A 72,089-nucleotide genomic window follows, 5' to 3' on the forward strand; every position below is an offset into this window, starting at 1 on the left:
TTGTCTGCACCGCCTAGTCAGCGTAGCAACCACTCATGTGCCGACGCGCCCACATACATGCACTGAGACCTACATAAAGGCAAACCGAACCCAGTCAAGACACACAGGCTCGCGCGCGCGCAGGGAGCAGGACGTCAACCTCTTCACAATTCCACGGACACTCATGGAAAACGTGTAGCAGCCAAACTGCGGAGAAAACACGTTACCGACGTCCGGACTTTCACCAAGGAACTCTCACATACGATAAGTTCCTTTTTGACTTGCTCTCATTTCGCACTGTATTCATTTTTATACGTGTTGCAACCACGTTACAAAATTCTATTAGTGCACATTCACCTTCTGATTTGTATTATGACTTTCATCACCTGTGCACCAATAGTAGCAACCGCGTCACCACATACACGACCACACAGCTCACCATCACTCGCCACATTGCGAGATCTTCTTTTTTGTTACACCAACATATCACGCCACAGAATTGTGACTCACTTGACTATACAGCTCACAGTCAAGCCATAGATATCAAGACTCGCCTACTTTCCATACACGTACAAATCACGACACACAAGGGTGACTCATCAGACGTCGACTGTCTACCGTCCGATAGGCGTAGCAACAAGTCCTGTGCTGACACTCACACACACGCAAACGTCTATACATATAAGATTACAACACAACAACACGACACAGCTCAACAGGGCTGCGCACGTCGCCCAACTCAGAGCACATCCGCTCAGGACTTACGGCGTTTTCACTCACGGATAGTCGGGAAATACGTGTGACTGCTACACCAGTGAAGAAGAAACCTGCGTCCGGACTTGCAACATGGATCATCAACTTGTATCAGTATTACGCATATAAGCCTATTGTTATAATTTTACCCAACAAGCTGCCATTGTCAGTGCTCCCCGTTTTTTCTGGTCGTATAACTAATTTTCGGGTTCTAGTAGTGCGTCGACCGGGTAATGCCAAAAGTGGAATCAAGGTTCTGAAGAAAATACAACAAAAACGGTGATTGCGCCAACACACACCACTCCATAAAGAGGTAGATTACGCTTCATATCAATAAACGAGGACCAAAAATAGTTCGGGTTTCCAGCAACTATTTCCGTTAACTCATTTGTCACGTGAACTTGGATCAGTTGATAATAAGGAATGGAATGGATTAGTCCAGAACGGAGCCAAAAACCAGCTACGGAGGAATAATTTCTGTTAGAACTGTCTTAGACTCGGCAGAGTCTGGGCTAATTATGTATCACCACACGAGCCTAGATGGGTGTTTGACCTGACCTAGCCTTGACTACTTTCGCGATATTTCAAACGTGTACTTTAGTTTTCGTGGTCTGCTGGCTTTTTTTACATCTCTGGAAGATGTATGACAGAGCGGCTCGAAATTTCACATTCCAGCTAAAAACTGGAACTTCTTCTAATGTTGGACCCGGATCGTATGACCCGATAATTTCTAAATGTCATGAATACTATATTGGTTATGCACCATTCAACTCGTTGGCAGAGTGCAAACGTGAACTAACTTCAACAGATGCTGTGGCTTATCCAGCACCTTGGGATTACAAACCGGAACAAAGCCAGTGTGATATTAAGGTAAGCTTTCCCGAAACGTCATCTGTTACACTTACCTAACTTCAGAAGCGTGCTAACACACCTAAATACCCTCCTCGATTACGCCTGGGAGATTGAAATTTTAATTTCCGCACAAAAACCAGAAGAAGCGAGTGGGGTTATTTCTTAGGTTAGCGTTTTCCATGAGTATTGTCGTGGTCTGGATACTGTGAAAGTTACTTTACCAGGAGTGTTCGGCAAAGAATTATAAATAAACGCTACACTGAGAAAAAAATAATAGGAAGGGTGAAATGAAACAGACTCACCAAAAATTGTTATTTTTAAAACAGTTCGTCGTTGGCCTAGGTCAGTGAATAAACAGTGATCCAATTATGAGTGTCCAGGTATCTTCTTTTGAACAGTATCCACATACAGTAAAATCCGAAGATAGATGAAGATCTTTTGATACCAGAGTTATTACATGAAACACGCGAATGACTGCTGTAAGTGCGAACAAAATGATAAAGAAAGTCGAAGCACGTGACCATGTTTGTCTTTGTGTATACTTATAGAAAATGCACGTTTTTATAGTTTATGCCTATTTAACTGTAGAAGTACGTTATGTTTTAGTGGAAACAAAATAAAGGTATAAAACGCCACAGTTGATGGAGTTTCTCAGGCTGCGCATGCCTAGGAGTGACACCTAAAACCAACATCACCAGTCAGTACAGTGTAGACAAGCAGAACCACAAGCTAGAAGCAAGCGTGCAGACGGAAATGAGGCTACAGGACCGGAAATATGGTCAAACATTCTATGCAAATATGGCGTTAATGCGGACCAACACATAGCTGAAATTGATGAACGCTTCGAAAGCAAGAATTACAGAGGGAAACTAAGCAGTCAGTGGACCAGCATAACTGTGGGGAAATGCGCCATCCAACAGTCTCGTGAACTGGACCTTTTTAATATATTTAGGACCCTGATGCTGTGTAAAATCGTGCTACCGAAGTGAACCATTTGAAGTAGATTAACTAACAAGAGGCAACAACAAAAATAGGCTCATCAGTGCGGAACTAGACCTTATCGTGATGTGACGGTTTGTGCAGCTTCTTGGGTCATTGAGCTACACTCGAAGGTATCTGAGTGACACTCTCAGGGCTCCTGAAATGAAGCTGACCAATGGATAGAAAGCGGAATAACACTGTTCCCTTGCCCTCCAGAATGGGGAGTTAGAGCGTGAGATGGTTGTATTCCTTAAAATTTGCACGACTTCTATATTCACCGCCAGCTTCCGTTTCCTGTCTTCAGGTTTTTGAGCCAAAGGCGCCGACTAATGGCTTTCATTATTCCCCTACAAAATTTAGGGTACTCAGTACACCGACTTATGAGTTGTTCAATCGAACATAAGTTCACGTTACACTGATATCTGCCTTTCTTCATCAGCCGGGTCATCTCATATTCTGCACACTGAAAAATGTATAAAAAACAGACTGCCATTATCTCCCTCATTATTCGGTGAGAATTATCTTCCTGAACAACTAGCCCATTCCTTTCCTTACAAGAGGAGTTTGGTCCTGGTTACAGGTAGCACATGTAGGGCATCCAATTTGATTGAGGGTGCAGTTTGGTGTCACTGTTTGCTTGGTGAGTTTACTACTGTGCACGTCAACGCATGAAAAAACTCACAGGTCAATAATTGTAATAGTGTGCCGGATATGACTTCGAAGACTGCTTGCAGAGCCAGCTAAAATATGGGATAGAACCTTTTCCTATTTGGAGTGAATGAGCAACATGTTTAATCGTGGATAATGTTTTAAGCAACCCAGATGTTTCTGTAGCGTGCACTTCTGGACATTTGCAGTTCAACTAATGTCAGTAAACTATTTTCTCATGGAACGATGCTAATGATATGCTCACAAGGAAGTAATGTGGACAATGGGAATAAACAGTGCGTCCTACTGTTGGGATGGATCCTTGAGGGCCACTCCAAATATTTGTAAAAGAAAGGTTTTACTAGTACTTTCCGTTTCTCTTAAAATCTCAGCACCACTTAAAGGTTCAACAGCTGGAGATTGCTAGTTGTTCATCAGCGTTATGGACTAGTTATTTGTCCATGCAGACTTAAAATAAGTCCGAACTCAAAAATTAACAAGAAAAAAGTCTCACTTGCGGTTTCCTATGTGCCTTTCTGTTTATCTTCATCTGGAACTGCTGTCAGTGTATGCATCAAACTGACCAATACTAAAGTGCCACAGTTGCAGTGTCAAAAGTCAAAAAGGATGCAGCCCCTACAGTATTTAGAGACACTGGACTAACCAACCTTAAATCACTGGAAGGATTGCTTGGCTGGATTTTAGTAAGCACTTGGGAACGTTCCAAAATGCAAAAAATATAACACTTCAAAATGTTCTATCTAAAACCTAGAAGGATGACAATTATGCCAAGACAGCTTACGTAATACCTTTTATGAAGCAAACAGGAAAAAAAGATTTGAGTGTAGAAACCATTTGCTAAACAGGTTATTGTAGATAGGATAACTATGAATCAGCTTCGGTCTGGCAAACTAACCACTCCTAGAAACTGGTCCACTTTCACAGAAACCTGGCCACAAACAATGCTATGAAAGTTCAACAGAGGTTACAATACTTACGGTGTTCACTGTATCTTGCACCTTGATTCATCCCTAAGGAATACAAGAAAGAGCCACGCATCCTTAGTGCTTACAATGTGAGGATTAGCAAGTACAGAGATAAGCCATCCTTCAAAGTTGTTCTGAGAGAGTTAGGAACTGGTATTTTTGGATGCCGATTTAAATATGTGGGATACAGATGCTCTTTGGTTATTAAGTGCTTAATCATTGTCTAATGTATCGTGCAGTTACACCCAGATGTAACCGAGATCTCTAAAATGTCATTGGACCAAGGCGCTCAAGATACTTAGAACAATTATCCAAGGCAGAGGTGACAACGGCAGGGTAGAGGTATGCTCCTTCCCGTTTATTACGTACTAAGGCGGTATGACGGTACAGTCAGTGTCATAAACCGTGGACGACCGGGTGGTCGGAAGTATGCGCATGAGGATTGCCGTAATTTTTATGGCACCGGATGCTAAAATTTTAAAGTGTCACCGCTACAATCCACTCGTTACGTGCTAGCAACTTTGATAAACTCAACATCGGCCGGTGGGCACTGGCGGGTGGATATTACTTAGCACGCAAGGTGAAAACCTATTTTTGGGGCAATATGTATTCACAACAAATAGAATCAGAAAACGACCGAATAAACCTTGATCCACTCTATTCTAAGGGGAGCCTGTCGATGACCCCAGAAAAACATCTCAGAAGGAGTGATCATTTTTAGGCACAGACCAACCTCCGAAAACAAGTGAGTGAAAACCAAACAACTCCAACTGTTAAGCTTAAAACAGGAAAAGAGTGTGACAAACTGAAAGCTTTCTCAAGAGAACAAAATTGTGGCGTAGACATGAAAATTTGAGAAAGAAACAAAAAATATGAACAATACACTCCAAGGAGGCGTTCAGAAGCGCCAATCATATTAAAACGTAGAACAAAATTCAAGCGACATCTGTGAAAGTTATATACGGGGGAGAACTTAGCGTATTAAAAGATACACAAACATTATGCTTTTTGAAGCAACTAGTCATCCAAAGGAAAATATTTAAGCAAAATCGCAGAACAAAACCAAAATAAGTTCAGAATGTGCCCCCTTTGACAATAATTGAAGACTCATTCGGATGGACACTGCCTGTACTTACCGACGAGAAGCCAACTGCCTTGATGGTTTGCTAGCCAATATCATCAAGGACTTACCGATCATTACCAACAAATTGTCAGTAGAGGCTACCACTGAGTAAAAGGCCAACAGCTATGAAAGTACTTTCGCTGAACCAGGGACATCTATTAGTGCTACAACACTCTACATCTTTACACAGGATGCCAATTTTGGCACTGTGCAGTCTGACATTTAGGGATAGCAATATACCTACGTTTTGGGAAGAAGTAGTATTCAAAGCGTTCATAATACAATCCATTCTAATACTAATCCATTCTAAAACAATCCTTCTAACCAGTTAGACTGACCCCTGCCATAAGAATACTCATAGCAAAATTGGTAGAGAAATAGGTCTTGATGCACTTTTAAGAGTTCAGTTTTGCAGCTGCACAGCAACACAAATTAACATTGGGACGCTAGTACGCTACGAGCATAATACCAAGCAGAACACATTGAAGAGGGCGTAAGTAGTCTGTCTTGTCTTCAGACCTACACAAGATCGCCAGAAGTGCCAAATTACAAATCGAGTATATCAGTGACTTGGTTTAAAAATCATTACGTTTTTTGGTTGTGGTAGCAACCCGCTTTTGAACTTCCTTAACAGCAAGAGTAACGTTTGCATATTCTGGATACGAAACATTGGTTACACAACCAAATTTCAGGCATAAATAAGCCAAATTTAGCTTTTTTGCAGAAAACTTGAAATTGTTTGGCACATCTGTACTGCGCATCACGTACATAATCTGTTTGATGTTGTCACCAAGTGTCACTACCTAGCCATTTGAAAAAACCTTGACTACTTGCTGACAGCAAGTTGAAGTGATTCTTTAGAGATGTGTGTTAATTATCCCGTCATTGTTGCAAAGCGAATTCAAGCAAAAATGCCATGCAGTTATACTATCGCCACCATTTTTACTAAATATAAATTTTGTACAGGTTTTAAAGGGGCTTTAGCTGCCAAAGAGTAATCTCGATAATAATTTGCAAATAAACGTCACACATCAAAATGAATGGAAAGTGTCAGCAATGTGAAAATACACTGACTAAATTGTTTTATTACTAAAGATTTAAAGAATTAAGGCGATAAACTGCAATTAAATGCGTTGTATATGGTCAAATGATTAAGTGTTGGGAGGCCATGAGTTTGAGTCTCCCTAGAATGTTTTGGTGTAAGTGCACTGCTAGTGATTTTTGCTGAAGATGAAACAGCAATGTGGCGCTTCTGGTCTTCTCAACATAGACAGGAATCATCTCCAATCATCTACGCTCGCTGGTAATGAATTCTGCATTTCGCTACCAGCTCACTAGTTGACTGCATTTGGCCTATACCTTCCTCATGGTTACGGAAAGATGGCTTCCAACGAAAACCGATCCACTGGTATTTTAAACAGGCAGTGATGTCAAAAAACCCACGAAGAGTCTTGGTTTGTTCGTCGTAGGTTAGTTAATTGTTTAAAATTTATTCGCAGTCTGTCGATATCACTGATATAATTTTTCAGCTAGATTCAAGTAGTGTCTTGTTGTCTGATTGGACTACCTGCCAATTGAAGTCACGTGTCGTCTACCGAAAAACTCTTAATAAACAGCACCTTTGGCTGAATTTACAGTTTTGGCAAAGACAGCCACCCTTACGAGGAAATACTCCGCCGGGTGTAGAAGTTGTTCAGATTCACCGTTTCCACAACAGAGCACCTTCTTATCACGTAAGAGTTATCAAGTCTGCAAGTAAGTAACAGTGTAAAAAATATTTCGCCAATTAAAATCATGGGGTTTTTCTTGAAGTACAGGGACATTTAGGTTAGGTTTAAGATGATTTATTCAGGTATTTTGATACTGCTTGGAAAGCTAACCATACCAGCTGGAGGATAAGGCTAAACACAATTGAGAGAGCAAGAGTTCTTCATGTTCCCTAATAGCGAGCTTTTGTTTACTGACTCTGGGCAACAGTTTTCTCTCTGTTTATCCGACGTAGTGTTTTTTACTACTCACGCATTGAATTTCCTGGAAAACATTCGTTTAATCCATTGTGTTGGGTTTCCCCTTTGTTTTCGATAGTACTCTTTTCTCAGCGTGCCTGAAAGTGACACAATTAGCCGTAGTGGTATAGTTTCTATGTGTGTTCCAGAATTTTATAGAGTCATAGATTATTGGATTGTTTGGCTCACATTCACTAATATTCCTTGGTTTTAAACTTTCTGAGGTGTTTCACTCGCGTTAGGCTCCTGCTGATTTTGTCAGCTAAGTTTTTGGATTGTTCATCCTACAGACGGCAGCACGTGATTAAGTCGGACCTCTATGACCTCTAGCTTGACCAGGTGCTTCAAACTCAACTGCAAATGCCATAAACTACAGAGATTAGCACCAAATTTAGGGTTCGTCGTCGAGATTACAGTGCAAAAACTGGTAGGGATCGCATAGCCAGACAATAATCCTAGAGTTTGGACACGTTATGTAGACGATACTTTCGTCGTAATCTAAAAGACTGAGCTATAACCAATAATCCAGTTGATTAACAGCGTCTTTGATGATATGAATGTCATGATGGAAGAGGAAAACAACAAAAAGCTTGCAGTTTTAGATGTCTTCGTCACAAGGCTGCGAAATGGACAAATGGAAACGAAAGCTTACAGAAAGACTGAGTATATAAATCAAATTCTGAGGTAACACAGCAACCTTCCGAACTGTCACAAACGGAGCTGCATTTGGACGCTTTTCAGGCAAATTGAAACACAGTGAAACATAGTGGAATCCCAGGCAAAAGAAGAGAGACGTTTATGCAAAGTCTTTCAAAGCGGTCACTCATGGGAGTTCATCTGGAATTTCTAATAAAATTCAACTCAGCTAGCTCGACGGCCCAAAGCACAAGCAAAATATTACACTGCAGAACACCAGAAGCGTAATGGGAATGGCGCAAGAATACTACGACAGCGTGGCATAATAATAGGCCTACAAACATGCTGTAAAGAGCGCCATCGAAAACAATGAGGGACCCTAATACGATGAGATAGATTACCGTTATCTACAAAACGCAACGCGTGTATTGTGGAAAACACTACGTGGGATAAACAGGGAGGAATCCGTCGACCAGAGTCAATGAACACAAGCTCGCTACTAGGAAATACGCATAACTCTCGCCCGCTCGTGTACATGAAGGATGGGAGAGACAAGAAGCCGACTGGAAGAACCTCAGCATACTAAAACAAGCAAGAACAATTAAAAAACGCAAAACCACGGAGGCTTGGTATCCCACGGGTGAAGCAATAAATAAACATGTTGAGATTGACCTTGTCCGTAAACCTCTGAGGACAGAGGAAATCTAGAGCCATCAAAACCTCAAAGCGAAAAAGAAGAGTCAAAGAAGAAACCAACAGAACCAATGCAAAGAGGCGGTTGGGTTATAAGGGTAAAGTAATTCGATCAAAATTTGATGAAAACAACCAAATCTGATCACCAAAGAAGCCCAAAAATAACGACAGCCCAACTGAGAGAGGACATACAAACTAATCAACCTGGCTCGTGAATATAACTACAAGCTGGGAAGGGACCAATCAGGATGAAAGCAGCAAACTACTGAAAAAGGGAATTGCGCCATCAACCAATCAAACGACCGAAAGGTGGACACGACGCATACAGATCGCGGACGGATCAACCAGAAGTTAAGATAATAGATGACAACTTCCCGATGCAGTGTAGCAACCGAACTCAAGAAGTGCAAACCACAACGCAACAGAGAACATGATCGAACCAGTCAAACTCCATGCGCGTTAATTATGAATGGCCAGTTAAGTTATAGGTCAAAGCTTCTGTTTGCCGTCTGTATAAGCACATGTACGAAGAGGGAATGTTCCAATCCATTAGTGCACTGAGTGCTACCTCGGATGGTGAGAAACCTCTGCAAGCGAACTGTCAAACTGGCGAACAGATCAACAGCCGCCTAATCAATTACTCGAGGCACCAATATTCCGACACAATAACAACAGATTTTTCATTCTTACCTGACACTAATAGCTGTTCAGATTTAAGTGTGGAAAACTGGTCGTCGTTCTTATGTAATGTAGAAATTTTCAGTCAATGTGCTTTCAAGCATTTAGGTTGAGGATGCTGAACACTCCAAAGGCAAATGAAGTTTACGACCACAAAAGTGGAGCTTTGTTACTGTGACAAAGCTGACCTGGATGCTCAAGGTGTCATTGTGCTAAGCCAAATTGTAATGATGAGTTCCTCTTCAACAAGGTTAGTCTCTCCTCCTTTGAGCGGGTTCGTTAACCTCCTAGTTGGTTATTTAACATAACGCATCAACCAAATGAATAAAATGTTTCGACAGCTTCCTATGATAATATATCTTTAGCAATAGAATTAGCCACTTATCTTTGGGACGCTGCATTATTTCGTATAGCTGATTCATTGTAGACTGGAAGATTATATTCACTTCTGTGTCGGCTCAAACTGAGCACTTCTAAAAATACCAGTATTATAATTAGTGATGTCAAGGTGGCTTTAATTGCCATAAAGTTGAACTTTCTGAGGACCATAGACAGCGTCTAACAGACTGAATCAACTTTACCCAAACGTGGGTAGTAAACATTACTGCGTACCGCATGAAGGGATGGGAGCTGCTCTGCCCCTTTATTGGAATCTAAAAAGCAGTGAAATGACTGAAACTGCCACCATTTTACTCATATTACCTCATTAGCGACGGTGAAGATTATGGTAATTTAAAATTTTTCCCTATACATAAGGGTGGTTCTTCAGTCAGAAACCGGGACGTTCGCTTTCCTCCACTAAAACCTTTTGGTCCAGGGCCGAACGCTTATAATATCACCTCCAAATGGGGATCAAAGTATCCTGGACCCTGCGGACTGGCGATTCCAGACACAATGCTGCAAACACCGGAAGAGATAGAAGCAGTGGAAAGAGCACAAGCCTTGGTGAGTTCATGGCTTTCCTAGCTGACTTTTTCCGCCGATTTTTTGCTGGTTTGAAATAGAATCCTGGTTGGTCACTGAGAATCAGTGTTCACATCATAATCCGCTTTGTTATAGAAAATCGAATACAAGCTCCTAGACTTGACGGTGAAATAAGTCATACCAGGTTTCCTTGCAGGCAGTGTTGGACTTAGGAAATAGGTCTCTCTTTCAGTCTTCTTTCCTCTTAGTACTGGGATGCAGATGCTGTGTAGTGAAGAAAGCGCAAAAATAAATCAAGATGGAAAAAAGGTTGGAAAGTTGAAACGTATAGACTTTTGTTAGCACAAATATCCAGTTATTCACTGACTGGCTGTCTTTCGAAATGTCATTTATTGCCCACTTTGAGTTTGGTTACTCTTGTCTGTAAAATGGCACAGTGTTTTTCATTATATTCGTCGATTTTTTCCTGGACTACCCTGAGTCAGAAATCGCGCTTTTCAGTTTCACGATGTCATATTTGGACGGCCGCTCCTGGTGTATGTTTTGCTCTCATGGAAGTGATCTTTTAACACAAATATGAGTTATTATCAGCACCCAGTTTGCCTTGATGTTGCTGTTCTCAATTAGACGAAAATGAAATTTTTACTCGTGTGCAAAAGTTACTTGTTTATTTTGAATCTGACCTGTAACTGAATTCGTCTTGCAAGAATGCATTTTAAAGTTTATGTGTTGACCGATGATACCACTTACCAATCATTTGTGATTGGTAGAAACTATTTATTGAATTGGGGGGAGTTGTAGGAGCTCCATAATAAAATCACAAAGCTACTTATGATTGCTTCATATTATGTTAACTGAATCACCTCTTATCCGCCGGCTGGTGAATAAATAAAATAAAATGTCTACACATACAATGATGATAGTAAGCTTCAATGTGCCTCCTTTGGAACGAAAAGCGATAGTTGTTCATTTGCTTTTCACTTACCAGTGAAGATGGATATTGAGCTGTCAGTCGTGAGTAGAAAATGTTACTGAGCTAGCGCGGTGAGACGATAACAGACGATAACAGTCCTATTTAGTATCAGGCGCATTTCGTGCTAAAATGAGTACTCATACAGCATTCGTTAGTGCATACTATTGCCGCACTTGGGTGGCATTCTCTGGCAAAGCTCTCCTCAGCAAAGTCCGAGTCTCCTGATAATGATAGTGTCTAACTTACATATTTTTTGGACATTGTTGAAAGAGAAATTTGCACCAGAATACGAAACTTACCACATGCCTACAAGTTGACGTGTCTAGAATGCGATTATCTGATGAATTTGAGTAGCTAAATACTGCTTACCAGGATTTGAGGGTTTCAGGTCCTATGAAACTGTTTCGTGTAATCATGCTCTGACACATCCAGGTGTCTGAGCACGAATAACCTTTCAACCCTTTACTCATTTTTCACAAGTGCAATCGAATCAATGTCATCCGATTCAGGGACGTTCCAAGCATACCATCTGGAAGTAATGCTAATGGTTATCAGGAAGGCCCCGACGGGCGGCTACAACCACGCACGGGAATTTATAGGGAAAATATTCACGGAAAGTCGTTTTCTGATCCAACACCTGCTGCCAATTGTCTACGATATCATGGCTGTGGCTGGTCAAAGTCCGTAAGTAATCGTTTTATCTGTCATTTTTTTTTACTGTTTTGGCCGATTTCACCGGCCGAATCCCAATTCAGCCGGCGAACTCGGCCAAATCACTGAAGTGAGTATAGTTAGGTCAACCGGAAGGTCGACCAGCATTAACTTACACCAGGCGTCATACGTATTCGCCACACACTTCGTTCTTCTGAAGTAATACAAGTGGAAATAGCACTTTGTAATCGACGTAATCACACCCCTTTCTGAAGTTCGTGGTTCCGCCCAAACTCTGGCCAAATCATCAAGAATCTGACTGAATTTAGGCTGACATTCGCACTCTCACTATTGGTGTGTTTGTTGCGTAACCATGAGGCAATTTTATTCTTCATCTTTGCTCATTACACCATAGTATAGGAAGTCACATATCCTGATTTAACATATGACCGCATGGTATCACTGTAGGCGTGAAGTGAGACGAAGAATTAACTTGACTACTGAAAACTATTAGTGCCGAAACTAGTAACACTGGATTTTCCTCGGAATGCCAACGTCATGTGAAAATACTGGCAACGGAATGATGCCATAGATGAAAAAGTGACAACCGTGTTCTGATTCATATTGCGACGTTAGTCTTTCTGTCGAGTTGAAGTGCTTTTTACCTTTCCTTGCGCAGACGCAAGGAGTCTAACTAGTGCGTTGCTGCACATCTCCAACAATGATTTCATTTTGGCTTACAGGAAGCAACAATTCCTACCCAAAAATCTGCCAAATATGTTCCGTTGCATCTGACTACCTAAACGACAGTAGCGCATAGGTCTTGTTAAAATGTACTGGGAAGATTCATAAGAGTAACTGACATTTTGTGGTTAGCTGCGTAGTGAATAACGTATAATGGGTAGTATCGATTTGGATGTTGGAACATCTTTTTTGTTAAGAACCTCATTCTAGTACCAGTGTTTTGAAGAGCATTTGCTAATTTGAACTTCCTGTTCGCCTCAGAGGACCTACAGATTTACTGGTCACTCCTCAATTTGTATCGTTTTAGACAAGCCAGAGACCACCATTGTTTAAACCCACACATGATGTCGGACCAGCTCAGTATGAACCTTATCCAGATTTCTGGGAAAAACTAATCAAACAGGCTCGTGAGCGCGACGCAGTTAATCTTCAAAATCCATTGAAGGTACCTCGGTTCGTCGAAAAAGTCATGCGTGAGGTCAAGCGATTGGTGAGTCGCACAAACAAAGTGGTCATCAATGTTTATAGGTGAAACGTCACAGATGACTGTCATTACCGAGTAAAGATTTGACCACATTCTTCTTGTGCAGACACATACGGAATGTGAAGTTAGATGAACTAAAATGCACCCTGATGAAAGTGGGGTGTTCAGGATATAATGTATTAGTTTTCTAGTGTCAGCCCATGTGTTGTTAACCTATGAACAACTAATTTGCATTTATAATGTACTACTCATAAGGTTGCTGAAAATCCATCGACAACCCACGACCGGTTTCGCCCTTCTTGGGGCTCATCAGGTAGGCGCAGTCCCCGGGTTTCCGTCAACCTTATGTTCTACTTGAAACCGGTCGTTGGCTGTCGATGGATTTTCAGCAACCTTATGAGTAGTACATTACAAATATGCGTGTATCGCGATATTCCAAATATCGTAGCGACTGAAGCATGAGGCGGCCTGGTGCAGCACATTCAGTTGCCTGAGAACATCACAAACGAGAGATTCAGCTGGATTCCAGGTGAGTCTCTCGAAAGAACCAAATTAGTTTGCGGATGAGTGTATATTCGCTAATTTGCATTTAGTTTGGCTGCAAATCTTTGTGGGTGTGTTTGTCAACTCAATTTAGACAAACTACGTTTACCAGTTAATTATTTGAACTCAGGTGTTCATTTTTATTGCTGTGTAGGCAAGTGTCCAGCATGGAGTGTCCATTTACGTTATAACTGTACTTAATTTATCCTGCAAGGAGTTTAATCCATTCTCAGCCCAAGGATCCACAGGTTCTCACAGTCGCGCAAGGATCGATTACGAATTTACCAACTGTTAAGCAGAATGACATTGCTGCACGATCTCTTAACATCTGCTGAGGATCCCCAAGCATCTGATCCTCAACGTAGTTGAACTATATATCTGGTTAGCTAACATCAGCGAATTCAGAGCACAAGTTAGGAAAACGGATGCCTGGTAGATTAACACGCGCTTCATCTTGGCACTGCAGCTTACAACCATTCAGTGTTGTCCTACAAATCTCAGCTCATCGCCTTATATGGAAAGCATTCTTTTCCATGCTGAATTCAGAACGAGGCATGCGATTTGACGGGTGGTTATAAAGTGTTTTAAGAGGCGTCCTATTGCTACTGGAACAACACACACCACCTGACTGAAAAAGATACATCAGAAGAGTTTCAGGGCACGTAACTGGTGGTCTTGCTCACAAGTTCTCTATAGCCAGTCTAATGAAGTGTTCTGAAGCCTCCCCTGATGCTTCCTTCGTCTTCCTCCTACAAATCTTTATCTCAGAAGAGCATGATTATAGACAAAAAATGAGAATCATAGGGTGTGGGACGATGTAACGTAGTATAGTAAAAGTGAGGGAAACGTTCAATTTGGGAGCATGCCGTTAGATCGGGCGAAATGACCTCCAAGGTACGTGAGAATGTTTGGCTTGGAAGCACACATGTAAAGGCCAGCAGCTGAAAAACAGTGCGCATCGCTCAGTAAGCGTTGGCATCGTCCAGACTTATGCATCAAGCAAGCGATGCCAGTCATATAGGGTAGGGTGTGAAAGTCACTGGCAATTAAGAACACACTTATGGCACACAAACATCGTAAGTCAGTAGAGAACCAAAGGAGCTGGGCAAACACAATTCACCGACTATGATCGTAGTAAGCTTCAGTCTAACAACAACTTTGGTGGATTGAGGAAAGCAGATACCTTGGTATGAAATTATCATCGATTCGTGGACCAAAAAAGTAAAGTTACGAACGATGGCAGATGACACCGATATGGTTGCTAGAGGACATTTGTCAGCACATTAATCCTGCTTCTTCTCATTCCACGTAATTACTCTGCACATATCCAACGCTATGCTGACGTCTAGTACCGCTGCTCAGCGTTCGCAAGTAGAGATTAGGTTGACTTTGAATAAAGGTGTCGAAATAGGTCCTCTCGACTGCTCGCGGACCAAGGAGACGTTTTCCGCTTTCTTTTACAGTCCTAATGTAACAAACATATCGAGTATCATACGTGGTGCTGCAGAATGTGCACCAAACTCCACAACTGATCACTGTTTTATGACAATATCATCTACTCACCATAAACAGGCTGGGCTTCTCTAACTCTCGTCCTCAGAAGGTCGAACCCAGCACTGGGTAGAGAGCACCTCCTTTTCCATAAGCGTCATCTGCTGTATCGGGATGGTTGAATTCTGGCTTGATGTACCGAGTCCCTCATGTTATTTAACAGAGTGGATGTAGCTGATTGAAAATTTTTTGTAGACTAGACTAGGCTTTTGAGATTAATACTGTAAACTTGGCTGAGCACAAGCAAATTTGTTGATAGGTAGTCATTTGTGACCTCCATTCGATGATGCTGCTTAAGCTCAGTATGAATCAAACTTTCGAGCAGGTTCAGCAACTACTCTCGTTAGTTGCAGACCCCCTCCCCTCTGAAAATAACGAGAATACCCAAATATGTCACGGCGTCTTTTGGATTTTACTGAAACCGCGGTTGTCCGGTGTTTTCGTTCCTACAAATAACCATCGCTTTCGTCTTCAGCTCTTCCCAACTGAACATTATCTGCTTCAGGATTCTCTTTATGGTGAGCCTGACTTTCTACACTCACACAGTAGTCAGTAAATGCATAACCATCGACCAAGTTGTCATGGAACTGCCAGTCCAGTTGTGACATCGACAAGGACCTCATTCATGGCTGTGATGAACAACATTGAAAAGAGTAGATCTCCCTGTCTCACTCTGTGGCGATGAACTTCCGAAAACTACTACAGTGTTCTCATAGGAATTTACGACGTGTCAACCTGGGGCGGAAAGGTGCCCCAAACGCCTTGGCACATCAGACCGTTTGTTATGCGAAACTGAATTCAAGGATCTCGAGATGCCAACAAACACCAAACTGACGTTGGATGTAGTTGCTGAGGTGCGGTGTAGTCAGATATCATCCAAAGATCGTCTCGATGTAGAATTGCGGACTGAAGGGAAGACACTTACAATCTACGGTTCTGCAGGTTAGCGACCATTTGATGAAATTACAGAACAGGAATGGACAATATGAAAATTGGTCCCAGTTGACCAGGTAAAGCCTGATTTAAGACATGAACTAGAGTCACCAGGGCACGAAACAAACACGGCAGACAAATTTAAAGTAATAATGGAAAGTGGAAATACGCAGTAAGAGCATTGGCCGTGAACTGGCGAAGCATTCCGTGTGTGGCGTTGACTGACTAGCGGACGTACCGCCCATCCATCGTCATCACCGTCATCAGCTGCAAAAACTGCATACGTACACTAGTTTCATTTACTGATGGATTGGAGAGATGGGCTAGATAGCTCCGCATTAGAGGCGGTAGTTAATATCGTCGATGCGTTATTACAGGGATGTCAGTGAACGTTTCATTGGATGGTACGGCGAAATTCGTCCACTGCAACTAGCAAGATAGAACTGCAATCAGGTAGCAGCATTGCGCAACTCGGCAGGCTATCCACGTATTTTGGGTCCAATAGCTTGTGTGTCTGGTAGTGTTTGACGTCCGAAGGTAGGTCGCAACTTCCTTTGTATGGTCTCTTCCAAGATCCATAGAGCACAGCACACGCTGCACAATTCCGCGTTTGGCGGTATGAGGTCATGATGGTGGCGTAGTTGCCTTGGCGGACCTCCTTTCTGTTAGCCAGGCACACGATTAGCTTGCGGGTGAAGGCGCCGAGGGACAGTTTTCCACTTTTGTGGGAATATCTCGGGTACGTATAGGTCCAGGAGCAATAGGGCCTGCTCGGAAGTAACAAGTACGTTAAAAGTTAACAGGATGGTCAGTCTCGTTTGGAGTCGTTGAGCTCAGCGCACTCAGCTTGATATCCAAGTTACCGATTGGTGACCATGAAGAGGTAGTTCAGTGCGCCAGCTTAGCACTTGTTTACTAGCTACTTACTTACCATTTATTACTAACTGCCTCGTTTACTTATTAGCTTATTTTGCTTTATTTCTCAAAGCAAAGGGATCAGTATTTTCTTTCTGCACTTTCTTTGAATCAGTTAGAGAGTGCAGAATGCTGACCAACGCTGGTGTCAGTTGCTCAACAGCAGTGACTAAACATAGTATTCCAAGAAATGTATCAATTCGCTTCCAGTGTTTGCCCTTACTTTGCGGTAATTACTATTAGTGAAAAGGGACGGGCTGTACCATCCGTAGTGTGGAATCACTTCAATCTATAACCACACAGTTGTGTTCTATTTTTGGTGTAAACGAGGTTTCTGGTGTGGGTTACATAATGCACTAAAGACGATTCAACCTTGCCCAGCTTTGCATCTTATCTACGTTTCCTGTACTGGGTGGGTAGCCGACACCTGTAGCCGACAGTTAACTTCCACTTTTTGCCTTCGGTGTTACTGACTTTTTCTTGATGCCAGGTTACTGAGGTTGCCGGTACAAAATCCCGCCGTGTCTAACCGGATTGGCGGGTTATAGGAAAAACCAGGCCCTGGGGAGAATCCTTCCAAAAATGTCAACTTTTTTCCAGGCCCCAGATTAGTGGTTCACTAACCTTTTCTCTGTAATCAAAAGAATTCCATTTCATTGTTTCTCTACCATTTTGATAATCTCTCGTCCCATTTGATGCCGTACCATGTCTTACTGTCTAGCGATATGTGCTTCCTTGGTCAACCCAGCAATGAAATTAACATCAAATATATTTTACTTTTTTTTCTGAAGATTCCCCTCAAGCCAGTTTGAAATCATGATTAACGTTATAGGGTTCACCAGCAAGGCTTGATTTCACATACCTTTCGTCGGTGAGAACTTCGCTGTGGCAGAAAATTTCACATAGTCTAATCAGCTCGTGATCGGAGAACCCGATGATTCGGAAGATTAGTAACTTCAGTAACACGTAGACTACGTATACTGTTTATCTGACAAGCAGATTAAAAGTAGCACTAATTTACAGATTACTATGCAACGCATTTTTATTTCATTCCCTCGCCCTTAGGATTTTCCGGCGCCAAATGCTTACGAGCTTCCCGATGTAATCAAGGCGAATACGGCGCAGCGATCTTTCAGAGGCGTTCCTCTGCACGGTGCTCCTTTTAATGTGGAAGCTGAGGTCAGTGGCTTTCATTCTGTGGCTTATGAGCCGTTACATTTGGGTGGCAGCGGTGATCGACGCGCCATCTTAGATGTATTGTTTCTAGTCAAGCTGCGTGCATTATCCAAAGTTTGAATTTTTGGGTCAAAACGACCAGTTCTTAAGAGTCTGTTTCTCATGTTCACCTGTTCAGATATAAGACTTCAGCTGCTTCCAGCGTGTGCTAGTTCAGTAGTGGCACACTCTAACCGCGCACTTCAGATATACATAGCTCAAAGCCCAGTCGGGCCAAGGATGCATTGCTGATGAACTTTAATGATGTGGAAACTCGAATTCAATGCTTTCCTCCCTTGGCATGGACGCACCCACAACTGAACGATCCAGTACAGCCCCGTTTGGTCCTGTCTCGTGGGTCGGGTGTTTTATATAAAATCATACTGTCTGATGCCGAAACGAAATTCAAAAAAGAGGTCGAGCGAGACACATGCGGGCCGGGAGGAAATCACAAGCATGCACATCCATGCGGACGCAAGCACTGAATCACATGCTCAGTCCATAACCCTGACGGGCCAATCAGACTGCAGTGTTACCGATCGCGTTACCGGCGCAGCCGGATGGATTACCTCGTTCAGACATGCTGACGCAGGTGCATGCGGTTGTTTGCCAACCTGCACTGTCACGCCACGACGCCTCCAAACACGTGATAGCAACCTGAAGGAACACCCGTTGGTGCGAAGTGTGCGAAGTTCGAACATTACAGTGGCATCTGCGAGAGTCTCACCAGAATACCCCGTTTAGGATATTTTTCATGACAATATGCTGCAGTCGGTACACTTCTCGAGATATCGACGTGAACTTTCTCGACTGATCACACACTCATAGGGCTTCGGCTGAGGTGTGTCATTAACGAGAGATTCAACTGGTTTTGCTTTAAGACCGATGCAGTATACAAATTACAGTAATTCTGCCAATAAGTTGTTTCAGATGTGGCTCAGTTTTGCAGCTGAACTTCAGCACCAATACTTAAGCGGTCTGTACAGGTTTTTGATGAACGGTGTGTAAAATTGTGGGTTCTTAGGCTTCGGAAACTGACTAACCGTCCACTCGATACGCCTATAAGTACAATATGGCGACTGGACTTGTTGGCGTCAGTGGCTTCCAGTAATCCAGCTACCTGAGTGTAAACGTTCTAACTGAAAACACAAGAGCGGATTCAATATTCTGCCGTTTGTAACAGCTGCAAATTTTGAATAGGAACAAAAATACGAAAACATACGGATAGCCACGTGACTTGTGCTTGCTTTTGGAAAAAGTATTTTAGTGAAATGCCAGGTATATATTTTGTCGGACAGTAGAGCTGAATTCAATGACCCGACTGACTAATACGAACTGACATGTTTGATCAAATCAATTAAATATGGATGCGATACCTCAAATGTTTTTGTCATTGTGCTTCTAATATTTTTTAACAGAGGTTTGATAATCCACCAGACGACACTCCAGGACCAGATACTTACAGTATTCAGCAGAAGTGGGGTGCTACTCCATCTAAAGCACCATTCAATAGCACTGCGATTCGGTTTAAGACGAAATTCGAAGGCTCACCAGGTCAGTTACCACAAGGATCAGCACGTTCATTTTTATTTTTTCTCTTATCCACATATATTATATTTGCTTATACAGTTGTTTCCCCTTGAAATATTCTCGTTATTCATGCGTAAAGCAAAGGGAATAACTTTTACCATTGAAAGCCTTTTCACACCATTTGTGAAGTTACCTCTTTATAGCCATGGGGAATGAAAGTCTCATACACATTTTTGAATTGGGACAATATTGGTATCTTTGGGCGAAAGACCCAGTGTAGACTTCTCGAGTTCAAGAGGCAGAACAGGTTTCGAGTTTACTTTTCTTGATAAAAAAACCACTTCGCCATCATTTCATGGTGAGTGTGGGTAAACAAGTTTCTGTCAAGTTTCTGCAAATCAAGTTAATTAATAGACACAGGCTGCTTATCACGTATGCTATATAAAATTTGACTCCATTAAATGATGCTGCAAGTCAAAATGCCGAAATTTTACGGCTCTTATTGGTGTGCCAATACAGAGGTTTTCTTGAAGGGAAATTCCGTAATATACAACAGTCCCCTGGAAGGAGAAATTCAGCAAAACTCAACATTTTTACCCCATCTCACACATCTTCTAAAGCATCCCTTGGTTACTGATAGTTTAGCTCTCCCTGATGTTTTCGGGCTATCAATGCTGGTCACATCTTGTGTACGCAATTCGATAGGAATTTACCAAATTGCTTCTAAAACTGAGCAAGTAAAAGATGCAGGGAAACAGGAGAACAAATTGGAACGTGTTAATAGCTTGTACATACTGAGTGACAGTTCGTTGCGCCTCCATTGTTGTACTCCCGGTCGGCATCACATGGACAACAAAGCCCCATTCCGTTTTACTCGAGGGATAATTCTATTCTCTTTTCGGTGCCTCATTAAGTGAGTAGGGTGAATGTGACGCTTTCTTACAATCTAGTGGTTATAAATAGGTTTTATCACTCAGTCCCAGTAACCTATGGATTTGGGAGCGTTTAGCCACCACAATACCGATTCGCTGGGTGTGTCACATGCGTTTACTTTCCGCTTCATTTTTTTGAATGTGCAGTCCTCGCCATCGCATATAATGCGTCCTTTTAAAAGGTCCTCGGGTGACCGGTAAGCGGCATATATAAACTGGACTATTCAACAGCTTTTACAAACCTTCTCCAGTAAAGGTCGATCTCACTCACAGTCTCACAAACCCAGCAAAGTAAATATCTTCTGAGAACTCAAGGGTTCTTGATAACGGGGGGCATCCCAAGAGATCACCTTACCATCGGTCACCCTGAGTGCCGAGTGCTCTTCTTCATTCTGTTGATATTTTTCCGTCGATTAACAGCTCCAAAAGATGACAGAAACTTATATTCACTAAATCCAGTAGCTTCAATACAAATGTGAGGGGACAACAGTCGAAAATCTCCGACTAAGCTTCACTTTTTGTTGATCCTCGCGGACTAGTTCTGTACTGATTCGCGCTAAATTATTCGATGGTTGACTAGATCAACTTTAGTAAAGCTCTGTGATGTAACTAATCAGTGAGAAAAGAAGCGCTACACATGAGAGTCAAGGACTGTTTCTGTCTAGTTTAATTTAGCCAGCGTAGGTAGAGAGAGAGAATGGCCTCAGTCCAGTACAACTGAAATAAAAGCTTTTCGTATAAAACTTCCGTTCAGTGATTCCGTGTTTGATAGCCCATTGAAAAGTGGTTGTATTCATTTCTGGTGTAATGCTTTGGTCCTGATACACAAGGAAGCCTACCATCTGTCAACCTGAAGGGCAACGCGTAGCATTTTGGTGGGCACTTTTTTATTGCCATTTGAATGTAGGGTAAGTCGGAAAAACATCTAAAGAGTTCGACTTAGAAATACAAAAGCGTGCTTCCCGCCAGTCTGCTCCTGGAAGTTGGAGGTTAGCTTACTGCGATGCTGCATGTTATCTATCTGAATAAATGCGGAGTCAGAAATTCCGGATTGCTTTCGGATTGCCAGTTAGTCAACTCGAGTCAATCTAGTAATGCACCGTGGTGGTCGCTAGAGCAATCTTCATTTGAAAATCGACACTATCCTTTGTCATCCAGTGTTTTTTGCCAATGCAGGACTCATCTTCCCACAGGCGTTCATAGCTGGCGCTGGACATGCATGCTTATAATCCACAACTTCTGGTTCTCTCATTGGTTTCTTGAAACAAGTGACTTAGTGAATGTTAACCAGTTTTTGTTCACTTTGCGTGCAGTCTGGTTGGCGTCCCTTCAGATGGGGACGTCTGTATGAGTATATATATTTTCTACAAACATGATTGGCATTCAAACATTATAACCCCTGCCTAACGTTCCCAGCGCAACTATTATGGTAGTCCAACAAAGCAGTCGAAAAAACACTCAGAGCATCCTCCGGTCAGTTGACTTTTGATCAGTGAGACAAACTTTAAGTGACAAACGAGTGCCGGAGTATGTTTTGAGCATTGAGAAATACTCAATTTAGGACTGTTCAGTGAGACAGCCTTTGTGAAACAAATTTGAAACGAACGGAGGAAAAACAGATATATGACACTGGTTTTTGATGACCATTTATTTAAATTCCTCCTTAGATATGTTGTGTGAAAGCAACTATTACACTGAACATTTAATATTGATTTACACATTTTGTGTTTAATTGCCGATAATAATTCAATGCAAAAGGTTTGCCTTAAAGGTTACTACATCGGGAGTTTGTGTTTAATGGCGACGTCAAAAAGCCTTGCCGCTTGAAACCGTGAGACAGTTTTTTACTGCACTTTCTTATAGTTTATTTCCTCCTCAGATCACAAGTGAGCTTGGGGTCCATTAAGCGCGTTCCTCAGACTTTTCTGATCTTGGCTAAAAATTTGCATTCCAACTGTCCCATAACTAACCTACTGAATTCAAAGCACATGGTTACTGAGTTATGTATACTTGCGTGACCTATTCAGAAGAGAAGAACAAATAAGCCAAACATTCTCGCGGACTCAATGCGACTGACCCAAAGAGTATTTTATGAAGATACTATGTGTCTTTTTACCCAAGGTAGATTTCTGATCATCCTCTTAGTAAACACAGGTATATCCTTTTGTAGAAAGTCGAAGGTGTCGAACACGACGTAACCAGAGTTGGTGTGATGATAGGGCTAATAAAACCTATGTGGCTATAGAAGATTCCAGAAATCTCCACTAAGCAGAACAAAAGTATTCATTGTTTTATAACTGAAATCGTGAACTAGTGTAACTTTAAGATCTACCAACGATTTTTCGATCCAACAAAACGCTGCTTCACTTTCCTAGCTCCAAACAGCTATGAGCCATCAAACAGCTTCATCGACGAAATGAAAAGACGTAACGGCCAGAAATTACTGCTGAAACAGAGCGTACCTTTTGGAAGTACAGCCAGACGAATTACAACTGTCCTACCTGAACAGCTTGGGGGCTCTAAATTAACGCCGAAAGAGACTGAAGGTGTCCCAAATGCCGCGCAGAATCAAGATGCATTCGATCGAGAACCTAAAAGAGATTGGGCTAAAGTTCCGAATCTCGGTGTTGGGTCAAGGGTCTACAATCTTGTTCAGTCTGTAAGTCACTGTGGTTGCTTCTTAAAAATTTTCTGATGAACAATGAGCAGCTCTGAAAACTACGTACCCTCAAATGTGCTTTTGTGTAGTTATCCGCTGAATTGCATATCGAAATGATTATCTGTTACTTCTGTGGTAGCCCACTCACACATTTTCTCGACCAAACAAAGCCCCCTAAGATGCTCTTCAAATACCATATTCATTTTATAGCTTAGCATAGAGTTTCTGTGCAGTATCTAGTCAACCCACTGGGAAAATTGATTCTAAAAAGTAAAGTTTGCAGTTACATCTATGCTTGTTTTACTTTATGTTACCATTCCGGCTGTTCCTGCATACTAACCGACAGAATGGCATTCTTCCTAACATAAATGCTACAGACCAGAGTATGGGGCCGTGAAAAAAATATGCCTTATTCAGGTTAAGCCAGCATTTTTAACCTAAATGCAATTTACGAGGAACTTCTCTTACGCCGTGTTGGTGGGGATACTCGAAAGTCGATGTGCCTAGTAGGCCAGAAATAGAAGCGTTAAGCGAAAAACACAGATGTCAGCGGACCCCATAATGCTTTTGTAAAAACGTCGCAATAATTATCTGTTTGGATAATCACATATAAAATGAGGGTTCAGATTCTCAACCAATGACGCCATCTCCTAGAGAATTTTACCATAAACTGACAAAAGCACGATACAACAACGACCGCGGCCCGGAGAAAATGGGGTTAAAGGGCTCAACTATATAACCCTGTGTCGCATTGTGTCAGCTGTTCATTTGCACCCTTAAGATCATGTAATACTGGCTATCACTGGCTACTTTAAAGGACTTGTTAAGTACTCGTTTGTATACAGGGTAGGAAGATCCATAGCAGACATGTTAGTGTATTTCCAGAACGCATTGTTTCAGGGTCTTCCTCATGGACCTTAAGAGTGTTTCAATTAGAACGATCTAGAACTCCCACTGCACGAAAATTTCCTGTGAAAACATCAAAATATCCATTTCGTCTGTCGTATAAGAATAGTTTGAGTTGCAAGATATGGCGTCACAGCTAAACTCACCCAAAAGCTCCTTGACTCTGTTCAAACCGAAGCGGGATGGACAAGTTAATACTGTGGAACCGTTTCTAGCCCCAACTACCACAAACAATAAATAGCTACCTTATGTTCATTGTATAGGGTGTTTTGATTTCTGATATCCTCTTGCCTAAAATGACACGAACGCTGTTGACAAATTCACACCTACAATTTGAAGACTGAATCCTATCTCACAACGGCTTTCATCACTAAACATTGCCGATGCTCTTACCTGACACCTTACCGGAAATTTTTCACGGCAGCGAGGTACCGGTGTTGAACAGTGATGTCGTGCTGTCGAGGATGTTTTATACTGTTCACCCACAGATTTCAGCGTCTTGCTAAAGAATTACTGCATTACTATCAGACAACTCACTGGGGTTTTGTCAGCTTGCAGTGATAATCTCTTCCGTTTACTGGTGGATCATTTGATGGAGAGACCTACGATTTCCAGTACAACTCTTAGAACAATAAATAAGAAAATTTTCCCGTTAGGTTCAAATATGTTTGAAGGCCTTTCAGTAGTCCGTTGTATAGCACGGCTGTCCATTTGTACATAAGGATTAAGGTATGTGAATATTTTAAGGTTATTTGTCCGGATTACCGGATGACCGCATTGTCATTCTTCAGAGCCAAACGTTTACTAATAATACCAGCATGATTTTTGTCTGTTGTGAAAAACTTTCCTTTAACTCCCTGTTGCAACCCACCTGAGATTACGGCTTGTTTTCTTCCGTTTTCATACACATGTTTTTATGCCTATCCGGGGTAAAACGGATCCAGAAAATTTTCTACTTCCTCTTGCCGTCGACGTGATACCTTAGCCCATGTTAATACACTAAAGGCGATAGGCTTGACATGACCGAAACTCCAGTCCATGTACTATTAAGTGTGTGCAGTGCTGAATGAATCTCGAACGCCTATTCGGTGAGGCTAACCGTACTATTCGCAACAGGGCTGGAAGAGGACTTCAAAACGGGTGTGGCACAGATACGAAACCTACGCGTCTTCAACTACTCACTAGTTGTTCGAGTAGTTAGCATGTACAACTGGGTCAGTTTTCCGGCTGTTGGTTGTTTGGCATTACAGCAATCGTGCAAAAGATGTATGCAGGCCCAGTTTAGAGACCGCAACACTGAGAACATCTTCACAACCTTATTATCCTTTATTGTCTTTGTGGTCTGGATCGTTTTAAACTTTGAGACGAAGAATGCCAGATGCAGCACTGCTACTGAAATATGGTTGAATCAACAAGATGTGGTCGGCAGCTGGATTCGTCATTTTCCCGTTACATTTGAGCCAGAATGCAGAATAGCTTTCATGATGTTTCCGTTAATCAAGAACCTATGTCACATAGCCGCGTTGGTCTGTCTGGCCATCACACTTATAAACATACTTATAAACAAAAGAAATAGAGCCCCCGATTCGTGTTTGTTGGTGGTGTGAGGAGATTTGAGAATTCGTAACACAAAGTCCGTTCTATAAACGAAGCTAATGCTTACTAAAAACCCGAGGAACAATTATAGCTGTTTCAGCCCTATTGGGAGTAATCAACAGTGTAATTTCACGAAAATCCACGAAGTTTCGAACCTATGACCTAACAGCTAATGGTTTTAACACGTAACCGTCTGACCACAATTGGCTGATCAGCCTTTGATCTCCACACACACACCGACCGTCTGGACGAGTTTTCGTATCTCAAAAGACTAAATAGATAAGCTATTGGTGTATAGTGGCACACAAACTACCCAATTTCACTCTAGCTCATTTCCTCAATGTGAATCTTGTTCATCCATTAGTTCCCTTCCACGGATTCAAGCAATATACACTTACCATTCATATCCAATCATTCAACTGATTATAGTGGAGATACAGAATAAGCTGACTGCGAAGGTACCTCTCCTTAGTGAGCCATAGTCACAGATTCTGGAATTTAAAGAGTCGCTTAAAACTCACTTGCGTATCGTTCATGTCTCCACAGTGTTGCCTCGAATTTTTCTGACCGTGGTAACGTAGCGCATAACCACGGCATGTTTACGGGCATGCAATTGGTAGTTATGAGTACACTACCAAACTCGCTTCAACTATTGAAATCCTAATGTTTGAGAAGACGAAGATATGTGGTAGCGTATTGTACACTATACAGGAATTGGCACCCGAAAACTCCCATTTATAATTTACATTGTCATATAGGCGCCCAATCCGGAAACGTCATAAATCCGTTCCACAGCCTTTCTGCTAATTTTATGTCCTATCTTTCTGACGTTGATTTATGATTCCAAAAAAACCACATCCAAGTGGTTAGTAAAAATTTAGCTAGCCTTCTAACTTCACAGCAGTGGTTTTGACCACACGGACAGGTTCAGCCTGATTAGGAAGGAATATTTTGTATCACATAGCTTATGAGTGAGCATGCCATTGAAGGGTAATGTCGGTTTCACAAAGCATCAATTTCGTTGATCGATATAGCAAAGAAATCCTAATCAATTCACAACCAGAGTACCAAATATTGCCTTCTTTTTCTGATGCGGCCCCAAAAAATTTCAACAGCCAACTGCTCGGCGGTAAAAGAGATGAACTTTACGAAGATGTTTTTAAACTCTTATCAACGATCATTTTTCACCTTTAGGATGTTCCCGGACCAGGAACATACGAATTGGCAGAATCTTTCGATGTTACGCAGTCCAAGTGTTGTCGCAGATCACCCTTGACATTGGAAGGGAAGGAGCGTCAAGGGATGTTCCTGTCTACTGCTGATCGTTTTGATAAACAGTCATTTTTCGCACCGAAAGACCCGTCTATGCCTGGTAGGTTGTTCAGTATTCAGCAGATTCCATGAATCTAGTACTGCATCACACCATGAGTGACTGTTGGTTATTTTAGGTGTAGGAAAAAGAGTTCACACATATTCACTCACGTAGTACGGTGCGTTCCTGGTCTGGGTTAATTCAGCAGTGTTTCCCAGTTCCGTCCGCCCAAATTAAATATATAAAACCTTCAGAGTTTTTCGTGCTCTTCAAGAATAAAAGTAAGGTTTTTAACGGTGAGAGCACCTCTCTGATGCCAAAGGAGAATTACCGTTATTAGTTTGTTCAATGTGAAGGCCTGTTCTAGAAATCCTTAATGGCAAGACATTTTTATCGAGACAAACACCAAGTTCTTTTAATGGTTGCCTTTCCTTTGTAGACCCGTACTTGAACTAGATGATATGACTTCATAATGTTGCTCGATTTTGTCTTTGTTTTGTGCCTTAATCTGAATGTGAAATGGCCCTTGGATGGTTTTAATGTGGGGTTCCTTACTGCCCGTCAGCAAGCTTGCAGGTCGCAGTTACACATCGGTAGAGCTAACTTGAGTTTGGGTGAACCGTTGAATACTTGGTCACTATTCACCTCAATGGACGACTGAGGTTTTCTGGACAACAAGGCACAAAATTCACTCTCACAGCAAGTCCAAGTCACGGTTCATGTGGTTGAATGAATGGCGCTGTTCACAATGGATGTGAATTACTTCACTTGTATTATATTATGTTTCCTGATTCTGGAGATAGAAACATTGCGGAGAAAATAAGTGGCTGTCGCTTGAAAGATGTCAGTTTTTTTGGTGAGATAAACAAATCCTACCTCACGAGAATGTTTTACAGTGTTGTGTAGATAACCAACAAAGATCTGTTTTTTTTGCGCGATTTCCTTCGTTTTCTTGACAACCAGCATTCTTTGAAGTTGCAAATCCTTATATAACCTGACTAATTGTGTCCTGTTTTGGAAGTAACGTGAAGCGGGGATGGGTTCTGAAATCTAAAATCAAAGTTTCCACCAATCAACACCAAACCAACCAACGCCTAAATCCCCCCTTTGTCACCTAAAATAATTACAGTTCGGATTAATTGAATTTGTCGGAATATTAGAACCTACAGCTTTTTAGCAAGAATGTGGGAAGTAAAGTATGGCCAACCAAGCACGTAGTGATGGCTGAAAATCTTCATCTTCGATCGAGAAGTATGGGGATCTGAATCCTATAGGTGTTTCATGAAGTACGCAAGAGTGATGATTCCCAATAAAGGTGCAGTGGGTGTGGATCATTACTCTGCTTATCAACATAGACCTGAATCACTTGCACCATCAGACTTTCGTTTAAAAACAAGGGATTTCATGTTATACTTAACATTGTGTTTTGTGTATACTGCTCTCTCGCGTACGCCTGTTGTTATCGATTTGTTTTTTTTAAAGGCCCGGCGGACTTTTGTTTACCGAGTTCATTGAATGAAAACACGGGCAAGTTTGTGTACCGGGCGGAAAGGTTTAAAGAAAAAGCGACCACTCCTATGCCCGGACCTGCTGATTACGGTGTAAGTTTCAGTAGATTATTTCCCTATTTCAAACTCCTATAAAAATTATCTTCAAATACTATTGATATATGATATGTATTGATTTATATCGAGTTGATCCCGTTTTAGCATAGCTGCAATGTTTTTGTCACATTTGCGTGCTGAACTAACGTAGCTTGATCAAAAGATCTTTTCACTTGAACATAGTTCTCCAAATTAAAAGTTTGATTATTGGTAGAACTAAAAGCAAGAGGCACCGTTTCATTACCTCAGACACTTAAGTTTGGGTAGCATCACTTGGGAGACAAAACACAATTGCATTTCTGTAGCGATTTTTTGACATCGATGTCTTATGGATTAGAATAATCTGCGGTTTTTCTCCTTTCCTCAACAAGTTCCATAGTAGCCACAGTAATATTTCATTTTGCTGTCTAGTTTGTGCTTGGGAACCTCTATTACGTGTACTCAGCATTCGCAACAAGCATAAAAGTGTGAGCGTAAAGTTCTCAGTGTGTGTATGTATGTATGAACATTAATAAGTCAGCTGACATCACCTGAGATGTTAGCTTATTCCAGTCATGTTGAGGATTCGGTGGGTATTCATCTCTTCACCATGGTTGAAAATCATAAGCCTATTTACTTTCTGCGCGGATGCATCTAACGTCAAAAACATAGTCTTTTCCAAGCTTCAGAGGGATTTTTCCCTCAAATTCCGATCGTGGTCAATGTTAAACATACTGCTCTTAGTTATATCTGGGAGTTCAGAGTCAAAATCCCATGCATGCTGCTGTAGAGAAAATATGAACTCACAATGAATGCACCTGTCACTGGAACCCATAGCTGACAATGTCCAAGGTTTAGGCTCAGAGTTTCGAGGTCCTCGACTGCTTGGTCAAGATATACGGTGTTGCCCACCCGGAGAACTATTAACGTGCTCTAGAAGCGTACGGATTGCAGACAATAATCCCAATTAACAGGTGTTTGCTCTGCTACATGTCCATCCAACGCATCTTACCACCCGCACTGCCGATTTTAGTTGACAACCGCTTTTGTAAATGAACATGTGCTACCAGTTGTTCTCTGCGCGTCCAGCTGGTTCACGCTTGGCTTGGAAAACATGGAAAAAACGAAAACCGAGGTGACGAAGAGAACTTGACCCGCCTTTCGTGCATATGTATCATTAGTTCTGCTGCCAGCTGTTTAGCACGTGTCAGTTGCTAGGTGACTCTCGAAGTCCCACCTGCTTGCCGCAATTACCGTAGTGAACCTTTGGGGCTGGGGACAACGATGGTTATTTGCGATTCGCTACCTAGATAAGAGACGAGAAAATGTGGATGAACCGTTTTTGCTGATATGAAAAAAGCGACAGCATGGAAGGAGATTAATATTATTTTCAGAGATAGAGTGATCCTAAACCCTCCGCCATTATTCGAAAAGTCACTTCCATCAGGAGTCAAAAGCAAACGATTTAGATGGGACATATTGTTTGTGGTGAAAACTAGACAAAATCTTCTTTGACGGGATCTAAGAAAATTTAAGCGAGACGTGATTCTACTTTAGCTGTTCAGCTTCCTCCCCCGGGACTAGACTTTGGGAACCACGGGCGAAAGAAGATTATCAGTAAGGCGCAACAAATTGTTATGATAAAGCATATAAGGTTATCAGAGTTGACAAAATGCTTGGTTTCCTAATTAGCAGTTGACAAACGTCCCCGATGTAATGAGACACTTATGGGTTTAATAGACAAGTGCAGAGCTCCAACCAGGAGCTGCTCGTGATATTAACTTTTAAGTTCCGAGGAGACGGAATATGAAATTCTTTGCAAAACTTCAACTAGCAACGGGAGGTAAGGGGCAAAGCCCCACCTCCTGTTCTCTACAGTCAGCTTGAAGTAGACCTATTCGCATAACAGACCCTGTTATTCTCTGAACTTTGGAAGTTCCGACCTAGCGAGTCGCAGGATATCATCTATACTTCTGATAAAAATCTCTAAACGAAGCCAATACCGTTTCTAGTGGATTATGCCTCAGTTATGCAAAAGGGCTGTCTGATTGACCATAGTAAGCTGCGGAATCCTACTTAGCATTGTTTGCTGGTTTAAAGAGGATATGGTGAAGAAAGCTTATTCTGAGCCGAAAACAGAGAATAAGTGGCACTCATAAAATCCGGGCGACTGCCTTTAAAAGTATGGGGGAACTAGGACTACAGTTATGAACAGTATGTTCAGAAGAAGTGACTACCTATTTCGTGAACACACTGTTCCCAGCTTAATCAGTTTATGACGTCAGTTATAGTAGCACATATACGTTCGACTGTCACAATTCTTCATGAGCTGAACCCGACTTTCAACACAAACAATAGTGTATTCAGTACCGCTGATTGGCGAAGGTTGTACTAGTATCTTCATTTCACTTCATCTTAAAATTTACTCCAATAGCCGTAAACGCTCGAATGCCAACGATTTTACGCTTTCTCTCCTCCTTTTATCTTTACTTTCCAATGTGAAATAACCATTACCTGAACTACATATCCCCCGTTACATTTTGTTGGGGAGGGCTTACTTCATTGTCTCTGGATGAACTACCTTTCAATTTCTGTCAAACACAAAATATCAGTTGGCGCTATGGCCACATTACTTAGTTCTTGACTCAGATTTTGCCCAAGATATGGGTAATTTTTGTCGTTTGCAGTCCCCACCATAAGGATTACTTCACGTTTGTGCTCATGAAATTCGGTTTTCCCTGGATACGGAGTATCAGTGGTGTTCCCTTTGCGACTAATGCAGAGTTATCACTCGACAGCCACCGCAAACTTTGTCACTTGCCATGATCCATTCCTATTAGGCAACATTAGAGGGCTACTACTGACGACTTGTTTCCTCCCAGGTAGCTCCAGAGGACTTAGTGGTTAAGGCACGAACTTACCGACCAGAATGTCCGTGGTCCAAATGTGACCACGGCATCTCAACTACTCCTGTTCAGACTCCTGCGACTTGGTATCTCCGGAGACACGAGTCAAATATTTTTTATCTGGTAGTCATTCACTCGGGGGATTCAACGCTGACTTACTGCGAACGGAGAAGACTACCGTGGTGCCTTCTGTTTGAAAGCATCCCTTCAAGTGTTACTGTGAGGACATCCTCATGAGAGTACTGCAGTCGTGCTGAATTGATTAAATTGAAACATTTTTCAGATAAATGGTCCCAATAATCTTTTTTTTTAAATTTCCTGCAGCTCTCCAATTATTTTTGCACTTACCAACAAAGTAGAAGCTCACAATTGTTGTACAAGGTAACATTAGTGTACAGCATTCACTTAGACCAAATGAACACCATATACGCCGTTTAAATCAGCTTCTCAAAGTGAAGTTTTCAGACCACATGTTATCGAGAAATGTTTGCAGTGATCATCATTTACAAGAGAAACAATCTTCTTTATGTACTATATTCCACTGTATTCCGGCAAAATTCTGAGCATACTGCCTTCTAATTGGAGCCCCCCAGAGAGCGATCCATACCATGGTTGGTGGATTTGTGTGTACTTTTACGCCTGCATTTTTCAATTCAGCAGTTTGCTTCAAAGGACGAAGTGTTTGGCGTTTGTTGTAGGATTTTTGCTTTTCTCCGGTGGCCATGAGTTTTGTCGACGAAAACCACTGAGCATGCAGGTATTGTTTTAACATTTATGAAAGGGCGCTTCATCTAACTTGTAAAATAAATCTTTCAAACTTGTCAATGAGGAAATTTTCCCGCGTAGTTGTGAGAACAGAACTGTGTGGTTTATATGGTGTATGTTGCTTCTTACTCCAACATTTCACTCCCATTAGTCTGTATAATCTAGCGTTCACCCTACCGCTCCACTGTTCCGGTTTGCTTGAGTGACAGTTTATCATGCCATTTACGTTTCGAACACCCGAATTGTGCTTCACGGAGCCTTGTCTTTCAAAGCCTATCTTCATACGCATATCAAAATTAATGCACGGAATGCGCCGTTTCTGCTCAGTAAGCCTTACACCAACCGTCAATCACTAAGCTGCCGGAACAAGGTTTATCTTATCACATATCAGTGGATAAGTTTATTTCCGTTATCTCCTTTTAGCTGGCAGCCCTGTCATGAACGTGCATGCTGGTTGCTCATTCTCTGTTTTATGCAAATCATGGCCCGTTTATTAGCTATAGCTAATTTGAACATTCTCTGGCTTCACCACTGATCTTCGGCAACTCTAAGAACTATGTGCAATCACTGTTGAGACACTACCACAGTAGGCAGCTTCTTGTATGTTTACGCATAAGTTGGGCATGAAGCAAAATGGTGAGCGATCACTTCTGATATTCAGAAACAGTAAACTATAGAGGCATAACGAATGACCAATTTCTAAATTGCATTAAACGCACACATAATAAAGAGGCTGGAATTGTAACTTGATGAATGAGTGGTGTTTCTCGTGTTCTTAATAGTTTTGGCTATTAATATACTCAAATGTATTTTCAGATTGCTCCGGCTGTGGAAAGTTGTCTTCGCTTGGATACGTTTAACGTCACTCTACCTGGGAAAGTTGCGGTAGCACCACAAGCTTTGCGCCGCTCGTAACTTAACATCCAGCCTCTTCCTTTCGGTGGGTTGTTAATGTGATAGTTGTTTGTCCTATATATGAAATATCTGACTAATCTTAGAGATGTAACGGAACTGGTCTTCATAGTTGCTCAAGTGGTTGCCCCTCTGTCTGTTGAGCGTGACAGTACGCTTGAAAACCCTTCATCACTAGTCTAGAGAAACTCGTCGTCGCGCGATTGCACATTACGTGCTTCGGATTTTCAGATAAATATTGATATGGTCGGTTAATTGGAAAGCACGTTTCTTGCAATCCTATTGGTCTTTTTGCGATTTATGTTGCTTATGCGCCCCGTTCCTTGTATTCGCCTGGTGCATTTAATAGCTCATTTCAGAGTGCTCTATTCCTGTTTTACTTAGAAAATTTACACTTTGTTTTGCGTCTTGGTCTGCTCCCATTTAATCCACTGGGTTATTTTGGGCTTTTTAATGCTAGTTTAAAGGTTTGTTCTACTGGTGAAGCATGCGAGCACTCTCCGGTCCTGTGTCCAAGCTCCATAGGCTTTCCTCATTTCACTGGTGGTATTGTTTCGTTCACTTCACCAGTCCGTTCTCGGTTTGTATGAAACGGTCTTCCACGCAGCTTTGGTTATTTTCTTCCCTAATCTATGGATAAAACAAATGAGATCGTCATCAACGCATAGCTTCTTGAAAAGTGAGTGCGCACATGTAGTTCTGATCATTAGCAGGCATATCTGGTTGCCAGCAAGGTGACTATGTATACGACAGTGATCGCAAAAAGGTTTTGGCAGATCCGTTTCAACCCTTAATGCTCTCATTTAGTAGTATACTTGACTCAACACCCTGTCAATGCTTTGGATCGGAGTTAGTACAACGTTTACACGCAATGCAAATGGTTAGTGGCTCCATGCTATAGTATGTGTTCTGGGGCACTACTTTTTGTTAAAGTTCGTCAAATTTCCAACTAAATGTCTATGTTAGTGCTCAGTTATGACCGAGTGGAGTGTCGGATATACAGTCTTATTTGAACTTTTCGGTTACGACTAAGTGCAAGGTTATGCAACGTGCACTGTCTTACATCGCCTCATTTTACTCTTGTTTGGCCTTAGTAAATATGCATCCATGACATTTGTTTTACGTGAATATTGTACTCATTGCTGCTAAGCCCATTTTAGTAGTATTTTGGTAGTCATTACCTCTTTTGATGTGGACGACGATCCATATGCCTTTAACTTACTTGGTGATTAGGGTTAGGCCAGCAATAAATAATATCAGAGCCCAAACCACCTCTGTCACAAACTTTCGGGTTCAAGCTCCTTACGTCCCACAAAGTGAAATACCTGCTGAATCTCACCATCATTTTTACGCAGTGTGCGCTCTCACAGAGCATGTCCATTATCTTGTGAAAGTGGGAACCCTAAGTATTTTGATCCCCATCCATGGCCAACAGTCAGGATATTCAGTGTGCTTCACAGAAATACTGAAAAAGTTTGTGCTGATAAGCTATCTATATCCATTTTATTGGAACTACCGAATGGTTCCGCAAGATGATTTGATTCGTTGCGTTATTAGTGACTTGTTTTTGAGTACCATTCTGGAGCCACAGATGGTGCAATGGAGGGTAAAGGATTTCTAGGTTTTGGTCTAGAGTTTGACATTTTTTGAGAACCCTGACTAAAGATAACTTATTGTCTGCGGACCAACTAATGGAAGATTGCTGTTAACTGAGTGTATGTTTTGTCCACTGATCTAGTCTTCGTAGTGTGATAATTCATTCTGGAAAACAATGTTCCCTTCCTTTCTTAACTCCTCCCATTTGTTCATTTCAGGTTTCCTTCAGTACATATGGACACAGGTTTACCGGGGTCACCAGGGAAATTACGCTCACTTGAAATCCTCCGATCTTCCTAACCAAACGAAGCAAATAAGAAAAATGAGTGAATGGAGATCTTCAACTCCAGGGGATTTTGTTTGGAACACTACTGTGAAGCAGAATGTTCGGATGTTTTATCGCTAATCTGCTAGCATAAGGCTAGCAATCTTCCTGTCACATGCTGATCACTAACACTTATTTAGCTGTGACTTCAGGAATACTCTTGATGGCAATCGCACTTCGAAACTGTTTCAAACACACCTGTAACTTTTACAGCCCTGATAACAGTTTCCATACTTCGACACAGGAACGAGTACAAACGCCCAGGCTTTTTATTTCACCGTTGATCTTGAGAAACGACTGCAAGACGGCCCGAACAAACGAAAACCCCACTCGGCTCTTTGTTCAGTCATTTCAAAGACAGAGTTATAACCAAAATGGAGTCTACCACTCCGGCAGGGAACATCACAGTATGCTAAAGCTCCAGAGTTACCCGAGCGATTAACATGACATAACAGCAATTAGAATTTTACAGGCGAACTGACGAGTGAGGATTACCTCACTTCACTTATCTTCAAGGATGATGGTATCCCTCAGTTGGGTGGTGGGGGAGAAGTAGCACGCAACAGATCACTATGGTCGTCGAAGCACATCGTAGCTTATACGTGGTGATGGCAACCTGTAGAATTATCTTATTTAATTAGCCATGCCTCATGTAACCGCTTGAAGTTGATGCTTTTGATACTACCATCATTGTCAATAATCCCGAATTTAAACAAGGGTGGGGTGGATGCAAGTTAGACAAGTGCCTGGACTACATGTAGGTCATGAACTCGGTGAAGGGGATCGAATGGTAACATCTGGTCTTATGCCTCATGGCTTTGAAACAGGTGATAGTCCCAAGCACACGGCGCGGACGTGGTCAGAACACATCCTAACATAAACAAGAGAGATCTCATGTGGTCTGAACATAGCCTCTTTCCATGACCCATCGGCCAAATGACAAGTGCGTATGTGTAGCTTATTCTCCTGCGAATATGAGTTCTTGATGTGATATACCTTTTCGGCAGTGTACTATTTCCACCACCTTCCAGTGAGACTTCTGTGAAGGAACTTTGGTTATCTTATCGAACCGTTGAGGTAATAATCTCTGTACGTAGATCTGAATGTACCAACCTTGCCAAACGATTCGGAAGCAGTCTTAGTTCCGGGTCCCTAGTTGATGGTATTTTGGTCTATATGAGCCCACCTCCTTATCGGCGACTCCTTTTTTCTTTTAGGGTTTCACCATATAGCCCCTGATCCGTTGTTTTATCTTGTATGTGGCTTTAACTTCAAACAGCTGTACAGATGGTATTAGGTTTTTATGGCTTCCAGTGACAGGTTTTTACAAATCACTGGGTATGCCTTTCCTTACAAGAGTGAAAAATTAATAAATGCATCTTCGTGAGCGTTTAAATTTAGTGTAATAGAGGAAAAACTTAGCAACTGCTGCGCTATCCTACACTTGTATTGAAGGTAGTAATCGAGTGAATGGCCTTTTTGTTTCTCGTTAGGTTGCTGAACTCGTTGGTAAAAGCTGAATGGATTCCAAGTTTGCTTGGGTTTTATTCCTTTAGACTCAGTCAAAGTGACATGTAGAGTGGTCCATGTAAATGTGGCAGAAAATTTGTGGCGTTTCTGGTAAAACCGCCTGTAACTTGAGGTATCATCTCCTCATTTGGGCGAACCAACTCTATCGGATAATGTAGTTCTTCAATCTCATAACAAAACAATACAAAGCGCTTCAGTTTTTGTCTCACTCCCAAATGCATTCGCTTTGTCACCGGCTTTGTTGACCATTCTGATGAAGGTTTTACACCCGGCTTGGAGAAAATCACATCTAAGCTCCTAGTCAGAGGGAACAGAACAGATACCTGCATGTACGTCCGTCACTACATGCCAAGCAAAATAATCTGGCAAACTAAAATCACATTGGTGTTTCTGATCAGTCAAAAGTAATCCGGCTTTTCAAGGAGGCAACATATTCTGACTAAATATCATGACAGGAAAATTCCACGCTAGCTGATATCGCTGACGTATAAAGCATTTACTGCTGTTAGAAAAAAGCCATCTGCTGACTACTCAACGCCTTATCAAGTTACTGTAATAGATAGGTATGCTATCAAGGAATTGTCCAGAAATATACGGCTTATAAGATGAACCATGCAGGCACATTTTTGGCGATTTTTTCGGAAAGATGCACAATAAACGTAAAATAAACGGATAGGTAGAAGAAGATTGTGGTAGAGGGCTGACAAACCAGGATCATGGAATAATAAAGCCTACACATATGTTCTGTTTCTTATTGGAACTGCTTTTAATCTCACAATTTTATTTCACATGAGCAAAAAATATTTATCAACTACTGAATTGTATGGAAGTGCTATGAAGCGACACATATCGTATCAATCTTTGTTGTGGACTTAATTTACTTAAATTCTACTTTCTGATGCGTCAAAATATGCTCGCTTCTTGGATGTCTTGCAGCGGCCCACAAACGGCGTCAACTTGTACAAATTGCAGCAAATGTTCTACATGATGATCTAGAGAATGAGCATCGTCTACAATTTGTCTGTTTTCAGTCCTGTACAGACGCGGGGAATATTTATTTATTATCATAACACAGTTGTCATCTCATCTAAAGGATTGGATCTTCTCAGAATTTTGGGCATACTGAGAAACCTGACTCCGTTTCATTCATTCAGAAACACCTATGGTGCTTGGAAATCATAGACTGTTCCTCATTTCTTACAACAGTGTGCAACAGGTTTCTACTGTTCTATACATCCTGATTTTACCGCACATTTCTATCTAAAGGTGAAGGTTTTTTTTAAATTAAATTTAAGCAGTCGTGATTGTTTTGCGTTTTCTGGATTGGTAGCTGACCATGTTTGAAGAAAACCTCCATAGCCGGTATAGAAGAGACGTTTAGGAAACTGTTTTCAATCAGTGAGGTGTCATACACCCTATGGAGAGTAAACGTAAAAGACGTGGGTTTTGGCTCTACTTCATACAGCGTCGTCGAAGTCCACATGACGAACTGCTTCGTCATAGTTTCGTCCATGACTAGAATAAAATAACTTGTGCGCGTGATCGCATGGAGCCCGTGTGTATGTGTTTCAATGCTGCATTGTTTTTCCCGTTGATAATAATTTCACACACCAATTCCAGGGTGCCCGTGTCAGTCCACTCGTCCTGTAGCTTTTGAAGGAACTGTTCGAAGGCATCATGAAATGCTCCACTTTGCCAGCTGACTTCAGATAATATGCTGGTTTGCTGAAGTGTTTCTTCCCAATACTGCTGCAAAAAAGTGAAAGTACCTTTGGGGTGAAGTTAGATATACTGTCTGCCTTCGAAAACGACAGACTTTGTATTTAAGTACCTCAGCTCACCAAGTATGCGAATTAATTGGAAGATATTTTAATAGCGCCTGTTGACCAGTCCTGCAAATTTGGGGGCCTATCGGCTCCGGCCAGAGGTGAGGCCCAACTTTAGTAAGATCTTTCCAATTGATTACTATTAATATTGTAATAATTCACCATGAGGCTGAAAACCAAAGTTATGTTTGTCATAATAATCATTTGTAACCTGCACGTAAGATGTTTTTTTGACGTACTATGGACGTACTGCATTCAAATGGATCACGCTCTGAGAAGTCAATGCATGTGGCATGATCGATTTCGTTGTTTGGGTGAAAACCGACCCTTATGCCTAATATAAATCTTTCACATTAGAAAAGAGCACCACCAAGTTTGACGTATTTTTCCGTGTTCATCTACGCATACATATATACACACATACAGAGATGGACAATATATACGCATATAATATATCATATTGTATTATATACGTTATATACGTATATAAGTATACTGAGTTATAGCCTTTATGACATAAACGCAGAGAATAATGAACCTGAAAATCTTTGTTACCCATTCATGCCCGTACAAACCTACTAGTAACCTTTCAGATCCAGTAGTAGCTCTCTGAGCATGAGGAAAGATGATTAACTAATATGTGCGTCGTCAACATCATCGACTATATTAATCAGGGTCACCGCAGAAATAAATGGCTGTTTTCTGGTTCTTTCGGTCGACCTTATATGGAGGATAACCATATTTGAAGTGATAAGAGACTGTCAATTGGGGATTTGGCTAACCTGCAAGGAAGCAACTCCAAATAAATAAATAACAGACAGACGAGTTTTAGTTCAACTTTCTACAGTTCTCCTCGTGGAATTGCGAGCGCTGTCAAGTGAAGGACGATGGGGTCATATTCCAAGATCTCAGCATCACTGTAGCCAGTGCCAAGAGTTGCCAAATAAGGACTTCTCCATATAAAAGAATAAACACGATAAGATCCACGAGACACCAGTGAAGCTGAAAATTTTTGCATGCTTTCAATTCCAAAGATGTGAGATATCCTGCTTTTTGTGGTTGATAAGTAGTAGTACGGGTGATATATAGTCAAAATGCTAAGGAATAAACTGATGTGGGCAAACTGATTTTACGTTAAAGTATGACGAATTCCAACTTAGCCAGCGTGAGGTCCTACGAGACGTAAAAATAGCTCGAGCTAGTCAAAAATACAAACAAACACTTCGTGGTGGTGGAAATTGTATCGGCAACCAATCTTAGTTTCATTAGGGAAAAGAATTCTGGCCGAGTCCGTGATCAGGGTCGTAGAACTGAGCTGGGTATACTGACTGTAAACTATTCATCACTTATTGGTGCAGCGTCAGTAATGCTGTGCACTCCGTTTCTCAATTAACTTACGATACATTTGGCTCCCAAAAAGGAGACTGAACTTCTTATGTTAACAGAACACATTGTTCTCAATTTCTTCGAAAGTAGTTCACCATCGGTCGCGTCCTCCTTCGGAGACTTGAGGAAGATGTCCACCGATTATATCTTCTCGTATGGTGACGAAACGTTTGCAAGCCAATTGCCAAGCTCCCGAACAGATCAAGAGCCACCGGATCAACAACCAACAAACTGACCCGAGCTACCAATATTTCAACACCTTACCAACAACTTCGGGCGGTCCACGCTAGTAGTCCCAGGGTGTCCATCAATCTTATGTGTAACTATTATTAACAGGAAATTCGAACAAAGCTCTTGCTTATGACATTCTTTTGTTGAATGTTATGAACAAAGCCTGGCGCATTTTTTGGTTGGTACGGTTTCATCCTTCCCAGGGGTCATCAGATGAGCGTTGCTAAAACCTCGGGAGCTATGCCTAAATGAATAGACACAGGAAGAGCGAGATCACCAGTGGATCGTCGAAAATCCCCTGCAAGATTTTGAATTTTGTGTTGCGTCAAGAAAGGATACTGTGATGTTTCGAATATCATGCCAACTGAAACATGAGGTAGACGTTGTGCAGCACAATTGGTTGAGGAATACTTTAAACGTGAAATTAATTTGATCTAGTTCTTAACATTAACGTAAATCGCAAACGAGTGTATTTCTTCATGGAAGGCCGGAGTGTTTATCCTCGATAGGAAACTGGGTCATTTGAAATACACCGCATCGCATAAATGCAAATGAGACAGTCCATATGATATCGGTTTAGTTTCAGTGTGTGCAGCCCAATTCCTTATCATAAGTTCAGTCAAAAACTTTGTTGCTGAGGCTTATTTGGGACATTTTTGTATCCGTGATACGTGCATCAGTGCACGATACCGTAGCTGGGCGCGTAATTGGAGTGCCACGCTTTTTCATTGTGCCAGTCACTTGTCTTGACAGCTGTATCCAGCCGGCATGTCAGTTTGGCGCCAGCCTCGTTTCTGAAATCTCACCAAAGCCAGCGACATATGGCGTGACAACGACAAAGTATTAGCGGTGTGGGGATCATTCCGATTTATGAAGTCCGACGTAAAACCCATTCACTAACATAAAAATGCCGAAACAGTTGATAGAGTTCCGCTTGACATCAGACAATTTCAGTTTACTTTTGCCTCGACAACGTTCTGGTTTTCCTAGGTAGCGCTTGCTCTATAGTGTCAAGACATCCACTCTTTTTGGAGGAGATTTTCCTGCAAGCACCAAGCTAATTGCAATCTCAGACGCCTCGAATTCATTTAACGAACAATTGATGAAACTTGTAAGTAGACCTTATGCTGAACCTCATGATCGAAGACAAGATATTTGCTAGGACTCAGCAATTAAACATTGGATGATTGATCCCTTGTTGTTTGACTAGGAGTCCACACACAAGCTCAGGGAAATATTGCTGTCAGCCTCTTTTACACAAGGATCTGGTTTATCGGACTAAGACACGCAGAATTTAGTCCCGTGGCTTGAAATCCATCTACTTTATTGTAATGAACAGACCACCTAACTGAAGTTACTGACCAGAAAATTTTATTTGCGAATCCAGAGCCGATCCCAACCCGACAACTATCATTAAATTCAAACACGTCAACTGGAAACCTGAGATCCGCTACTGTATTCTTTTGAGGTAAGGTTTGAACTGTGAGTTTGAATATCAGTCGATCGATCCTACCACATTTGCCTGAAAGGTTTGAGTGAGAACAAAGAGCCTGTTTACCGTTGGCCGCGTCGTTCCTGTGCCGAGATACCCCTGCGAAACATAAGTTCTGAAAATATGTGATGCTCATTTGAAAGAAAAGAAAAGCTTGTAGGAAAATCGCTATTAAATGTGCTCGAATCTCACATCCCAATTAAATTCCATTTCTTTGACACAGACAGCAGCCAGCGGCACAGACTTAATACCAAACCATGGTAGGATTCGTCTAAACAACTCTTTTATGTGGTTATAATGACCTACCCAGTATCACTATTTAGTCACCGTATCCTCGCAATCAGTTCTATGCACATACCTAACGCCTGATTGATCTCCTATAATTCTTCCCACGTCGAGCCTTTGATTCGGTCTGACGCTTCTAGAATAGCTACAGTGGGAAGCGCCACTTTAAATTCGTTATCCGGTGGTGTCCAAGGCAGCTGGAAAATTTAACTAATGAAGACTGGACCTTTCCGAGTGTCTCACTTATGAGACCTCAGATAAGATACTATGACTGATCCTACTTTTTTATCGACATGCTTATACTTATGAACTTACAATGCTGAACACGTTACTGCCCTTTACAGTGATACTCCTTAGTTCGTTATTAGCACGAGGTTGGCTCACAAATTCAAACAAATACGTCAGTTTCGTTATGCTGTCAGAAGTGACGTTTGAACTTTCTGTCGAACCCATTATTGTGCCCTGCACAGTTGTCCAAAAACAGTGCATTTGTCTACCTACTTCAGTGATCTTTCAGCTGACGATGAAAATAAATCTTCCATATTTCACACCGATACTATAGTGAAAAGGCTTGTACACTATCTCTGAAATACTGCTTGTGTTGAGTTTTCATCTCTATGGGCTTCAAAAATTACCTTGCTCTTTGTCAACGTAACCTTGACCTCAAACGAGTCTGAAATTTAGCACACGCACATGGTAGACCATGGTGGGCTGCCTGTACTGCTCACTTATCAATAGACCATTCGACTTTTCCGAATGACTCAAAATAGCTAGTCCTCCGTCAACTAGCCATACTAACCGAAATCCGTTTGCCTTCAACACACTATTCGGAACTAAGCTGAGAACTACACGGATTTGACTTACCTCGTAACTCAGCAAAAGTTGACTAAAGTTTACCTAAATAATGAATGCACACTTCACTTTTGCTGGAGTGTCGAATTGCTCATAAATGCTAAGAAACCTTTGACGATTAACAGTACAGTGTGCAAATTCCTACTTTACATGACATCTAACTAATGTCCTATTTTTTCTCAGACAGGTTATACGAACCCCATGATTTCGAGTCACACAAATAAGCTGAGAAATAATAAAGCTTATTCAAAAGCCGATTTGTGATTAGGGTAAACTGCAAACCGTCCGAGATTGCTACTGTTGCATGCAACCATTAAATAGGGATGGGAAATGAGACCTGATGAGGTGGTGATAATCAAAGTTTAAAAGCTCACCCTCCTGAGACACGCAAAACTAATCGGATGTCGATACTAGCTCTGATATTACGTAAGTTGGGTAAGCTGACAATTTGGTTTATCTAGCTTTTATGCAATAAGCAACTCGTTTGTCAAACCACAATGGTAATGTGTAACTGTTAGTCTCTGTTGATGTTTGTTCGTATGTCCATATTTCGTGAACAAATGCTAGTCTATCAACGAGATTTGTAAGCCACCATGCAGTCAACCTCAATTTGTCACACCGACCGTTGTTTCCGTCCTTGAATGTTGCTTTTTCGGTGTTGGTGATTTTGTTGCATTCTGATTGGTTAAAATGTCGTCCGTTCTGCTCTCGAGCAATTATAGGCGGAAGGGAAAACCACACGAAATTAATTCATAACTCATTAGTAAAGCAAAACTCTGCAACAGAAACTCATGTACTATGTCGTATGCACATTGGTGAAACACGTGCGAAGTGGACATTTAGAATTTCGTGCCAGCTATTTGGGAATGTTTATTCGATTTACGGTAGTCACATATTTTCTAGTCTTTCTCACTGTAATCAAAAATGATGGCATTTGTGCCATCATCGAACAAAGTAATGATACGGCTCTCAGTGAAGGCATTCACACACAGCAAAGGGATTTCAAAGGCAGTGGAGCTCGTCGACTGCCTTCTGGAGGAACCTTTGTGGCTACATATAACTCGGATCAATCCATGAATAAAAGACAAAAGACGCGTCCAGCTGCATCCCGTACATCGTGGGCCAATTCCATAACGGGGAGTGTTTTGGACATGAACTGGGACGGCTTTGGAAGGAATTCCGGTAAGTATTTTAATCTTCTGCCGTTTTGACTTCAATGTGATTCCTCCCCAATGTGGTGAAATAATGTGCTCTTATCAGAACTTCTGCAACAGGTAACAAATTGGTCTAAAGATTGACGCCCCTTAAATGATGTATATGGGTGGGCAAATTTCGGTTCGTTGTTCTTTGATACTTCAGCGACAGAGGCTGAGTAGCACTGTCTAAGTCCACAAACATCGAAAGCCTTTGTTTTACACAGACAATATCAGTTTTGCATTAGAAAAGTAGATCACCTGAATGCCACATATACCATTCAATCCAAGGTGGAATGCAAGTGCAGTGACAACGTACATGAACAACGACCTGAGTGACTGGAAACTGCTTTATAATTTACCGTACTATTTCAGTTATCTGAGCGGTTTGGCTCGGATGTTATCTGTTCTTTTAACATCTGGAGTGTTTTATAAGCCACACTGGTATAAGCATCTCGGATTATTGTCTGCGTTCAAGTAGTAGCCCCTGGAGGTCGTGAAGTTCCCTAGGCTGTGAATCACCTGAGTTCTCCTTGTCATTATTCTTGTTTAGTCCACCTTTTGGCTTTGCCTGTCCATTTTTTAACTATGGATTTTTGTGAATTTCATGTTCCAAGTTTGGGTTCTGTGCAAACGTGTGTCATTAGTTGTGCCATGACTGGAATTTTTGGTGAATATTTTTTTCTCACTGGTTTAGCCTTGATTTTCACACCCAGGTCAAATAACTGTGAGTGAATTAAGATTACATGTACTCAATTGGCTTGTCTTCTGAAGCAAATTATTGTAAGTAAAACTTCCTTCTTCGTTGCTCCGTTTTACTTATTTGCCTTTATAGATGTAACTTTATCTTCTACTAGGCCTGAAAAAACATTATTTTACAATGGACAATTTTCAAAATGCATATGTCTTTCGTGAGTGGTATTTTCTTGTAGTCCTACTCATGGTGAGGGATAATCTACTTTATAAACTGTTTGTTCCAGTCAGAAAACTCTCTAGAATAATACATCAGTCAAGCTCAAAACAAGCTGAGTTTATCTTTGGACTTCAGGCTCACTCCCATTGCACAAAAAGGTGATATAGGTGTACCAAGCTTGGCGAATCCAGTGTACTTGATTTAAAGAAGATTTTACAGAAACGGAAATCTTAGCTTGACACTTAATAACTGTCTGTCAGTAGGATTATTTGTTACGATATGCAGTAAAGCTAATTTTTTTAAAGCCAAATTTTTCCTAACACTGCTGCTGACTCTTCTATATTTAAAAAATTCTGCTACTAGTACGTACTGATCCCGATGAATTAAATGCTGCCCGAGTCGACAGCTTTCTGAATATTGTCCGAATTTCGAAGAAATTGCAGTGTTGCAGATCACAGGCTAGCTAGCAGGAATTACTCTATCTTGAATCGACGTACACAAGTTGAGCCTGTCATAAAAAGAGGTATGTTTTAATATCCCCCTATGTAGCATTTGTGCTGACTCGATCATCAGTGCAAATTACTGAGGTTTTTGACTACAGTGTAGATTCAAACATTTTGTGATCGCTGGCTAGCTGACCACGACCAAGCAACTCATTTTTCAGAAGTCTACTTTCTAGCGACTAGTACCAATAAGTTGGTAGTTGTTCGACAGCTGTATGCAAATTATCTGATCGATCCAGCAACTACAAAATCGTGGAGAGTGGAACAGATCGCCCGAAATATCGTAATCTCATGGCTGGACCAGAGGATTAATGAAAAATTGCGTCTTTTTTTGACCAGTATGAATCTGTTCTTAACTCTCCTGTCACATAGTAGTATGGACGGTTGTTAAAGGTGATCCCGTCACTTTGGCACAATATTCACACTTTTCAGACTTCTGCTTAAAATCCGAATCCCAGTCGTATTTAAAACGGGCATAAACGGGTTTGAAATCTCAAAAAAGTACAAAAATCCGTGCAAGTTAATACGTATAAGAACAATCGTTATCTGTATTGTATTTTGTAGGAAAATGAGCCACCGACCAAAATTTGATTTACGCCTGTAATTATATGCTTAAGATCTACTCATCCGTTTCATTATATGAAGGCAAAGCTGTTTCATCCGAAGCATAAAAAGATCCACTCAAATGCTGTTTTCACCAGATTATGTTTATTCTAACTCATTGATGGATTTCACGGTGCTAAACTTCTCACTGGTAAAAAGCATGAATCGATAGGAGGACTCGCTGGAATCAATCATTGTCAAGCCGCATCAGTTGAAAATTCCTCGATGATCATCTGATACAAAGTGACCCTGATCTGTTCAATTTTATCGGTGGACATATTTTTTAGTAGTGGAAACCCTATCAAATCTGCTCAGCTGTCACGCATTAGTACTGATTCATTGAATCAGCAAATAAGCTAGCAGATAATTTTCCTCGGTCAATAGGTTTCATAAATCTGTTTGTTCAGCATTTTACAGAGATTTCGGGTCTTTTAGGAACATATCTAATGTGGCCAGTTTCGTTCATCTAACATGGTACTGAAGACACTGCACACTCCGATGCACGACGTTTTACTGTTTGAAGGGGTACAAGAATCCTCTAGTCATATGTTTACTATCATATGTGGCATAATTTTGAGTGATTTTTGAAAAACTATTCGGCAGTGTCATGAGACGGATGTGGAATGTTGCCCTCTGAAGACAGGACGCTCACGTGCATTCAGAGAAAGTCATACAAAATTTAGTTGATCACGTGTTACCACTCATAACTCCAAGTTGACAACTCACTGGAGTCCATCAAGGTTGCTCAAAGTCAGAAACATCAACGTCCTATTTATGCTGTTCTCCCTGAAATCAATTTTTTTCATTTGGCTTCTCAAGACGACCCAGATTACTCATTGCAGTAATAGCCTATCACTTGAAATGGCATCGTTATTGAATTCCAAAAAACAATTTGGATGTCTGAGCTGCACTATTCCGCCTTCACATGAAAGTTGAACAGAGGCCATAATTTTCCTACACCAATGCTATACGATTTTCCTGAGACTTCGTTACCTTACTCAAAACCGAATTATGTAATTTGCCGAGTAAAGCGATTTGTAGAAATGATCGAGATGGCTGTTTTTTCAAAAATGCCTCTTCCAATCGTTCTTTGCTGGAGACTGATTTACGTTTGACTGTGCTAATAATGCTGCTTAAGCGCATATTTCAGATACCGTGTTTAAGCAGCACTTGTAATGACAGTTTAGTAGCTAGGGTGTTTTGAGACGACGTGGACCGCGAAAATACCTTGGGTCAACTTAGCTCTGCGCCCTCAGATTAGGTGCAGTCACTATGTCTGATAGCACTGAATGTTTGGCGCTTTTTTTGTAAATTTGGGTCGCTAACGATCTTTGGCAGAATTATGTCCATTAATTAAGAAGAACTCCTCCATGACTCTTGGCCAGGCAATGGCGGCCACGTTTTCTGTAGAACTTCTCAGGATTCTTGCGTATTATCTCATCGTCGTATCAGCTTTCCTCCACAGTGGAAATCTGGCGTTATTTTGCATCTTCTCGGATTTGGAAGCCTTTAGCTAGGAGTTTCTATCTGACTCCACCCTGATTTGAAAGTGTTTTAGGCAAATATTTCTTCAATTTGTTAAAGATCTCTTGGTATCTGCAGAGTATTTGATGCTCTTGTTCAATTTCCGTTGACCAACGATCTCTGAAGACACTGGTGGCATTTCCATGTTTTTTTTTAAGATCGTGTCGATAACCTGAATTAGACTATACTAGAAGTTACAAATGCTTTTGTTTACTAATTCCGCTCTATCACAATTCTGGCTAACTGTTCGTGATACATTCATCCCACAATCGAGCGTGATAGATCAGCTACAGTTCTGGAGAAGAAAATACTATGGTAGATTTTTCCACATCAGACTTTTTGTCATGACCTCCTTCCTTGGGCTTTCATGATTAACCACAATGCACGAGATACCAAGTGCCTTACTAATTTGCAATGTCCTTTCTTCCCCTTACAAGCGTATTTCTGTAACCAAATGTTTACTTGAAGTTTATGCGACATTCTTCACTGTGTACAAAATCCCTACATAAGCATGATCCCGATAGATGATCCGTGAGGTCACTCGATTGGTTGTTGGATTGTTTTCTACCTAATTTCCAGCGTACAAACGATTTGTGCTGGTGTTTTTCTTAAACCAGCTTGCCGAGATGCAAGCTTTAATTTTGTTCTAACCACTTACACTGCTGGACTTTAAAAACAATCCAATGGCTTTTTTATCGTTGTTTAGATTTTGACCGGAACTTTTCGTCACTTATTTTACCTATCTATCTATCTATCTATCTATCTATCTATCTATCTATCTATCTATCTATCTATCTATCTATCTATCTATCTATCTATCTATCTATCTATCTATCTATCAACCTATCTATCTATCTATCTATCTATCAACCTATCTATCTATCTATCTATCTATCAACCTATCTATCTATCTATCTATCTATCAACCTATCTATCTATCTATCTATCTATCAACCTATCTATCTATCTATCTATCTATCAACCTATCTATCTATCTATCTATCTATCAATCTATCTATCTATCTATCTATCTAATCTATCTATCTATCTATCTATCTAACTATCTATCTATCTATCTATCTATCTATCTATCTATCTATCTATCTATCTATCTATCTATCTATCTATCTATCTATCTATCTATCTATCTATCTATCTATCTATCTATCTATCTATCTATCTATCTATCTATCTATCTATCTATCTATCTATCTATCTATCTATCTATCTATCTATCTATCTATCTATCTATCTATCTATCTATCTATCTATCTATCTATCTATCTATCTATCTATCTATCTATCTATCTATCTATCTATCTATCTATCTATCTATCTATCTATCTATCTATCTATCTATCTATCTATCTATCTATCTACCTACATACACATCCATTTTCCCTGCTAGCCACGTAAAAGTAGGAACTGTTAAACTGCATAGCATTTCGAAGCAAGAAGGTACGGATGTTCATAATTTATAGATTCATAAACCGGAGCTTAAAAATGTTTCGATTTTAAGGCTGGAAGAAATTGATATGGCTTGGGATCCTACTCAGATATGACGGAATTGGCATTATTATTGTCTCACTGTATATGGAGTAGATTATTTTGTGATATTTTTTGTAATATTTCATATAATTTCATGTTAATCAAGTATGTTTGTAAATATCGTACACGGTTGAGAAGCCATGTAGTATAGTATCATCTCTGAATAGACACTACGCTTGGCCTTTGAGTACCTTTGAACGACGGGCTGTACATGTTGTTTTTTCGTCTGGTTATTGTTTGACATTTTAAGGGTGACAAGATAGGTGTGAAACAACCCAGATGATCTCAGTGCGCCGTGCTGAATGTAGTTTCAACGAATGGTAGTCCATGTTTAATAGAGTAGCTTGACGTATTTAGTAAGAATGAGATGATTCACAGGTTGATACATCGGTTCAAATCCACGGAGCTGCTTTACATTGCGCGCACGTTTGCAAACCTTATCATTGCTCTTTGTAAACTAGATCCTTCACAGTTGGTACAATTTCTTTAAAACAGCAAGTTCGTAGAGTTTGCTCGCTGCGTCACTGATCTCTAAGAGTTTAGAAAGTCATTGATGCTCTGACGGATATTCCAGGTCAGTATAAGTAAAGTAGATGGTTGGTTTTCATGAAAGACATTACTCACCGGGTTACTGAAAACAATTCGATAGCCCACGCCCGGTTTTGTCCTTCTTGGGCCTCATCAGATAGGCTCATTCCCCCAGTTCTCGTCAACCTGATGTTTCACTTAAACCCCAAATTTGACTAATTTCGACTAATTTGCAGATCAATTTGGTTTTCATGGGGAACTCAGGTGAATCTATCGTTTTTGATATTCTTCAAATGAGGCTGCTGCACAAAGACCCCCTTACGTTTCAGCTAGTATGATATTCGAGATATCGAAATATACTTTCTTAAAGACACTACTCACACGTTTGCTGAAAATTCCTCGACAGCCGACGACCGGTTTTGCCCTTCTTGGAGCTCAAGTGAGCGAAGTAATATTGTGGGTTGTGTCTCTTCATGAAAATATACTATGGTATCCCGAATATCGTACCAACTGAAGTATCAGGCGGATTTTGTGCAGCTTATCCAGTCGAAGAATAGCTTAAAAGAGAGATTCAGTTGGGATTTCTGTGAAAAGCAGATTGATTTGCAAATGAGGATATTTGTCGAAGTCAAATGGTTAGTTGTCTTTGAGTGCACTCAAAGTAAAAATCACTATTAGATGCAACCCAATTAGAGCAACCTGGGAATATATGAAGTCACAATTTGCTTACGCTATTCTCTTGGGGGAGGTTGAAAAGACAGACATGAATAATGAGACAACCATTCAGAAAAAAGTGAAAAAGTCTGACAAGAGCTCGATCAAAGATAACCCGGACGAATTTTGGGAGGCATTAAATACTTAATACAATATTGAATAATAGCTGTCAGTTTAGATTCTTCTTCCTGTTTTTTTTGCAATTCAGCAATCCTGAAGAAGACCACTGCCGGTGACCTAAAAGTTGGTTGACGAACCTCGGCATATTGATGGTGTGATTCCACTTTAAAAGAACCGTAACTAAACTGCTTTAAAGGATGTGTATAGGCCACTGGACACGTACTGCTTGAAAAAAAAAACAAAGTGAACAAGTTCCTCTTCTCATTGTTGCAGTATTCAGGTTAACATGAGTTACATTAGGCCTGTTCACTATTGATCAACCTCGTCACTCGTACGGTGGTGATCTAACGTGTTGTACGCAATTAGTAGGCTGAAATTTGTATTACAAACGCAGGAACAGAATGCTTTAGCCCTCCGCCCTATCTCTGGCATATCTGACCACAAGCGTCCATACGCTATGTGACGCCGAAAACGTCATTCAGGCGGCTGAACTGCATAGTGTTATTCTTGTAAATGATTGATGCGTGGGCGAGACCACTTGTATGCATTCGCACGCGTGCCACGTTTCTGGACCAGCTGGCGCCGCATAAAACTATGCTGAAGTAGATGAACGAAGGATCAACACAGCTTTTTGGTCCCTGTCATTTTCCTGGATCATCCAAATTCATGTAACTTTCACACAAACAGCTGTCGGACACAAGGAATCGATATGAAGGTTCTGTTTCCTGTGAGGCGAAACAATAGCAGTGCTCTACACTTAGTCATAGAAAATCGCCTGTAGACGGTGCTTAACTGATTCTTTCCAGTGAGACATTTTGCATATCTTCAAGGGCAAAATAAGGACAGTAGATGGAATCGTCACACAATCTCTACTTGGGAAATGATGCTTCCTGTGGCCAATCGATTAGCGCGTACTCCATTTTCAGGTGCGTGTGAAACTCGTTCTCATCCATTCATTGAGACAAATGACCTACCTTCACACTTGATTGAATAAAAGTTGCTTTTGGGAACGGAACTTAAGACACACTGTCAATATTCTACTTGAATTTTAGCAACTGGTTCTCACATGCACAATCGTAAACACATCTTGTCAATGTTGTGCTTCCTTGTTTCATGAGGTTTACTCGACTTCAGTTTTACTACTGTTATTGCCATCCGTTTCTAATGTAAATAATCGTCAACATTAAAATTCGAGGGATCGGTGGGGGAATTTACATGAGACCAGAAAGGAGGGAAAATTTCCACAAGAGAGCGTGCTACTATTTGATTAACCATTCAGGTAAGATGATCTCCAAGTTGTGAAAGAAATATGATATCGTAACACACTGGTAACTGAAGAGGGGACAAAAATGTCCAATGTTGTTCATTGCGCAGTAAGGGCCATCGTGGTCGAGGTTCGTACATCAGACACAAGGTCTCCATTATACAGAGTCAAGTGTAGGATTCACTGACAAAGTTGTACACAAGCACTACTCATAAGTCTCGTACCTACCCAGGGAACTCAAAATGGTGAGCATATACAATGTGCTGACCGTGACCTGAGGAAGCCCCAGTCCAAGAGTAGCCCTGGTGGATTGGAGGAAACAGATACCTCGATATGAAATGATAACCGGTCCAATAAAAAGTCAACATCAGTCAGTGGTAGGTATGGTGAGATGACAGCGATGAAAAAGTCGTCAGCAGCCTACTTCAACCTGTCCTCATTCCACGCAGACATTCCGAGACTGTACTTAAGTCCATTACAGTTGCTCGGCGTTCAAGAGCAGCGATCAGGTCACTTTTGATGAAAAGGTAGAAGTTGGCTTTATCTCGTGGACGGTGCTGTTTAGATGAAAAGCAAGTTTTGCGGGCTCTCTTCCAGCCTTATTATAACAAGCATATTGGGTATCATGTGTGATCCAGCAGGACTGCTGGATATGCACCAACTTATCCGATCGACCACGGTTTTCACGACAAAGGATCGTCTGGTCACCATTCTTCCCCTCAGAAGGCTGAACCGGAGCTTGAATCCGTGGACAAATGGCCGGGGGAAAACACATTCTGGAAACACAAGCCATGCACTCACAAGGGAAAACACAACAACTCCCGTAAGCCGGTATTGTGAAGACCATCGGCTCGAGCAGCCACCATTCCTTTTTTGGTGTTCACGCACGTACTTTGAACACGGATCGAAACTTTGTAATCGCAAACGACCCTGTCATATGCATGATCGTTGACCGTATTCTGCGGTGCTCAGCACTGCGTAGAAAGCATTATTCTCGTAGGCTCCTTCCGCTGTGATAGGGTGGTTGAATTCAAACCTGGAAAATCTCACCGCCATGTTTTTGATAGGTGTGGATGCAGCTGATTTGGGTGTTCTCCGGTAGATGCAGCTTGCCACGAATAGACTGTTTGATATAACTATCCAGTCTTTCTAAATTGCTACGGGGAGCTTGATGGAGCACTAACGAATGTATCAACTTAGCTATGTGATCATCTGTTGATGCAGATGCATAGGAGTCTGTTTTATTCACGGAGCAGTTTTGGCAGCTCAGTCGGTGAACGCCAATTCCCCTCTATTTGAGAGTAAACGAGACGTCGAAATAAATAATCGGATTTTAGTGAAACAATGGAGTGGCAGGTTTCTCGTCAAAGGTAGAAGTTTTGACTAGAACCCCAGTCAACTGATATTCTCTGGCATCAAAGATAAAAACTACTACTGGGTGTTGAACACCACAACGACCCTTTCCACATCGGCCTCATCAGATTCAGGTCATTCTTAAGGACTAGCCTAGTGTCACTACACACGACAAGTCGTCAACGAAGGTAAAACCATCCACAAGGTGCTATGGATCATGTAGTCTAGCCGGAAATCGAGAAATGGTAGGCGCTTTATTGTCGGAGGAAGGTGGCGCCGTTTGATCGATGATTTTGGCGGAATGATCAAATAAGGATTCATCCTAGCGTGCCTTCGATTTACTCATGAGTAACCTAGTTTTCAAAGGGATTGACGATCTTAGCCAATGAATGAGTTTGAAGACGGCTTCCGATGACGTTTGCACAATCTGACCCCATATGTCTGTAGTCACCTGTTCCTGAGTACAAGGGATGGGCAACCGCAACGATATGTGGGCCTGTCTGTTTTGGGTAATGTTGCTCCAACACCGGGTTTAGACTTGCTAGTTTGTGTACAAATCACCAGCCTTAACTTATTGTTACGGAACTTTGACACTAACGTCCGTTCCGATAATTGGGAAGTTCCATACCCAAGTTGGCTCTTTGAACAACCGGACCATATTGCAAATAGTCATGATTGGATATGTGGTGTACCGGATAGTTTCACGTACTAAACTACGTGTGCAGTTTCTGGACATATTAGGTGTGCGGTAGTTACTGTGCGTTTTAGCACCTTGCGAAAGGACAGACTACTATCGGTCCCAAATAGTTTGTCGTAGCCTTCCATCGGTGTGAAGGACAAAATCATCCTAGAAGGACTGTTATCTGCTGCATAGCGCTTTTTACCTGGACTACATTAAATGTAATTTCAATGTGTCACATCAAATCGTTTCGTCTAGTTATGGTCCTAGACAATGGAGGTTATATTTAGTGGACTATTGCCCTCTTTCTCTCCCTCTCAAGGAACCAGATTCCTACTTTTCTAACACGACTGAATATTGGACATGGTTTTGTAGGACTTCACTTCAAAAACGAACTGAGCGTAATCCTTGTTATACTCTGCTGTATCGTGGGTGGCCGTCTATTGGTTACGCCTGAAATGAGCCTCTCAGACCACACGATAGGAAAAAAACAGAGAACCCGGGACACGGCTGTACTGTCAGAACAAGCATGCATAGCTTCTGCGTGAGTATATAGAATGGCTAAATGGCGAATTATGGTTATTCGTTTGTTGATTCGCTCCAGTCAGTGGCGAAATTTCTGCCCTGAACAATTTCAGACTCACTTCGCTGGTCGCATGCCGCCAAGCCGTGTTTGCTAAGCTCCGTCAACGTGCCTGCTATCCGGGAGGTTTGGTGCCGATGGTGACCTCGGGGCCGCGTCGTTCCCTGCACTCGTACTTTTCGTGTCTGGGTGCTCACCGACATACTCTCACTTGCTGAATAATCTTGTGTCAAAGCGAGAGTTGCATACAGTTAAGAGGTCTCCCTGGTTTTCAATATCCTACCAAATGTGCTACACATGTGCTGCGTGAAGTTTGAGCCGGAAAGTTATTCAAGCTATGGTAACGTTTTTAGTGTCCCATTATTACTTATAGGGTCGAAGGTTTGTATAGTGTTTCGTCACGATCTACATATTATTTAATAGACTGACCATGATACTTAGTGGTCGGGGCCCTAACCGGAAATTAGCTGAAAATACTCCCGGTCATCCCTCTTGCCAGTAACAACCGAATACATGGCAAAAAATTTCTCTCCGGATTTGGTGGTGCGCCAATGTTGGCACGACGGACAGAGCACTTCAGTCCACAGTTTAATTGGCCTCGTTCACCAGTGAATTTAAGGGTGCCAGAACATGTTCGTTATCTGCTCCTTGAGATCTGCTGCTAGTTCTAAAGAGCCGCAAACCTCCGGGATCAGATCAGTTAGCCTTGACTACCTTTAAGGATGGTGGTGATCCGATAGAGTGATACAGGAGCTGTTTTGTATAATCTGGGTTCAATTCGAAACAAATCGACTAAATTTTCAACCTTCACGAAGGTCTCTCATAACCCCCATGGCAGCGCCTTAGCACTGGTCAGGTTGGATTACATCTAGCACATTTTACTCCTTTCTTTTTCGCGATGGGCTAGTTTTGGCACATAATTTATCTATATGTATCCAGTCTTCAACTTTCTCCGCATTTTAGGGAACTGTCACAAGTGCCAACGTCTAACACGTACTGTAATCCTGGATATCGGAGTTGACCTTCACTGTCTTTATGGGTTACGGTTACTGAAGTTGTCGTATCACCAGGCCCCGGGCAAGCCTTCACCTAAGTTACTGTCTCCAGTAAACGGCGACATGGATTTTGCCTCCAAGATCCTCTTCAAAATCTTTCCCCCCAAAAAATGTAACCGAGTCATCAAGCCATACTCTGGCAGCAAACCCAATGATTTGGAGTTCGCTAATAACATCATGTCTTGTGTCGGGCGGTGTTTAGATTTGGACGATGGGTACGTAGTCTGGTGCTTCAAAATCCAAGATCATATTTAGGGAGTGGAATAAGCTGATAAATACATTCATTTTGGGTGGTGAGCATTCTTGGTATTTTCAACAATTTTGTTGCACTCCGCACAAATACCGGTGTATATATTTTCACGGAAGTCATGTTACGAAGCAAGAAAGCCAGAACACTATTTTCTGTCCGTAAACACTGTAGCCGGCACTCAAATGCTCGAATAATCTTGGGCACCTAGCTTCTCACACTGACTCGGTTGTTTCGCTAGAATTAACGGGTGTTTGAAATAAGTTGTGCTCTTATCCATCCAGTGTCTACTTTATCCTGCGCACACTGGATGCGGATGAAAGAAACAATGAGGAGAAAACCTAATTTAGTTGACAGAGCTGAAGAAATTGATGACTAAGTTGACCAATACTGAACGAACTCATCATATTAGAGGAAGGAGTGGAAGATATTGATTGCTGTCATCTGTTAACCGAGGCTAATCGAGGTTCAAGAGGGCAACGGAGCAATTTTGAAAAATATTTCAGAAGTTTGCTGAGATCATGGTACTGCAGAGGTTTTTCATTGATGCCAGGATGAAAAAAGTGGGCTTCTTGACATCATTAATTGGCACAAGAGTAATTACTGAAAATACTGTATCATCGAGTAACAAAATTAAACAAACGTTGTAACAACCAAATGGTATCTTCGAGTGACGCGTAGTGCCAGAACTTCTGGGAAGGCAAAAAGCTGGGTTTCCATACGGTTCTATTAACGCAAGACAGCAATTCACGAAATAAATAGAACTCGACAGTAGATACTCGTCCACAACAAATGGCCCACTTAAACTATAAAGGTACAATCAAGCAGGTTTTCACGGGAGACATTCACATGTGCATAAGGTTGGCCGCAAAATGGCTAGATTAAGTCAAGGTCAAGTGAGTGAGGTGGAAGGGACAAACAAATGCCAGTTCAGGTGCACGCAATAAACATAAAAGTGAAGAGGGGGGTCACAAATAGGGACGGAAGTACTTTGAGCAATTTCAAATGTAAAGTAATGGCTGGTGAACACGTTGTATCCCTCTGAAAAGTAAGTTAATGCGATGGTTGTAATATAGCAGTACAGGCAAAGGAAGATGGTACGGCAAAGCAGTGAGCAGTATTTGGTGTTTTGCATTCTCGGGATCCCCTCTAAATGCATCCCTCCTTTCCTAGTGGACCCACTAACGAAGCGGACGAAATCTCTAGGTTTCAAACTGTTTGTCGTCGCGATTTTATTGGTTGAATCTCACTAGAAATGATCTGAGACTCACAAGTTGCCGCAAGTTCCACACTCGTTACCCACGTCCCTGCCCCGAAAATACTCTCCACTGGTTGCACGAACCACATACCTAAGTGCCTACTTCGGCCGAAGATGAACAGTTACGATCCATCTCACCGAACTAAGCCTTCCGGGGCCAGAACTCTCGCTCATTGAGTGCGCAACATTGACACGTATTGATGTGTCGACGTACAGCAGCATGACTGTTGTGGGGTGCCTAAGAAATGATTGTGAGCCAACGTCATGAAACGAAAAATTGATAACGAACGCCTCACTGTCTATAGGCCTCGTGCAGTACTTTCACTCAAACATTTATTCTTTGCTATAATCGCGTGACATGAGCATGGGCTAGTGGCAATGAAGACCACTAGGCATAACCTGAATGGGCTTATTTCTACTAGCATATGCATATCTGCTTCCCAGATCGCAGTCGAAACTTTGTAAATGCACGGCCAGCACAAGTGTTTGCCCCTATGCCGGACTGGTTAGACCAGAACTGTTCTTCAGATATATATATTCTCAAAATGGATGTCGTTGTAACGCGGCTAGTCGAGGATTCTCTTATCATAGCTTAAACAACTCGAAAGCATTTGAAAAAGTCGCTATATATTAACATGGAAATGGACAGTACAGGGTCACATGTTCTAATGCAGAAATGGTGGGACTACTTGGAATTGTTCTTTTGTGAGTTATGTGCTATTGTTGAAGAGCCTATTTGTGGTAGAACCTGTAAATTTAGCCAACGATCTATCTTACATCATATGAACTACTAGATGTTCATTATGTTGTGATACTGGGTACGTTGTGATAACGCTGTTATTCAGAAATGACAGCTGATTTTCATTTCTCCTTCTGCACCAGGTAACTTTATGTGCTTACTTGTATTTCCTATAACTCCTAATTACCATTCTGCTGCGCATAAACATAAGAGGCAAAAATATAAAAAAAATTCACGTTGTCTGAATTTGCTTTCTCTAATTCGTCGAGTATAGTTCATATGCCCATAAATGCCTGATTTATCAGTCTGTCGTGAGCCATTATGGGTATTCTCATACATGCATGAACAAGAATGGCGAATATGACACAGGAACCACGAGCGAGTGAATACCTGACCTCAGCTCACCTGGTAGGGTGAATGAGTCAGTCATGGCATCACATCTCAAGTTCTACTCTGACCTAGGCATTTCAATGCTAATTCCATTGTGGATGAATAATTTTTTAGCAGTTTCCTCCATCCTGGTGAGAATCATCAATGATATGCTTTGGTACACTAGCTATTTAAAGTAGGTCAGTAAGTAAAAGTGGACAACATCCATTGAATATTCTGGCACTATTGTATCCCTTTCTCATTCAGCATGTTAATTTGATTTTAGTTTGTACTTATTGAGTATTCCAAACTTCATTTTATGGTATGTATCTAAACACTCGCAATTTTTCGACAGTTTTTGTCGCATCTTAGACAGCAACCACGCTGGTTGCTGCCGGTTTTAACTTTCTTGAGGGAGGCTTTTCAAAAGACTAACTACGAGGTGAAATTTTCTTGGGTCAATGGCGCTGTAGAAATGTGCTCCGGGTTACCGAATCAAAATGGTCTCATCTGTGAGATTGTAGCTGAAGATGGAATTTTATATATAGCAAGGTAACTGTTCTCAGAAATTCAGCTCAAGGAATAAAAATACCTTCATGGTCCGCTGGCTCAAATTTATCGTTGAATGTAATAAATACGTCTGGTGGTACGATTCCTGTTTATTTAGCCTGCCCATAGGAATGAGTGACCCCGATTCTCAGTACTAAAGGTGTACTGGAACATGAATTTTCAGACTAGTCTTTCATACGACGAACTAAAAAACATGTATTCATCAGTGGCTGACATCCCGGATTGGAAGTGTTGGGTAGCATTGGTCATACTATTAAACACAAGCGCATGTTGGGGAGCTACAGGATGTACGGGTATCTCACTGAAAGTCGTGGCATGAGGATTGTCTTCCAATAAATATTGGATTCAGTATCTTACTGCTGTGTGAGACATAATGTTTGCGAATAATGGACGATAGGCGGTTCAGGTACTGCAGATGCATTCTATCTTTGTTAGAGAGATTTGCTCCAACTTACCAGCTATTCTTTTGCGACTGTGACCCGGTGGGAGGATTGCTTCTGGTCAGTTCAATTTTTCCTTAAGGATACGCGCCACAGGTTGAACAACTGATATTCTTGCACTCGTCTTGATTCATTTATGAATGAATTGCCTATCATCTAGCCATTAGATGCTGTACGTCCTGTGACTGAATGTGTATGGCTTTCTTCCAGGTGTCCCTGTACAGAAATGCCTACAATTTAGAAGGAAAATAACATTTTACGAAATCACGTGAAGCCTGACCCTGTAATACAGATTGATTTTCCTCAGCTTATCAAATAATACAGAAATCGCTTGGCAATGCAATTCGAATCCGTGCGTTCCATGTGTCCTATCAGTGCCAGGTTGTCATAAGTTAGGGCTTTTGTGATTCCATCTACTTTGCTGTTTTCTCACTACTCCACCAGCGCGAAGCATGCGCTAGTGGAGTTGTGAAAACGTGCTCTTACTCAATGTCAGATGTGCGGAGTTTAAAACATGGAATAGACAGGAATATGCACTACCGGAGAGCTTTAATAAGAGCTAAACTTGAAATCAGTGCTTACCCATTTGGCGTAGGCTTAACAGAATAATTGCATCAGTAGAGGAGGATAGCTCTTCAAACGAGAACTATGTGAGCGTGAATTCTGCAGATTCAGCAGCTAACTACAACTTCCAGATTTCGTTAGCTTTTGACACTTCAGGATGTCATAAACTATTGAAAACTGCTTTACCCTTATCCAGTGGGGTTCCGTGTTCAATGTTTAGGTTGTTTGGGGTGTATCCCCTTAACAGCATGATTGTTTTTATCACGGAAGCTGGTACGTATTTGCTCTTCTTCCCATAAGTGAGATTTCTGAAAATGTTAGCTCACATAATCAGTGAGTCTGGCACTCACCGCCAAAAAGCGTATGCATCTGTTCACTATTAAAGAGTAGTAACCTTACAATAACACAAATTAAGCAGCGCCAGTTTACACTTCATTAGTATCGAGAGCAGAAAAATACGAGATGTTTAGATGTGGTCATTCAACAAAGACAAAGAAGTAGCCATATCAGTGAGGGTTTGACCATCACTTGCTGTTTACTGCGACCAAAAAATTGCCTATCATTGAATACGGTCTGGCATCATCGCATTCAGAGTATGTGGCTCTACAATACTCCTGAGCCTAAGCACTTTGTTATTAAATGAGATTCTACGAAACTGGCGAGCCGCTGAGCAGTGATGTCTGGCTCTAATATGTCGAGACAGGCATATTCGTGCCGAGTTTGGTACGCAAGGTAGAACTTTCCAAAACTTTTCCAACCGTAAAAATACTCACTTATCACCCTATGTGCAGCCTTTCACTCCCTTTTTAAGATCGTTATACTTATTGTCCTCGAGCTAGTCATGCAGCAGCTGGCATTTTATGTTTGCCTCATTTCTTCAGATTCGCAATCCAACCCTACATACTTCAGCGATAAAGTTATAATCTACTAGCTTGCTCAGTTGCTTGGGTCAAACCGTGTTCCTTTTGCGTCCTAGAAATTTAAGGTCTTTTTTCGTTGACTCTTTTCTTGAAAACTAGTGATAAGTTCGGTCTCGCAGATGAGTTAAATAACTTTGACATGGTTACATTTCTTAACTAAAAGCTTGGTCAGTATAAACGTACAGTGTCCGCTGTGTGCAACCTCTATACAGTGGTCAATGAAACTCCCCTGGTGACACGTCCTGTGCTGGTTTTGTTGGCTTTGATTCTCGTGGCTGATGATCAACCAAATTCTGACAACTACGATTGCTTTTCAACAACTCAACTGAATCACATCGTATTTGAAAAGTTATAACGGCGTTACTGCCGAACGGATTATTCACGAATAAACGTTGAGTTTTAAATACGTGAGGCGAACTGTTCTCAGAAAACCAGTCAAAGTATTCTCAAGTATGCAGCATCCTGGGATTGTTATTTTGGAGGACCTAACCCCTCCGCTAAGACAGTTTCTGAATGTTCACACTTGTTCTGGTTAGGAAGAGCCGCACTCGAAGGAACTCACAATGCCAGTAGAAGGCCACTCTATTTGATACTCAAGTGGTAGTTAAGGCCAATTTGAACCGGAAGTCTGTACTTCTGCATGTTACATTATTATTGCTATTATTATTATATCGTATAAATTATACTATTGTAATAGACAATATATCTTATTACGTTGTAGCATTATTTTTATTATGCCACCTACATATTGCGTATACATGTTTAAATTATGCAGTATTTCATACGCTATTTGTGTGTACATAAGATAATATCCACGTCTGCGTATCTATGCAACTGTTCTGACTCTCTTTCAGCTCTCAGTCTTTAAGGCTAGCGTACATTCACAAACTGAAGGAAAACATTTCCTTCACTTGAGCCAAATGGGGCAACAGGAGCGTGAACAGTGGTTTAGGGAGCATTATACTTAGATCTCGAAGAAGCTGTACCCAGCGGCCCTATATACACAGGACATCAGTGGTTACTTAGGCTATTCAAACTAACTAAATTTATGGATGTGGTTGGTCACATGTTTTTGCAGAAATCAGGATTGATCAATCCTTCTTATGCTAACAATAACGTCTGAGAGGATACAAACCGATGTAGTGAACTGTGTTCATTTAAATTTGATAGTCCAAATATTTGCAAATCATTCGATATTTGTCTCTGAGCTTCATATTTTTTTTACAAAGAATACTAATAATGCCATGTATACGGTCTGGTTAGGATGCCTGTCTTGTGGACTGATGCTGTGTTAAAGTGAGGTGGCCAATCCAATAAGAATGACACAAATTGCTAGTAGGATAGGGTGTTCCCGCGCTCAAACCACACAGAATCGCAGACCGAGAGCCGTGATTACGTCTGATTTGTTTATATATTCCCCAAAGCCTCAATCAATAAATAGTTGTCTTATTCACTCATCCGTGAAAAGATTTAACCACTTATCATTGTTTAGGTGCTCAGGGCCACCTCTGAATTGCTGGCGAGTTGACGGGACTTTAGTTAGCTCAGCTTCTCCAATTGGATTACGTTTTGGTTGAAACAATCATTTGGCTTTGTCGAAATGATTAGGTTAGCAAAACAGGTAGGACGGCTGGAACTGCATCGCTGTGCCATGGCGGCACTCTCTTCAGACATGCCAGTCCCAAAATAAATTTTCTTGACTCGTCTTTGTGTCTGTTTGAAATAGGATTTCAGGCGAAACTCAATTAGTCGACTAAAAAAATGAGTCACACCACTTTAGGATGATAAACTAACTGTAGAGTACTGCTCTGGGTATGGCAGTGAATCGAACGGTAACTGCGTACTGGACCTTGGGTGGTAAAAATTTATATTTTCACGATGCGGTTGGTAGGAAAACAATTCCACTACATTTAATCCTGTTTGGAACTCACGAAGGGTTAATTTTGCGATGAACCAATCGGCAGGTCTTGGTTGCTCACCGCAGGACTGTTCCCATTTTTAAAGAATTCATCTCCGACTCAAGCTCGGTCCCCAACGAGGAATAAGCATCTGCCCTGGTGTGTGTTGTTAGTATATTTTGGACGTGTGGTTCTGTGCTAATCGAACCCATTGACATAGGTGGCGTGAACTGATGATTCCAGGATATGCTGTCCTTGTCCATAATCCTGGATGAGTTGATGACTGTGTTTGAATTTAACATGAGTTAACTGGGTTTACTGGCAGCAGAAAATTCTGATGGATAAAGTCAGTTTGGCTTTCATTTCACCTAAATTCACAATTAACTACCTGAAATGGCAAGGCCTGCTGAGAAATACGGATTAGCTAGGGTGAGCAGTACTCCAAAATCGTCTTGGATACTCATCTTGTGTTGTTGGGTTTTAGGCTCGCGTTATGGTTACATTTGTTTGAAATGCAATCAGTGCATGTGAGTTGCTTAAATGTTTAATCGGCAGGTGAATTTTAGCTAGCCTGTCTATTCCGACCTGCTGGTTGTTAAATCACGTAGAGACTCAGGAGTCTTTATGGATATAAACGACGCATACCTCAATAGAGCATATTTGCAGCGCCAACATTCGCCTGAAGATTAGTGTGCTGCGGAATAGTCACTCACCTGGAGCTTTCGTTTATACTATTTGAGCTGGAAGTAATGTTTTTGGAAAATCGAAAATCTGCCCACCAGGTATTGTTCAAGAAGGCCGATGCCAGTAGAGGGATTTTAAATTATTTGCAACGGCCTTTGGGATATATGGAAAACCCATATGCAATTTTACCCATACTACGAAACTTGCATTGAAACCATCTGCGTTCAGGCTCTCCGTAAGAATGGTTTGAATTTATCCCACAGTGATTCGTCAGGGTAGGTTTTCGCAGGAAAATTTTGTCAAATCGAATGCAGATCCCCATTATTTAAAAATTGCGAGTGTTTAGAAAAAAATTACGATTGATTACCACTGGTTCACCTGTGGCGCTTCGCAACGACTAAAGTAGATTAGAGGCATGTCAGTTGTCATTTCACGTGTAATTCAGATGGACAAATGCAGGTTGATACAAACTCAAATGGATACCATATATTCAGGACATCATCATGTGTCCACCCATCGACTGAGTAAGACTATGTTGCCAAGCTTTATAGGTTAGTCACTCTTCAACTGTTTTTCATTCAATCTTCTGAGAATCATCCCTTCACACCCAAAGAACTAAACTTTTGCTCAGGATTCTATGTATAATTGCTTTAATTCACCATCTGTGACCTCAGTCATCGACGGTTGGCAAAGTAGGACGAGGGTGAATCAGACGAAGCATCCTGCGCCAAGTAAGAACTGTTCGAGCCACCTTAAATACGTTTGAAAACCAGAAAAAATGAGTATTTTCTGGCAAAAATGGGAACGGTGAGCATGCTTAAGTAGTACTTAGGTCTCAGTGACCTGATGATTCAGTATGGCAAACCCCATGAATGACTGAGATAAACGGAAAATTCCTTGACGGAGATTTCAACGTTCAGTTAAGTTAATCCATTCTGAAAAGCCAAGAAACATCGAACTACTGTTTCATCCCTGTTGGGAATCATCACAATCTCACAAAACTCCACTGAGTTTCGCACCCGCAACATCCCTGCTGGTAGTTTAAGTACCACTGTTCCGCGAAGAGCGGCTGATGAGCGGTTTGACTAGCTCTCACTTAGAGGGGATACAGCTTCACTTATCCTTCTATCATGGGATCCATAGCACGTGCTTACAAGTGCTGACAGTCTCCTCGAGTGGTGGCATCTCAGATGTGAGTTTCAATTATTATGTGAGTTGTATTCTTCCTCTGAATTACTTGTTGGTGGTTGGTTGTGTGATGGGTTTTGAGCGTTCAGGCTATTCGACGGAAGATCACGACTTGGAAAGCACCTGGAAATTTGTGATATGTGCACTGCTATGAATTCGCAATAAGGACCAAACAACTTCACGGTGCTTTCTACTTTTCAGATTGGACTGACTTCAATTACAGGACAAAACCTCGACTGCAGACAGTTAAAAACTTCAATTCTGCTAATAATACCAATTATTATTTAGGTCTATATTTGATGCAAACGACTATTTGCATGTCTGGTGATTCAGTTTTTGATGTTTCTCTTGCGTTATTCCAAATGCCTTTGTAACTTTTTGAACAGTATAAAAATCCCTAAGGAATCGGTTAACTGTCTTTTACTTCAGAGACGGTGAAATGGTCAGATCTTCATTACCGAATATATACAAGCAGAAAACCGTACGTAAATTTAGTACTTGAGTCAGAACGGTGAAGCTCCTTTTATCAGTTAAAGCTGGTCACAGGAGGCAGTTTTCCCATAAACCCATTGCTTTTTAACGTAGCTTACGACTTGATAAATAGCTGTTAGCTTTTCAGATTCAACAGTAAAATGAAATCAAAGGGATCGTTGGATGGAAGAATTTGTGGTCCATGCGTGGAAGAGTAGAGGAACTAATGCCATAGTTGTATAGAAAAATTCCGAACAATCGAAGCAGTTGGTTCGTCTGCATACGACTTACCGGTCGTCAGTCGACCTAACAGTCGCCTTCAATCCAAAAGTTCATACTCATTGTTGTGTTAACAGGCGACATCGAGCAAGTGAAGGCTCATTAGTCGAAATTTTATTTGAATTTGAAACCCATCCTTCTAAAGTTTACTTTGTAGATTATTCCAGTATAACTCGCCCAGTACAGTGTAAAAGGACCGTAACACATAAGCTTCAGTCTTCTTCAATGCTACTTGGCTTTTTTAACACGCTCTGCACGTGATGAAGCCTAGAACAACTAGAAGAATAAATGTTTAATTAGTTCTAACATCCACCACAAATTTAGTGGCCCAATGCTGACGACACGTATGATTGTGCAACGAGAATATTCAGGTGTCTCGCTGGAGTGGTTGAACATTTTTGTTAATTGTGTAGGGCTGTGAAATTGAATGTGAAGGTGCGGAAAGCTCCCTCACATTTATAAGTCGTCACGTTACAGCCAAAACATCAGGTTTTGATTTGACCTTGTACGGTAGACTTACTCATTCTGTAAGGTATCCAGATCAATTTCTTTAAACGAGAAGACACTCATAAGCAGGACTAAAGTGATGCGATTTTGTAAGACATTCCAAACTGCTGAGGATAATGACATTAGAAATATGCTGTGGTGGAATAACCATTCCGTAAATTTTAATGAGAATGAGCCTGAGCAGTCGCAAACAAGGTGAAACCCAGAAAACCGTATCAACAAATCATATCCCTAACTGCATAAAAACTTGAGTTATTTCGTGCAATTTTATTATAATTTAATTTACGCAGTGGTCAATATATGCGTCACCATTTGCAGGCACAGAGTACCTCGTCATTCCAATTGATTACACTAACGGGGTAGGCAAAATCTTTTGTGGGAGAGACAAGCAGGTACATGATAGTGCGCATTGCTGATCAAATAAAACATGTGTCCTTAGCGACCCTATATCTATCACAATTTCAAATGCTGAAAAAATACTCAGCCACTGACCTGCACGCATTTGTGGAAAGCCACAATGTTTGGTTTGATCAGGCTCAGTTCACAAAGGTCTGACAAATCATGCGCACCCCTGCTGCGCTGAAGTCACATTCAACCTATTAAATCTACAGTTTTGTTAATCTGCATGGAGCACGGTAAATATGTCGCGGAAATGCATTTTACCTACTGTGTCAAAATTTCTCGAAAATAGTTGCAGCAGCTAGTACGAGCGCATTTTAGCTGAGAGAAGCCGCATCCAGTCCAAATTATAACTTATCGGTAACAAAGGATTTTCAGGTTAGAAGGTGATTTCCATGAAATGGTAAAAGCAGCAGATTGTCAAAGCTAACACAGCGAATATTTTGCTTTCCTGAGTTCACTGTTTTTGCGTTTAACTGGAATTCGTATTCATATTCATTCATAATCATTTTCGCTCTTAACGCAGAAGCCAACTGGTCGAATGATATCTCAGCTTGTATAGGAATATGATAGCCACAAAGGGGAGCAGGACTTTGAGGGGTAAAATGTTATGAATTAACTGGCTGTTCTTCGCATCGCCTACTAGTGGGTCACATCTTCTGTTCCAGTTTCACCGGACTCAGAAGTGGACATTGTCAGACCGGATGAAGCGCACCTCGAGGGCGTACCACAATTTATCCAACATCCAAAATCAGTGTATTATACAATGAAAGGACATCCCGCCATCCTGGATTGCCTTGCCGAACCAGTATCCCACGCAGCAGTCGTTTGCGCTGGAAAGGTTATACCTTACAGAGGCCCAGAAGAAGAAGGAAGGCTAAAGGTGACTCGTTTAGATGCCAACAACCAGCCAGACCCAACCGGATCTAGATGGCATTTGGAGCTGCAAATATTTGCCAAAGAAGTGGAGGAATGGTTTGATTCTTACACCTGCCGGTGTGAGGCTTGGAGTAGAGTCACCAAGCTCCAACGCCCGAAGAAGGTCTTAAGCAGAGAGTCCGTGATCATTGAAGCATGTACGTTATTTGATTGTGGTATGCAAAGATCATGAGTGCCGTGAAGGTTTACGATACCAAAAGGGGTTCAAGTTTTCTGTCTTGGGAAAAAATTCAGATTTTGCTCTCAGTTTTTTCGTATTAGTAAACTTAGCTTATGGTAGTGAAGCATCGGTGCTGAACATTGATGTCATGCTGTTGATGATGATGATCCTCTGGGGCGTTATCACTGGTAGAACTGAAACAAAACCTCTGGTATCTCGTTGCTCTTTTTGATCTGTTTGGAATTATATGACAGGCACACTCTTTGAGATGATTTTACGCCAGAGTACTCGTCAACCCAGTCATGCGCGTGCTCCTACTAACAAATTTTAGGTCCTCCTAAATGTCAGTAGCCACATTGGTGCCTACTATATTTGCATTTATAGAAACCTGATTCCAGCAACTGTCTGCACATATCACTGCTTCGTCTTGCTACACATTTTCCATCCCATGGAACGTGAGTCCTCCTTACCTAATGGGAACCCCGGAGGCTTGGTGACGGGAACGTGGCGTTCACCAAACCTACCATTACTTTACAGTGTCTCAAGTGCCGAAAAACCAGTTTTTGTGTGAATTGGTGTTAAACAGTATAACAGCCACAATGTACGAGCCTGTAAATGAATTCGAAGTTGCGTGGTACTAAGGGTAAACGTTGGACGCATGGGGGAGAAATGACCTCATTGTTGACTACTTAGCTGAATGCACGTCAATGACAACTGGCTAGGTTCTTGCACTCAGGACATATAAACTCGAAATTTGTGATTATTGGAGCTATTAGGGCTTCTTCAGTCACTGATGATATAATTGAAAGCAATAAACATAATTCTGAAGATATGGATAAATAAAAATATATCCCATTCGCATGTTGAATTCGTATTGATTTAGGAGACACTGTGTCGCTTTTCCATCTCTGAAGCTATCTATGTACAAAGATAGAGGCGACGGAGAGAAATTTTGTCAGTAATACCACTCGGGAACATAACTTTTCAAGGCTTTACATATATGGAACGTACATGCAAGCTAAGAAACTTGGTCCACTGCTACGTATATGATTCGTTACCGCGGATGTGAATGGTTTCCAAATGATTACTATGGGTTCGAATCAACTTTTTATTTTTGTATAGAGTAAACGGTTGACCTCGAAGAATTGCGGTGAGGCGATATATCTTCCTCTAAATTCTCCAGCAGATTAAGCCTTTCCACTTTGAATCACTGCTGGGAACCTCGTTACTGGTTTTAAATTTAGATTTGGAAATCAACATCTGTAGACCAGTCTTAATACAAGAGTAAGTCAGAAGTATTCAAGTGAGGAGATTGTTTCCCAATGAACTTGCCAACATTGTACCTGAGCATGCAGGTTAGCAGTTTAATGGAACAATGGTCTCCGGGCGCACTTACCGGTATCGGATCAGGGGGCTGAAGTTCTGTTTGCGACTCACCAAACTCGGGAAAAAGATCAACAGATACCCGAGAAAGTACCACTATTCGGGCCTTTTTTGAGGAAACGAAACCGCGTCAGGTAGCTATCTGGACATATAGGCGGGTATGTTTGTATAATGTAATGCGGTATTACAGGAGCTATTTGGGTGATCTTTACAGTCATACACGGAAGACAATTTTTCATCCACTCACTATAAATTGAGAAGCAATTGTATACTGGTTTCCACGATAGTGCAACAATGTACTCTCATAAGAGTCTTACTAAATTCTTCTTCAGGTAACCAAACTTTTAGTAACCACATGGAGCATTGCGGTGCACATTGAAGTGCCTATTGACAAGAGTGTTTTTAGAACACCGCTGGTTATAGATACTTTGTTTAAGTCTACTAAAGATATTAAAGCACTATTGTCCTTACCTTGACTTGAAATAGGTAATAAGAATAGCAGCGCATTGAGCCAGGCGTCTGAATAATAGCCTGAGGGCGGCATTTTTCCCCACAATCTTTTGGAATGAGGCAAAAGTATTGTCATGTGTGTGAAAAAAAAGCTTCGAAAACCTAAACCTCTTGGAAGACTATTTCTGGTCCGGTTTTGCTTGTATTAGGGTTGTTATTTTTTTCTAGGAAGGCCAACTGAAAGAATTAGTGGAGGGTTATCTCATGTGATTATTTGTTTTTTTTTTCAGTGAAAAAATGCACACTTGCCTCTTTGGTGGTTACCCTGCTAATGAAATACGCCTGAATGTTTAAACACAGTAGTCTTTTTTCAGCCGGTTCATCCTAAGGGCGGTCCCTCCGGCTAAAACTTAGCAAACATTGTTGTAGCGTCTGGAGATCGCACAGATGCAGAGGCCTACACCATGTGCATCGTTTTTATCACCTGTCAGCTAGCCAATATTACTGTGTAGACTTAGCGTTGTTCGGCTCCGGTGTTGAAGTGACCTCTCGCTGAGAAGAACGCTCAAAGCAGTGAAAATATTCGCAATATGATCGCTCGCAAACTGGAACGTAGACGACAATTAATGTTCGTAAATGATGGCTCTCCAACGGATATTTTCAAATGTTGCCACGGGGACGATTTTTGTGCAGTTTAGATGTGCCCCATACGTGGAACTGCATTGACGTCGGCTTATAATTGCATTGTCAAAAACTGGTGTACTTGTGTGGTGAATAAAAAACATCTCCTTGATAGAGACTGCATTTCAGCTTAATCGGGGTTCGCCTTTCCGGATTGACGATATGTGTTTGTTAAGCCTCCTGCAGTGCAAGGTGTCCAAACGGCTTCAACATAAGAGTCGATATTGAATACTCCCCGTAACGCAGTAATGTTTATGACATTGTGATATGGGCTAACTCCGAATTTCACCTCCACTGATGAACCAGTAAAGATTTGTCGTTTAACAGAACGAAAAATTTTATTCATATCCATTCTCTCACTGATTTCTTCTTGCGAACACGTTGCAAGACGAAACTGGAGAGCCTTTCAAGAGTACTCAGTCAACACACTTGAGAATTTCAATAAGTACTGTCTGTACGTTGGTGCTACTCACCCACGGTTGAAGTATCAAACGAACATGATTATTCACCCCGAACAGGCATTTAATGAAAGATAAAAAGTTTCATTGGTAGTGGCAAACAAGTAGGGCGACTAATAAACTGTTTTTGGTGGTAAATAGTGGCGTACTTTTACTATCTCTGGCTTTTAGTAAAGCCTTTTTGAACTGAAGGAAACGAAAAACGGAAGACTCAGTAAAGAAGTCAGTGTCCCTGTACTCTAAGGATGTCGCACTTAAAAACTGACAAAAATTAAAACTCATAAAATAAAGTAAAGAAATCCGCTGAAAGTGGTGTTTCCAACGAAGAAATGAGGTGTAAGAAACACCGGTAAAGAAGGTGGTGAACTGCACTCAGATGAACGGAATTCCGGAAGAACTGCCGTATAATTAAACTATGACGTTGAATCTTTGTAGTGCCTGTAGAAAGTAGTGAAGCTGAAGCCGGCTACAAAATGATGATCTCTGTTTAGAAGGTTATGTACGACTGGCAACTCAGTTATTCTGCTTGATGAACAGAAAAACAGATGACATATACAAGTGAACCAACGCTAGAGGAATACGGATTTTAGTATTTCTGTCGGAAATGACGTCAAATAGACTTATTTTCTATTCGTTTTCTGATAGCGGCTTTGGGAGTCATTTAGAGCAAACACCTGTAATTAAGCACTCTTTCCTGATGGAGCCACCGAACCTTATTAGTCTGTTAAGTTGTCTGAATATGCGTCAAAAAGCTGCCATAGAGAAGAGCGATTTTTCATAACTGTATAATCCGTAGTTTCCATTCCAGCGTTGCTAGTTCTTTTTGCATGAGTTTCCAGATGAGAGTAGGTCGAATGACAACGTGAAACATATCAGAGAAGAAAAGCCAGTTTCATAGGGATTCTCTGCGTTTGTCGTTAGGTGTAAACAGCGTGAAGCATACCCTCCGTGAGTGAACTTTTCCTCATCCCTATACCTTTAAAATAACGGCACTGTTGTTTGGTACGTTTCAATCGCTTCCTTTGGCGGATCACTGTTCCAAGAAATCACGGCGTACTTCAGTATCCAGGTATTGAAATAATATTGTGAGTGCTAGCATGTTTTACAGTGGCATACTATTAGTTTTTGAACAACCAGTTGTCAAAGGGTACTGAAAGAATAGTCATGTTGAGGCTTTCAAATGAATTCATGTTTGCTGGTGAATTGTTTTTTAATCTCCTTCACATGCTTGTCGCGTCGTATCTCATGAAAGCAAGCAAACGTGACAAATCTCGATCGAGTGGTACACATTAGTCGTGGCCATCTGTGTAGCTTTTCCAAAATTACGATTAGATAGACTTGATTTTCCAGTGTGCCAGCGATATACTGCCTGTCCACATTTGAGGTTACTGCTATGCTTTGCATTATTAGACGGCCAAAACTCTCAGATGGAATCCTTAGTTACACAAAATTCGGTGGACATAGTGCCGATGACTGGTAGCTCAGAAGTGCGGTTGGGGAATGTGTTCCCATGAAATGGCGTTCGTATTTCGCAAAAGGGAGAAACAGTTTCGAACCTCGGAGTGTCATTTAAATAATCACCGTCGGTTTTATTATTCAAACACTAAATTTCCGAGAAACCAGAAAAATCAAGGACAAACTGACGAAGATAAATTGGATGAATATAATAGTTAGGATAGACAGACTAACTAGTAAGTGCCTCACATTCCATATGGGGATGAAATTAAAAACCCATTTACGTTTTCTATGGAGGTTTGTCGGCAGGCATAGCAATTCTTACCGTTTCTTCCTTTGCTCCGACAAATTTTGCACCGACGTTTGCAATCCTTTAGCATCGTTTTGGCCAACAAATGCACAACACTGGACACGGCTAGAATGAAACAAAATAATTCCTACGGCTCTCACGTGGACAGCAAAGTAGTTACAATCCCAACTAACATAAGTCAAATCGCGTATGGACTTGACACGAAGCAGCTCGTTGCAAATTACTGTTAGTCCGTTAACTAGAAAGAG

The 72,089-nt window shown here is 41.3% G+C and overlaps 2 protein-coding genes across 2 annotated transcripts in view; both read left to right on the forward strand.

Moving 5' to 3' along the window:
• Nucleotides 1–1,348: 1,348 nt before the first annotated feature.
• Nucleotides 1,349–35,609, forward strand: T265_07755 (hypothetical protein; the record flags this gene model as incomplete). Its single annotated transcript, XM_009173360.1, has 11 exons — nt 1,349–1,602; nt 10,092–10,280; nt 11,713–11,916; nt 12,935–13,117; nt 18,119–18,232; nt 19,687–19,822; nt 23,106–23,389; nt 27,086–27,263; nt 28,686–28,804; nt 33,274–33,368; nt 35,184–35,609. The coding sequence occupies 11 exons, from the start codon at nt 1,372–1,374 to the stop codon at nt 35,263–35,265; spliced, it is 1,815 nt and encodes a 604-aa protein (XP_009171624.1).
• Nucleotides 35,610–66,651: 31,042 nt separating this feature from the next.
• Nucleotides 66,652–72,089, forward strand: part of T265_14373 (hypothetical protein) — a gene marked incomplete at both ends in the record, with an annotated part of 13,488 nt that continues 8,050 nt past the window's right edge. The window contains one exon of the mRNA XM_009173378.1: nt 66,652–67,081. Coding sequence (XP_009171642.1) covers nt 66,652–67,081 — 430 coding nt within the window. The remainder of the gene's footprint in view (nt 67,082–72,089) is intronic.

This window comes from Opisthorchis viverrini, assembly GCF_000715545.1.
Source record: "Opisthorchis viverrini unplaced genomic scaffold opera_v5_183, whole genome shotgun sequence".
In the NCBI taxonomy this organism is placed as follows: domain Eukaryota; kingdom Metazoa; phylum Platyhelminthes; class Trematoda; order Opisthorchiida; family Opisthorchiidae; genus Opisthorchis; species Opisthorchis viverrini.